The sequence below is a fragment of the Cornus florida genome, unplaced genomic scaffold, assembly GCF_030987335.1.
Source record: "Cornus florida cultivar Cherokee Brave unplaced genomic scaffold, ASM3098733v1 CherokeeBrave_3.0.0_Hap2_Chr01, whole genome shotgun sequence".
Taxonomy (NCBI): Eukaryota; Viridiplantae; Streptophyta; class Magnoliopsida; order Cornales; family Cornaceae; genus Cornus; species Cornus florida.
In genome coordinates this window covers 56,473,419-56,545,507 of record NW_026775571.1, presented here as the reverse complement: position 1 = coordinate 56,545,507, position 72,089 = coordinate 56,473,419, and the positions used below count along the sequence as shown (strand labels likewise).

Here is a 72,089-nt window from a genome sequence, read left to right as displayed (position 1 = left end):
CCTTGTGGTTCAACAACCCCTTACTATAACCTTATTCTACATTGATTTGTGCTATTGTAAGTGGTATTTTAAGTGGTAACAATTTATACCCATCAACTTTTGTAATCAAAGTTTAAAAATTGCTTTATGTTTGATTGTATATATTTTATTTTGGTGTGTTTTATGTTTTTAGTATGTTGTGTGTTACTAGGAACTAAAGATTTCCAGGTGATCTAATTGCAAAATTTGAAGTCTTAAGGACTTTGGGTAAGTTTTTAAAGTTTCTAGTTCATTCATTGTTTGGCGCTTGTTGAGGCAATTTTTCTGTTTTGTTCAGAGAATAGGTCCTTGTCGTGGCAATTTAAATCTATTTTTCATTATTGATTGAATTGAGGAGAAAGGGATCAATGTATGCGGATGTATTGGTGAAGGATTGTTGTGATTATTGTGTTTGTTAGTTGATGGTAAGTCGTAGGTTATCGTCTCTACCAAATCTTGAGAAACCAATTGATATTGCTTTACTTGAAAGGACTTTTAGCAACAAAGAAAAAACCTTAAGGATCCCGAAACTATAAGAGGACTTGAAATCGAAGTAGATAATATGGCTGATGAACAAGATAATTTCGAACAAGCTAGAGTTGAAAATCCTAGAGCTGAAAATGAAAATTTAGCCCCATTGACTCTAAAGGATCACTTTGTACCCTCCACATATACATCTCCATCATGTATTGTCATGCCCAATGTTGAGGCTCTTCATTATGAGATCAAATCTACCACAATCCAAATGCTTCTAATTTATCATGAAGATCATTATAAACATCTTGATGAGTTCTTGGAAATCTGTTCCACCATCAAAATGAGGGACTTACCCCATGATGCACTTCATATGCTTCTCTTCCCATTTTCTTTAAAAGAAAGAGCAAAGTATTGGTTGAATTCTCTTGTTGTAAATTCAATCACTTCGTGGGTCCAATTGCAACAAGAATTCCTTACAAAGTACTATCCTATGAGTAAGACCAATCAAATGTGTCGATCCATTCTTAGCTTTTCCCAAATTAATGGGGAACAATTTTATGAGATATGGGAAAGACTTCGAGATTTTCAAAGGAAGTGTCTGCACCACTAAATTCCAAAGTGGTAATTGGTGTATGCCTTCTATCATGGTCTAATAGAACCATGTAGACAATTAATTGATTATTCGTGTGGGGACATGTTCATGTCTAAAAATCCTGATGATGCATGGACTCTACTTGAGAATATAAGCGAAAATTCTATACAACATAGTTCTCGTAGAGCTTCTACTTCAAATGTTATAAAACCCTCAAATCCGTGCCAACCACGGACTCTTAGGGAAGAATCCTCTCAAGTGGATGCTGGTGTATGTCGCTTAGTGCACCAAAGTTGTAATGAAAAATGTGTAGTGTGATAAGCTATGGCCAAGTTTGAATTTATAAATTGCCACTACCACTTCTAACTAAAAATATAGTTAGGGTGAGTAGGGATTGTCCCAAGGGATTAGGAGCGTATCTTTGCTTGGAAACAATGTCGGATTAGTAGGTCGAGTGATTAAAAGATGATTTGATTGGTTAATTAAACTACAATTTTAACTAAGTGAAAGCAATGTGAAACAACTAAATTAAATAAAGTGCAGAGAATAAGAGAGAGGTCTTGGGACCTAGAGTTCACCACTAGGCACCACCTTCCTAGATATTCAATGTTTACTGGGTAAAAGGGAAACATGTGTTGTAAATGAAATTGTGTGTAATTGATTGAAATAATAGCATGGATGGTTAAGTAAGTATACATTATCTAACCAATCTAGTGAATAGCACAACATATCAAGTTAAGCCATTATTCCTTCCTTTAAGCCCACAATTAATACACACCCACAATTTAGAGAAATATACTACTTGCATTCATAAGTATGGAACATCAAACAACAAGTATGAATTGTCCTTCTATCTAAAAAAGTGAAGCAACTACACTACAACTAAGCTAGGGACATGGAAATTAAATTAATTAAACTAGGGAAGAGGTACAATCCATCAAGAAATAAGTATGAACCATCAAATAAACAACAAGAGTATTCCATTCAAGCACCATGCCTTGACCATCACTAGATTTATAGCATCAACTGTGACGGCCCAAGTTTTATAAACCCGGTGCGTCAGTGATGAACAAAAGATGACCCGACAACGGATCCGAAATGCGGAACCTAGAACTTAAACAAGGTCTTTAGAGATTTACATCATCCTTAAGACATAAGAGTGACCTTCTGAGGAGTTTTGAGACTCAACGGAAGCAAAACGGAGCCAAGGGTATCAACAACCCTATAAGAGAAGAACCAAGGGTAAAATGGTCATTTTACCCTAAGTTTAGTGAATTTAACTTACAAAAAATCAAATGAGATCAAAATTACCCTAAAACATCATTTGGTAACTTCACATGAAGTCCCAAGGCCAAAGGAAGTCAAAATCCCAAACGAACCCTATCCCGGTTCAAACTAAAACTGACACCCTATCACTAAAACAAGGATATCATGAGTTAGGAGAAGAATCAGAAACTAAAATTTATAGCATTGGAAAGCTTACTTCGACGCGTTCTGTTTGGACTTAAGAATGGACTAATTCAGAGTTAAAATGAAGATGTTATGATAGCTCAAAGTTGGAAGACCAAAGTTGAACCTGCAAAATAGTTCTGCAAGACTTGAACCGGTCCAACCTCCTTGAACCAGTTCAACATGGGCAGTATGCCTGTGCTGGACCAAAATGACACCTTGAACCAGTTCAACCCCTCTGAACCGGTTCAACTCACCCAGAATTGAACAAATGCAGCAAAAACAGTAAATTTGCATAAAAATGAACTTTTCATGGAATTTCCGGGACCAAGATGACATTTTCTGGAAAAACACGGAGAAGAAACCCCCCTTAAAATCGCGTTTTCCATACGAACATGTCAAAAGAAGTTTTACTTTTTAAAGGGAAATCCCCAAAATGCCCTTATCACAGATTTTTATAAAAAGTGGAAATTAGTGCCCTCCCATGTGCTCGTTTTGCAAAATATGAATCTAAACTCGAAAGCGATCATGCGCGCAACCGTAATATGGATAAATACACGTGTTCTAATAGCCTATGGCCACATAGCACATCATATACAAAATACGACCTATCAAACCTCAAATTCTCATAATTTCATAAAACAAACTATGGAATTAAACTAGCATACATATGATACAAATGTATATGGAACTTGGCATCATGTTATACATACAAAATAGGCATCTTCAAGTATTCTTAGATATACATTACACATCAAAGAAGCCATCTAAGCTCCTAAAATACCATATATCCATGGTATACAAAATATAACATCCAAAAGGAAGGCATGCTAAACAAGTGCATGTCAATATACAAAAATGCTTCAAAGTACTTATGAGCCCCTAAGGATGATGAGCTTCCAAGCACAAGGTCTCCATACCTGTAAAATAACCCACACAACTAGGGTGAGTAATCAAGTTACTCGTAGGAAGAAGCATATGCGTATACCCTAAAGTTTTAATATCATTGCAAGATTAATATAGACGAATACAATGGAACATTTCACTTAACGTCTATGTTCAAGGTATTCTAAGGCATCATCTTAAGCTAATGCAATGATTCCATCATAACTCAATAACAATATCAATGTACTTAACAACATCAATTCGCCAATAACAGAAATTACAAGTTACAATTAAGCATTGGTTGTCAACTTGGAATTTAATGCGAAATCAATTAGTGGAATACTTGGACATCATGTCTCGGACTAAACCAAGATCAAAATGGTTATTTCAAGCATTAATCCGCTGGGAAGACCGCCCTAGTGCGCACTATCTCAATTGGGGAGAACTCATACCTCCCGCACTAAAGCCAGACTTTAGCCATGTTACTTTAATAATGTCCCAAGAAAATCCAAAATATATCAAGTTCAAAACTTATACATAGATAATAAGACATATCAACCACCTTACAAGCACAAGTACTTTGAAACCACACAAACCATGTCTTAGGGTTCCAAGTCTAAAATGGCATAATGAAAGACAAGTATTCATCATGATATAATGTATAAAACAATATCACTAACTCATCAACTTAGGTCATGCCTCAACAATAAACTTTATCTATTAATCATCAATAATTTAGCAACAAGTTTATAAAATAACCACAATAAGTCCTCAACAAGTATATAGAATTATCACCACCATAAGATAACAATTTAAATCAATAGAAATTGCATATGGCATTTATAATTCTACAGGAGTTCTATATTACTACCACATGTGAAAACACTAGAACTTTGCACACTACTAAATCATACAACCTTTCTACACATGGTATATACAAATTATACATGCTTAATTCAATAAACCCTAAGTCAACAAGTGAGGGATTCCTATAATATAATAGACTATCATATTAAAAGTATATATACAATATATATTAAACCCTAAAGGACTTAAAACACTCAAAATATAAACATACTACCACCCCTACCTCAATAGAGAATTGAATCTCTACAATCCAAGCTACCAAGCACAAAATGGAAAACAATTTTAGGGTTATTGAAGAGGAGAGTGTAAGGAATCTTTTCTCTTCCAAGGTTTTTACTCTAAGGTGAATGGATGTGAGCCAAATTGAAGGGATAAGCTATGAACTAAGCTTTCCTCCAATGGTGGATTGGCTAGGGTTCATGAGAGACAATGAAATGAAAAAGGTAAAGTGTAAAATGGTGAGTGGAAGGGCTAGAAATCCTTCACTCACTATGTGCTCTTGCACTACCTCTCTCACACACACAATGCAAGACTAAATCTTGATCCTACACTTGTCACTAATCTAATGCTCCACCCTAGGCTTAATCCTAAGCCTACACTTGTCACAAATCAATGGCTACATGTGTACTAATCTAAGGCCAACAAGTGGGTGAATCTCTACCCTCCAAATGTCAAGAAGTCATGGTGCCAAGTCTCTTCACCCAAATGCCAACAATTGGCTCCATGAGAGTGTGACATTTGTCACACTTTCCAAAAATTGTAAAATGGTCCTTTTTCAAAATATCTTCCAAAATAAATTGCAAAAAGGTCCCTAAAATGAAAAATAATTATTTTACATAATTACACTAAAACCCCAAAAGTTATGAATAATTACACTAAAGTATGCATTCATGCCCTTTATGAATAAAGTAAGCAACTAGCATGCTTTTCAACAAAAGTAAAAATACCAATGTCATGGAAATCAAATGTCATGAATGCATGCAAAACCGGAATCAAATCTGAACACTAGAAGTGAGGTTACGGAAGGAAAAATGAAAAACGGGAAAAAGATGAAAAAAGAAAAATCACCGAAAATGGAAAAAGGAGGAAAAAGACTAGGTCATTACATCATCACACATAGACATGCATCAATGTGACAAAACCTAGAGATAAAACACATGAACATCCATTCTAGCATACATAGACATATAAATAGAATTAAATAAACAATTGAAAGTATTAAACTACGCAAATCATGGTAGAAACAAAATTTATATATATATAAGGTCAAGACAAGATTTACAACACTAATCCCCATTAATTACATAACATCAAAGTTTAAGACGCATGCTTAGGGCTATCTCTAGCCCTAAGAAGATGTTTAGCCACTCATAGATGTTGTCATCTAACCCTCAAGGGCTATCTCTATGCTAGAAATGATCTTCTTCCTCCTTAATGGAAACCCTAAAAGAGAGGAAGAATTTTCCCAATTTGTGTATTCTCTCTCTCTAGTCTCTAGCCAAGTCTCTCTAACTAATCAAATTTTTTTTACTCCAAATAGCCAAAATCCTTATATAGAAGGCTCAAATGTCACACCCAATGGTCAGCCCTCATGCACTAGGACCTCCAAATGATTGCACCACGAGCACACATTTTATTTGGCTTGAAATCAACTTTTTCACGCATTTGAGGAGGTTCGATCGATCACAAAGGTGGCCAGATCGATCGAACTATAGCGGTGTCTTTTTGGATAAAGACAAGGTTGAGATATTTTTGGGATATTTTGGAAAAAAGACAAAAGTGATAGGTGGGGATAAGATCAAGGATGTTTGATTGATCAGAGAATTGTTAGATCAATCGAAGAGGGTATTTTAGTGAGGAAAATGACAAAAAGGCTCGATCCATCTTAGCATTTTTGGAACGATCACTGTGTGATCGATCAAAGAATGTTGTTTTCCACCACTTTGCTTCTTTTTTCCACTAAGCTTAAGATTGCATCTTTTATGCTCTAATTTGGCTGAATTGACTTATTTTGGGGATAAGTGCCTGAAAAGAGAAATAATATGAAATTAGTCTAAAACAGGAAAATAAGATAGATAAAGGTCCTAGAATACTCGAGCTTAAGGGGTTTAAATGTTCACTTTTCAGCACTCATCAGATGTTATAGCCCACAAAGTTTTTCAACTCGTGGCACCACATCTCTCATCTTCTCAGAATTTTCCATCCAGTGCTGTGTGTGCACATTGCATAAGCACTTTTCATAATTCAGAAGATTACCCACACCGGAGCAATTTTCTGGAGGTATGCCAAAATAGGCCAATGCCATGTTCTTAAGCCCTAGAAATAATCCTTATTCCAATACTTACAATCCGGGTTGGAGAGATCATCCAAATTTCTTATAGAGGCAACAAGCCCTACAAAATTCATCATTTTAAGTTTATGGGCAATTAACTAAGTCTAATTCTCAGCCCATGAACCGACCATTCCAAGCTTCTTCAAGCTACCTTCCTCCTTCCTATAATACGAGCTCTTCTAATCAAAATCTTCTCCACCTTCCCCATCTCAATTGGATGAGATATTAAATTCTAATAAGCAGAAAATGGCTACCATTATTGGTATGTAATCAACTATAGAATTGGTCAAGACTCATTCCTAATCAATAGCCAACATTAACAACTAGGACAATTGGCTACTTCTGTGAATTAGTTTCATAAGAGGGACATGGGAAAACTTCCAGCTCAACCTATGCTGAACCTGAAAGGGTAGCATATGATTGATGAAATCACTCCTCTAAGTGGTTCAAATCTTGAACAAGTCCAAGCAATCACCATACTTCAGAGTGGAAGAATTGTGGACAATAAGGTTGATGAAAACTGAAATTCTTTCTCCTAAGAATTCAAGTTTTTCACTTAAAAATCTGGAAGTGAGGCCAGAAATTCCGAATCCGCCAATTCCAAATGTTGAGACATATTATTAGCCCAAGGCTCCTTTTCCTCAATGCCTCAAAGAGTCTACACACTTTGGAAAAAAAAGGGCGATAAAATTCAAGAAATGTTTGAAGTCTTTAAGCAAGATTAACATTTCTCTCCTTGATGCCATTAAGCAAATTCCACCTTATGCTAAATTTGTCAATGATTTGTGTACTCAAAAACGCATTTCTAGGAGTAATACTTCCAAGAAGGTGAGGTTAACTGAGCAATCAAGTGCTATCATTTAGCATAATACACCTCTGAAGTTTAAGGATCTGGGTGCCCTGACAATCTCGTGTGTTATTGGAGACAATGAGATAAAAATTACCATCCTTAACTTATAATCAAATGTAAATCTAATCCCTTACTCAATATATTTGTAACTTGGCTTAAGAGAACTCAAACCAACTATGGTTGTCTTACAACTTGCTGATAGATCTGTCAAACAACCTCGTGGTATCATAGAGGATGTACTTATTCAGGTGGATAAGTTCTACTTTCTAGTAGACTTCCTGGTTCTAGATACTGAACCAGTTCACGATCCCAAAAGAGATATTCCTGTGATCCTTGGTCGGCCTTTTTTAGCCATGGCTAATACTTCAATTAATTGCCGAACTGGGGTGATGGATATTTCTTTTGGAAATATGAAGGCGAAGCTCAATATCTTTAGTGATTCTCATCATCCTCCGGAGGGATATGAACGTTTCTCTCTTGAGATCATAGATGAAATGGTCAAAGAATCTCTCCCATTCGTGAAGTTAACTCTTTGTTTAAGGCCAATGCAATCTAGGACTTTCCTTCTTGGAAGTTGCCAAAGGAACCTCTTCCATTAATTTCTATCACTTCTCCTATTCCTTCGCTAAAATCTCCACCTCAACTTGAGTTAAAGCAACTTCCGGCTAATCTCAAGTATGTATTTCTTGATACAAACAAAACTCTTCTGGTCATTATTGCATCGGATCTTTCCAAAGACCAAGAAAATAGCTTTTTAGCAGTGCTGTAAGAGCACAAAGAAACTATTGGTTGGTCGGTAGCTGATTTAAAAGGAATTGACCCCTCTATTTGCATGCACCACATTCTTTTAGAGGAAGATACAACACCTTCCTAAGAGGTGCAGCACCGGTTGAATCCTAACATGAAGGAGGTTGTCATGAAAGAGGTAATCAAACTATTAGATGCGGGAATCATTTATTCCATCTCGGATAGCAAGTGGGTAAGCCCCACTTAAGTTGTTTCAAAGAAATTCGGTCTCACCATTGTTAAAAACTCAGTGGGGGAACTTGTGCCACATCGCACCACCATGGGTTAGCGTATGTGCATAGATTATTGAAAACTCAACTCTTCAACTAGGAAAGATTATTTTCCACTTTCATTCATTAATCAAATCCTAGAAAAGCTAGCTAGCCAAAGTTATTATTATTTTCTTGATGGTTATTTTGGCTATAACCAAGTGGTTGTATATCCTCAGGATCAAGAAAAGACCACCTTCACTTGTCCTTTTGGAACTTTCGCTTATCGTCGCATGCCCTTTGGGTTATGTAATGTGCCGTCCACTTTTCAGAGATGCATAATATCCATATTTTCTGATATGGTCAAAAAATTTCTTGAAGTATTCATAGACAATTTTTCTGTCTTTAGATTTTCTTTTGAGTCTTGTCTCCATAATCTGTCTCCTGTGCTTTAAAGATGTAAGGAGACAAATCTGATTTTAAGTTAGGAAAAAAGTCATTTTGTAGTACAAGAAGGGATTATCTTGGGACACATTATTTCTAAAAGAGGGATTGAGGTCGATAAGGCAGAGTGGACCAGCATCAAATATGTTGATATCTAAGCCAATTAAAGAAATGAGCACATCCTTACCCTCAAATTAGCACATAAATCTAGTCTCAATCATCAAAACAAAGAGTGGACCTTTTATTAAAGCTTTATTAATCTAGGTGCACTTATTCTTTTCACTCGATTTTTTTTTCTAATCCTAAGGATCAAAGATGGAAGTATGGTGCAATGTGTTGATCTATTAAGCTTTCTAGCGATCCATGAGGTCAAGCGTTAGGTTAATGACTCCCAAACCGGACGACTTTAGGGTATTATGACTTACAAGCTTAAATCAACTAGGCTACAAATCAAAACAACCTCCATCTAATCAATTCCCACTTCTCACCTTTTGGGAAAAGTACTTACTTTTTTTTTTTTTTTTTTTTTTTTTTTTTGTAAAAACATTCAATTATTAAACTAAAGTTTGGGCCCTCCACCTTTTGGCGCGAGAAATTCAGTGCTTGATGAGGCTAGAATCCCGGCTACTCAATGAGAAGGGATTGTTATCCGCTTTTGTCAAGATGAAAGCTTTCAATGCACTACTAGCCCAATTGGGATATAACCAATTCAATAGTCAACAAAACATGTACCCCATAAATGAATGCTAGTGTGTGCCTGTGCTAATGTAGAATCCTAAAGTGAATCTCAAAACAATCACAGAATCAAGATGATGTGGACCATAAATGCAAACATGATATCAATCTTTCGAAAAAATTTATTCCTAACTAGCATCCACAAGGCATACAAGGAGTATTGGACTCTCAAGTCAAGCAATTTTTAAATTTTAAGCAATATAATCCTTAAAAGATCAAAATCATAGCTAGTCATGGATCCCAAATCTCAATCATGCAATTAAGTCTCAAACTTAAGTAAAATGCAACAAAGTTACTTTACCCCCAAACTTAAACCGCACATTGTCCTCAATGTGCAATGAAAACAATGGAAAAGATGGAAAGAGTGTACCATGGTGGTGAAAGCATGAAGCCCGGCAATGATCCAATATGAAAAAGGTCTCCCCCAAACTTGGAATCAACAACCTATTTGAATAACCACACTGGCAAACTCCCATCAAATATCAAATGAGATAAGAATAATCAAATCATGCATTCTAAGGCAATATAACACAAGATGAAAGAGAGATATGAGATCAAGCCCTAACTAAAGTATGAAAGTATGCATGACTACACATAAGGGCACAATGGTGAAACAAATTTTTATATTTTGCATTATAGGAAAGCATGTATAGACTAGATGCAAGAAAAATAAAGAATACAATGCATGCACAAAATACAAAAAGAAAGAAGAAAGAAGAAAAAATGCAATGAAGAAATATGTATAATGCAAGAATTGAAAAACAAAAAGTAAGAAAAGATGCAAGTAATATACAAAATGGGTGCTAAGTTTAACATCTCTAACAAGACGGAATGCCTCTTTTGAATTAAGAATATATATATATTCTTTTTGTAAAAACATGATTCTGATCGATCGGAGAGTGATCGATCCAAACTCTAAAATTCTGCAGTCAGCTTCGAACGATGCACAGAGAGATGAAATATGCAAGGATCCAAAAAATTTCTAAGTATAGAACTTCGATCGAACCAATGGAAATTGGATCGATTAAAGAAAGCTTTGATCGATCAGGAAGGAAGTTCGTAAGATGGGACAGAGAGCTGAAATATGCAGAAACACGATGGGGCAGAGAGATAATTGGATGCAGAGATGACCTTCGATCGATCGAACATGCAAGAAAAGAACATTGAGGTATCACTATATCTATTTATAAATAGGATCCACTAAAAGGGCTGCTTCCGTATGTCTTTGAAAAACTTGACCTTCAATGTAGGGCTTTAACCTTTGTCTATTCACTTTAAATATAGTTCCGTTTTTCAAACTATGTATTTCCACTGCCCCATGAGGCGCAACTGAAAAGATCTCATATGGGCCTTCCCATTTGGTCCGTAACTTCCCAAGAAAGAGTTTTAATTGAGAGTTGAAGAGCCATGCTTTTTGACCGGGTTCAAAAGATTTCTTCAGAATGTGTTTATCATGGAAAGTCTTAGTTCTTTCTTTGTAAAGTTTGGCATTATCATAAGCATTATGTCTCAACTCTTCCAACTCATTTAATTGAAGTGAACGGTTTTCTCCTGCTTTATCAAGATCAAGATTTAGCTTTTTAACCACCCACACAACCTTGTGTTCTAACTTAACCGGAAGGTGGCAAGATTTTCTATATACAAGTCTATAAGGAGACATGCCAATGCGAGTATTGTATGCCGTCTGGTAAGCCCATAAAGCATCATTTAATTTCCTCGACCAATCTTTCCAGGTTGTGTTCACTGTTTTCCCAAGTATATGCTTAATTTCCCGGTTTGAAACTTCTACTTGCCCACTTGTTTGAGGATGATAAGGGGTAGCAACTTTATGTAAGATGGAGTATTTGAGAAATAGTTTCCTTAAGAATTGATTGCCAAAGTGCTTCCCCCCATCACTAATCATTGCTCTTGGCATACCAAAATGAGTAAAAATATTGGACTTGATGAATTGAACAACCACGAAGTGGTCATTCATTTTAGTAGCACACACCTCTACCCACTTAGAAACATAATCCACGGCAAGTAAAATATATTGAAAACCATAGGACATAGGGAAAGGACCCATGAAATCAATGCCCCAAATGTCAAAGATCTCAACCACAAGAATATTTGTTAAGGGCATCATGTCTCTTTTTGACATCGATCCCATTTTTTTACATCTCTCACATTCCTTGCAAAAATTGTAGGCATCTCTGTGGATGGTGGGCCAAAATAGCCCACTTTGAAGCACCTTCAAGGCAGTTTTCTTCGCACTAAAATGCCCACCACATGCAAGGGTATGACAAAACACAAGGACAATTGGAATTTCACTCTCCGAGATGCATCTTCTCACAATTTGATCTGGGTAATATCGATACAAGATAAGATCTTCCCAACAGTAATTCCGGATGTTGGCAAAGAAACAGTTCTTTTTCATTCCTTGACCAATTAGTTGGGAGTTTGCCAATTACCAGAAAATTCACAATGTCGGCAAACCAAAGCATTTGTCCATTAGAGATTTGGAAGAGTTGCTCATCCGGAAATGAATCATGAATTGGTGGACTTGGGGAAGATTCTATCATTAATCTTAAAAGATGGTCGGCAACCACATTTTCGGTGCCTTTCTTGTCTTTGATTTCAAAATCAAATTCCTAAAGAAGCAATATCCATGTTATCAAATGAGGCTTTGTTTCCTTCTTAGCTAAAAGATGCCTCAAAGTAGCATGATCAGAATAGATAATGACTTTTAACTCTAAGAGATAAGACAAGAATTTATCAAGGGCATACACTACAGCAAGTAATTCTTTCTCGGTAGTGGAGTAATTCAATTGAGCTCCCAAAAGGGTCATGCTTACATAGAATATGGCATATGGAAGTTTTCCTACTCTTTGTCCCAACACTACTCCCATAGCATAATCAGAGGCGTCACACATGGTAATGACCAATTGGGAGGTTGCATAATGGGAGCAGATGATAATAAACCACACAGTTTATGAAAAGTATCGAGGCATGCTTGATCAAAGACGAATGGTGTTTCCTTGGCAAGAAGATTGCACAAGGGTCTAGCAATTTTGCTAAAGTCTTTGATGAAATGGTGATAGAAGCTGGCATGACCAAAAAAGGAGCGAACTTCTCTCACCGTAAAAGGTGGAGGCAATTCAGAAATGAGCTCAACTTTCACCTTATCTACCTCAATTCCCCTTTTTGAGATAACATGAGCCAAAACAATACCTTCCTGAACCATGAAATGGCTATTTTCCCAACTAAGAACAAGGTGTGTTTCATGACATCTTTTAAGCACCAAATTTAGATTTTTGAGGCATACATCAAATGAAGACCCAAAGATAGAAAAATCATCCATAAAGATCTCTAGGTACTCTTCCACCATGTCCAAAAAATTAACATCATACACCGTTGGAATATGGTAGGGGCATTGCACAAACCAAATAGCATCCATCTATAAGAAAATGTGCCAAAAGGACACCTAAAGGTGGTTTTCTCTTAGTCTAAAGGGTCAAAGGCTACTTGGTTGTGACCCGAATAGCTATCTAGAAAGCAGTAATATTATTGCCCGGCCAATCTCTCTAGAATTTTATCAATGAATAGCAAAGGAAAGTGATCTTTTCTAGTGGCGACATTCAATTTTTGGTAGTCAATGCATACACGCCATGAATTCGCGGTACGCTTAAAAATTGCTTCACCTTTTGTATTCTCAACCACCGTAATCCCCAATTTCTTGGGAACTACTTGAGTTAGACTTACCCATTTGCTGTCAGAGATTGGGTAAATAATACCGGCATCTAAAAGCTTGACAACTTCTTTCTTAACCACTTCTTTTATATTTGGATTTAATCTTCTTTGGGCATCTTTAAAAGGTTTCTCATCTTCTTCCATAAGAATGCAATGCATGCAAATAGAAGGGTCAATTCCCTTTAGATCTGCCACACTCCATCCTATAGCTTCCTTATTTTCTTTAAGCATATTTAAGAGAGCATTTTCTTGGTCTTCCTCAAGACTAGAGGAAATGATGACCGGAAGAGTCTCCTTCGAACCTAAAAAGGCATACTTAAGAGTGGAAGGTACAGTTTTAAGCTCAAGAGTTGGTGGAGAGATTAGAGATGGAATTAGTGGAGTGCTAAAAAATGGAGGAAGAGGTTCTTTTGGAACTTTCCAAGGTGGAAAATCCAAGCTTGCTTTCCATTATGTCATTAACCTCACTCATTGACCCTTCATTATCAAACCCGCAATTCTTATACATTCCAAGGAGACAAGATACAAGAGAATCCTCGAATAGAAGAGATAAAAGATTATATTCGGTTGGTTTTTTTATAATCATGGAAGGAATGGATTCCTCCACAATCTTATCCAAAACATCTATGAGATATGGGATGTCAATTTGCATTGAAAACATTAAGCTTAACCATCATGTTACCAAAAGAAAGGTCCATAACTCCGGATCTACAATTAATGGTTGTATTTGCAATGGCAAGAAATGGCCTTCCCAAGATGATTGGGATGTGATTAGTAGAATTGGCAACCGGTTCGGTATCAAGAATGGTGGTTATCGTGGGCACCAACGTTTAAAGATGCATTAAGAGTGTGAGTGTGCAATGTGGCCAAGTTTTAAATTTATAATAGCCACTACTACCTCTAACTAAAAATATAGCTAGGGTGAGTAGGGATCGTCCCAAGGGATTGTGGGCATGCTTGTAATGGAAACAAGGTATAGAATTAGTAGGTTGAATGATCAAAAGATGGTTTGTTTGATTGATTAAACTATAATGCAATTGAAATTAAAGTAAGTAAAAGGTAACAATTTAAAATGTAGGGAAAAAGATATCGAAGAGAGGACTTGGGTACTAGAGCTCACCACTAAGCTTGACTTCACTAGACACTAGCAATTGTATATCAATGGGGGAAATTGAATTGTAACTTGCGTGTGTGTGTGTGACATTAATTAAAACTAGGCATGGATGGCAAATAAGTATAGATTGTCTAGCCAATTCAAATGGAAAGCATAACCTATCAAATGAGACCAAAATACATTCAATGAAACCACAATTTATGCATACACAATTATCTAGAAGCATACAACATTTGCATTCATAAGTATGGAACACTAAGGAACAAGAATAGATTGTCCACCTATCTAAGAATCTAAAGCAATTACACTACATCTACACTAAAGACATGGAAATTAAACTAAATAAGTTAAAGGTGTGGCACAATCCATCAAGAAATAAGTGTGAACCATCAAATAAATTACTAGAGTGTTCAATTAAGCACTATGTTTTGACCATCTCTAGATTAACTTCATCCATACACATAGACATGCATGAACTCCACTAAATCTAGAGAAAAGCACATGAATAATCCATTATAGCATACATAGACATATGGTTAGAAGTAGATAGTCAATTAAAAGCATTAATCCGTACACATCAAGTAGAAATCATAAGATATGTATATAAATCCAAGATCAAAACATTTATTACAAACAAATTCCCCAAGAATATACAAAACACTAGGTCTAAGAAGTAAACTTAGGGGCTACTCTAGCCCCAAGTAGATGTCTAGCCATTCATTGAAGTAGTCATCCAACCCTCAAGGGCTATCTCCATGGTAGGCATGACCTCCTTCTTGATGGAAACCCTAGAAGAATGGAAGAACTCCCAAAGATGTGTAAAAGCTCCCTGGTCTCTAGCCTCCTCTCCAAGATATGAGATATGATATGTGTATTGAAGATATGAAGATCCTTTGATATGAATAGCTCAAAATCCTTATATAGGAGGCTCAAGTGTCACACCTAATGGTCTGGATTCGTGCACTAGGGTCCTTGCAATGATTGCACCATCAGCCAACTTCAAATGAGTTGGAATTTATTTTATTTCGAACTTGAGGAGGTTCGATCGATCGAACTATGTTGAGATTGATTGAACTGAAGTGAGATCCATTGAATAATGCAGAGATCGATCATCCTTGGTGGTGCCTTTTTGAATAAAGACAAATCTCTAAGACATTTTGGAATATTTTGGGAAAGAGACAAGAGTGGTAGGTGGGGTGGTAGGTGTGGATAAGATTGAATAATTTCGATCGATCAAAGATAAGTTGGATCGATCGAACATGGTGGAATCTTTTGGATAAGGATAAAGGCTTGGATCTATCTGAAGTGTCCAGATCGATGTTACTCGGATCGATCGAAAGAATATTAAGATTGATTGAACTTGTTGATTTTCCACACTTTGCTTCCACTTTGCTCATTTCTTCCATTCAGCTTGGGATTGCTTCTTTAAAGCTCTTATTTGACTGAATTAACTTATTTTTAGGATAAGCACCTGAAAATGGCAATAACATGAAATTAGTCTAAAACGGGAAAGTAAGATAGATAAAGGTCCTAGAATACCTAAGCTTAAAGGGTTTAAATGCGCACTTTTCAGCGCTCATCAAAGAACCACAAAATCAATCGGGAAATAGAACTTGTCAACTATAATGAGTATGTCCTCAACCATGCCCTTAGGTGTCTTGATGGATCTATCAGCCAATTAAAGCACCACCGAGGTTTGCTTCAATTCATTCAAACCTAGTCAGACATACACAGAGTAAAGAATCAAATTAACACTCACTCCTAAGTCAAGAATAGCTCTACGAACTTCATAGTTTACAATCACACATGAGATGGTCGGAGCACCTGGATCTTTGAACTTAAGTGGAGTGTTATGTTGAATGATGGAACTCACTTGCTCCATAGGGAACACTTTTTTAGGGCGTTATCCCTTGCTATTCCTCTTTTGTGTGCAAAGATCTTTCAAAATTTTTGCATAAGGTGGAATTTGCCTAATTGCATCCAAGAGGGGTAGGTTAATGTTCACTTGTTTAAACACCTCCATCATGTCATAGATTTTTTCTTTTTGGCTCCCAAAAGGCGAAGTCTCTTTTAAAGCATAAGAAAATGGAGCTTTTGGTTCATAAGACCTTGCAACTTGAGGGGATGATGGGGAGGGTTGAGAATTCTTGATGGTGACATTTTCATCCAACGAAGTAGGAGTAGGATTGGAAGACGAATGTCAATTTTGGGTTGCACCAGTTCACTATCTTCACTTGGTTGTTCAACCCTATTGTTAACTTGCCTACCACTTCTCAAAGTGGTAATTGCTTGCACTTGTTCTTAGGAAGGGCACTCTAATGTAGAGTTTGCTTCCATAAAATATTGGGCTTTTGGGTTCCTTTCGAGTTGTCTAGGTAATTTACCAATTTCTCTCGCATTCAATGCATTAGCTATCATCCCGATTTGAGACTCGAGCTTTAATATCGATTGAGATTGAGAATTCAACAAATTGGTGCTCATTTCTAAACTACTCAAAGCCACTAAGACCTTATCTTCAAATGTGGAATTGCTAGAAAGTGCATGAGGATGATTAGCGCTACTTTGAGAATTATAAGCTTGTGGATGAGATAAATGATTCATTCTTTGATGATAAGAAGAAGATGAAACAAATCCTTTTGAACCTTTATTTCTTTGATGAGGAGGAATATATCGGTTTTGAAATTTTTTAGCTTGAAAAGGATTTGAATGTTCACTCCACACCGAAACATAAGGATTCGCAAGAGGGTGAGTAATTGCGGCATTGACTTGTTCATAGTGTTTATCAAGCACATGTCCATGGGGACAATTAGAAGCAGTGTGTAATACACTTGAACAAGTCATGCATGGCTCACAAGAATGATGAAGATGATGATTAAGAAGAGGAGATGATTGAGTTACCGGTTTTTGACTCAATAGAAATTGATCAAGTTTTTTAGTGAGCGTTTTGACATCGGCAACAATCTCCATTGGACTCTTAATTTGATACACTTTCAAATTTCTCTTCTTATTAATAGAATCATGACTCAATCGAGAAGTGTGAGACTTATGCAATGAATTTTCACTCATTTTTTTAAAAAGATGCCAAACATCATCCTCATGTTTTCTGAAATATGAACCTCCACATGATGTATCAACAATGTCCTTATAAGTGTTAGATAGACTTTTATAAAAATATTGAACCACTTGCTATTTAGGAATGCCATGGTTTGGGCATTTCCTTAGCAAGTCATTCAATCTTTCGCAAGCCTCATGCAAAAGTTTTCCTTTCCTGTAAGAAAATTCTCTAATGATGGTTCTCATTGAATTGGTCAAACTTATGGGGTAAAATTTTTTCAAAAATTTATTTTGCTTTTGTAAAGGGAAAATATAGTAAGCTAAGGACTTCCACCGAGACATTCATGTACTTCACGGTGGAGCATATTTCAAGAAATTCATCAAGATGTTTATATGGTTCCTCACCATCTAAGCCATAGAAAAGTGGACATATTTGAATAGTCTCGGGCTTAATCTTATATTGGATGACTCCAAAATTAGGAAGCATGATACAAGTTGGTGCATGGTATTCATGGAGGTTATAATGGTCACGAAGAATCATTGGAGGAATTGGAGCTTAAACTCTGGGAAGAAATTGGTTGAGAGTAGGGTGTTCCATGAAATGTGGGTCGAAATAACCAAAGCTACCCTCTAGATTTTCCATTAAAATTCCTAGAATGAAGGGAAAGGGGAAGGACTGCACAACACTTCAAATAACACACCAACAAAAACAATTAATTCAAGCACTTCTCCATTGCAACACATAACAATCAACAATAATCCTCCACATACATTGATCCCATACTCCTATGCTTTGAACAAGATGCAAGAAAAATTAAATTGCCTCCACGCTGGCTCACGATCTATCTAAGAATTTAAAGAACTTGCCACCACGCAGGCCAACGATTTAACTAGAGATTGAGTTAGAAAAAGCTCACAAAGGGTCCTTATGCAACTTCAATTTAGTTTTCAAGTTTTGCTATGCTTTGCAATTTTTAAAATTTTGGCGTTTTTATGCTTAGCTTAGCTCCTTGCTTTTTAAGTTTCCTTTGCTTCGCTTCCTTGCTCAATGCACCTAGTCAATCAAGAACAAACACAATAAGTAATCAAAATAAAATAAAGTAAAGACACGATCAAAAGAGTACTAATTCCTAATTGTTTCCAAAACACGGCGTTGCCAAATAGATCCCCGGCAATGGCGCCAAAACTTGGTGTCGTCGTGAACCAACAAGTTAAAATGTGTTAAAAAGCGGCCAAGTTTGAATTCATAAAGTGCCACTACTACCTCTAACTACTAATATAGCTAGGGTGAGTAGGGATCGTCCCAAGGGATTAAGGACAATGTGATATGGAAGCAAGGTCAGACTAGTAGGTCTAGTGATCAAAAAGTGGTTTGATTGGTTAATTAAACTATAATGTAAACAAATTCAATACAAAGCAATTAAAGTAAATAAAGGGTAGAAAATAAAAGAGAGAGATCTTGGGGTTTAAAGGTCACCACTAAACACCACCTTTCTAGATACTTAATGTGTAATGAGTGAGGAGACACTAAAATGTGTGATTGATTGAATCAACAAGCATAGATGACTAATTAAGCATACATTATCTAAATAACCTAATGAATAGCACAATATATCTAACTAAGCCATTATTCCTTCCTTTAAGCTCACAATCAAACACATTAACAAGCTAGAGAATTATACTACTTGCATTCATAAGCATGGAACATCAAACAACAAGCATTGATTGTCCTCCCATCTAGGAAAATAAGGCAACTACACTACAACTAAACTAGGGACATGAAAATTATGCTAATTAAACTAAGGTAGAGGCACAATCCATCAAGAAATGAGTATGAACCATCAAATAAATCACAAGAGTATTCCATTAAAGTACCATGCCTTGACAATCTCTAGATTCATAATATCAACACACATAGACAAGTATCAATATCACAAAACCAAGAGATAAATACATGAACATCTATTTTTAGCATACATAGACATATGAATAAAATGAAATGATCAATTAGAAGTATTAATCAACACAAATCATTATAAAAACCAGATTCATATATAAATCAAATGTCAAGACAAGAGTTACAACATAAATCCCCTCATAATACAAAACGTCAAACTCTAGAAGGCATGCTTAGGGCTAACTCTAGCCCCAAGAAGATGTTTAGCCACTAATTGATGTAGTCATCCAACCTTCAAGGGCCATCTCCATGGTAGGATTGATCTTCTTCTCTTTGATGGAAACCCTAGATGAATGGAAGAACTCCCAAATGGTATGTGTCTCTCTAATCTCTGGGCTCCTCTTCTCTCTATTGTATTGGTCTATGATGATATGATGATCCCCCTATGTAAAAATGGCTCAAAATCCTTATATAGGTAGCTCCAATGTCAAACCCAATGGTCAGGTTTCGTGCACTAGGGCCTCTTTAATGATTGTACCACGAGCTATCTTTTAATGAGCTGGATTCTGTTTTATTTTGAATTTGAAAAGGTTCGATCGATCGAATTCTGATGAGATTGATCGAAGCATAGACAGATCGATCAAAGTTTGGCTGGATTAATCAAACCTTGGCTGCATCTTTTTGGAATAAGACAAATCTAAGATATTTTTAGCATATTTTTGGAAAAAGACAAAAGTAGTAGGTGAGGATAAGATCAAAGAAGTTCGATCGATCGAAATAAAAGTTGGATCGATCAAAGATGGAAATTCAAGAGGATAAGGACAAGGGGTTTGATCCATCTTGGTGAGGCTGGATCAATCACTGTGAAATCGATTGAAGATATGTCTGATCGATCGAACCTTGCTGTTTTCCACCACTTTGCTCCTTTTTGCTCCTTTCCTCTAATCAGCTTGAGATTGCTTCTTTTATGCTCTAATTTGGCTGAATTGACTTATTTTAGGGATAAGCGCTTGAAAAGGGCAATAACACGAAATTAGTCTAAAACGGAAAAATAAAATAGATAAAGGTTCTAGAATATTCGAGCTTAAGGGGTTTAAATGCGCACTTTCACCGCTCATCATTAATTAGGTGTTTATGGAGAACAATTCCTGTTACAATGTTTTAGGATCATGAATTACAACAATCAAAATCAAGACAGCGAATGGATTTTATGAATGTACATCATGTTCCAAGTTCAGTTCAATAATGTGACAATAGATTCCAATTTTGCTTACTTGAACTTGGAGTTTGGTAGCAATAGGTGAGTATGATAAAATGGTAAAGAACGAGAAGAAGATGTTTGGTCTGAATTTTAGTTAAGGTGGAGATTGTTGGGCTTCTATCTCAAATCTCTGAAGGATGTTGTTATGAAGAAATCCGACAGGTCGCGTTATTTCCGATAGGTTGCATTTGTTGAAGTAGTGAAGATTGAAATACTGAAAATTTTGACTGGTCGCACTTGCCTAATATGTGTGGGAATAAGCTTCTTTTTTTTCAAAGGGTATAGACCTATGGAGGAAATTTTTGCTTGCATTGCATTTATTTTAGAGTTGGAGTTTGTTTTAGTAACTCCTTGGTAGGCAAGTTGTGGGAATTCATATCCAACAAGGAATTGGCAATTAAAAACTCTATAAATAGATACCTAGGGTATTGTTAAGAGGTATAAGTGGACAGACATGTAGCCTGTAAAGGTAGCCTCACAAGGGAGTGAGTTGTGAATTGATAGGTAAAGTGAGAGTTAGGTTTGGTAGATAATTCTCTACAAATTGTAACGACGTCTCCTCATCATTATAGTGAAATATCCTCATCTATGGAGATAGCCTAAAGTTTTGGCAAACCACATAAATCTTATGTTGTACTTAATTACGGAAACTAGGAATGGACATTGAACAACAAGTAAACCACTATTTGCTACTTAATAGGCTTCGAACCCTCTTCAAGGGTAAATCTGTCAATTCAGTGTAAACCTTCAATACAGACCCTTCTTTTGTCTCCACAGCCTTGATATCTTTATACAGTCTTGCTCAATAGATTGAAACAATAATTAGAGCAAGGTGTAACAATCTCAGATCACAAAAGGCATGATCTCAATAAACCTAGTTTTCAAGCTCTCAAAGGTAAAATTATAATGTAGCCACAAAGACAAATCAAACTTACTCCCTTAGTCTTCAATAGGTAAAATACACTTGCTCACATGTCTACTTCATTAAACACAGCAAGGTATAGACATTTAATACATACAGCAGCTATATTAAAGTAAAAATCCTAGTTCTCGGCTTCAGCCAAACACAGACTTAAGGAGCTTCAAATCCTCTTCAATAGAGACATCCACAGCTTCAACTCAGTATATGAAACTTGCTCAATAGCATAATCAAGTGATAGAAGCAAGGATAGAACAATGTAGATCAAATAAAGTAACCAAACAGCTCACTGCAGGTCTTATTTTGCTGCTACTATAATACCTCATGTTATGGGGTATAAATGATAATTTACAATGTCTCAAGCCTGGACAATACTCTCACAACATTGTATTATCTTCACACAAAAGCTTAGAAGTTAAGCACATTAATAAACAAACCAATTTTAGCCCCAAAATCTATTCTCAGTCAATTTCTGTAGAAACCTGTTAGCTAAGGGTAATTCTATAATTTTGAAGTAGCTCAAGTCTGTAACAGGTTTTTTGACCTTGCTTTACATAATATAACATGATTGAATGATTATCAACTCAGTTCTAGCAAGTTAACATATACTCACTTCATAAGGTTAGCCTATTTAGGCTTAAAACCCCAAGAACCATTTTTCTGTCTTAACCACTTGTCTGTGCAGTCTTAATTCGACATTCTGAGCATGTTCATCAATTAATACTTTATATAGAATCAAGGTATCACAGCTACAAGCTTATGACAAGAAGTTTGCACCAGAAAAACTGAAATAAATAAGTTTGAGATGTGAGAATTGATACCAGCATGATTTTAGTTATGTAAATGCCTTTTGTAGGTCTGAAAGCCCCAAACAAAATTGCTTAAACTGTAATACCCCTAGTTTTAAAAAGGATAAAATTGGAATTTCAATTATTTTTGTTGCATTTTTTTTTATGTGACTAGTTGCTTAAATGTTTAATTGTTTTATTTGTTTTAAACTGTTAATTTTGTATTTGAATTTCCTTATTTGGTTAAATATATTTTAATTAAATTAATTGTATTTTTTTTTGGTTTTCTGTAGTTACTTTAATTTTATTATTAATTATTTTCTTGCATGGACGTAACTGTTTAATTAAATTAAGTGTATGATTTATCTTTTAGGGTTTTGTTTTAATTCGTTTGAGATTCATGTTGGGCTGACTAAGGTTTGGTTAGGATTTCTGGTTCTCCTTATTGTTGGAATTAGGATTTAGGTAAAGTATAAAAATATATATCATACGTCTCCTAGGGTTTTATAACCCTATTCACAGCACAGTGAAAATACAGATAGGTTGAGAGAAACTGAGAGGCACAGTTGAGAGTTTTTGGTCGTAGATGATAGGCCAGACCAAGGAAGAAGGTCGAGGACTGTTCGAGGGTTAGAACCAGAGCAGTAGGAGGCTTGGACGGTGGCTGAGGATCGCCAGAAAGTTTAGGAGGAAGACGACGTTGAAAGATTTTAAATCGAAACTGAAAGGCAAGTTCTTTTCTTTCTCCTTCCCTTGGCTTGTGTTATGTGCACCTAGGTAGCCTCTAGGGTTAAATAAATTATAAACTAAAACTTACATGTAAATTGTATGATATATGGATAATCTATTGGGTTGTAATCAAATCTGTTACAGAATTGGGATATGTCTATTTTCAGTATTTGTTCATAAAGAATGTTAGTCTGGTTGTAATTTTAGACTCTAGGGAATTTATTTGAACATTAAATTGATCTTGCATGATTATTAATATGTGGAATTGCATTATCTATTGTCTGAAAAATTTGTCTGAATTAATTCATTCATGTCTGTTTCAATTTTTGTTCTTTAAGCATGCTAGTAGATTACTTAATGTAATCTCTGAAGTTGATTCCTATTATTGCTATCAAACCATTGGGAAAGCTATTAGGTGTTAATTAAATGCCTAGGATCAGTTTTAGAGACTATCACAGGGTTAGGAATAGGCCGGAGATGAAGAAGACGGACTGAAACGGAGCAAAACGAGGACGGAGGCTCTCAAAAGAGGTGAGAGCCGGCTCCATGGATGTGGGAGCCAGCTCCCACACTCATTGAGCCAGCTCTAAGATGTTTAGAGCCAGCTCCAGGCTCAAAAAGAGCTTGCTCTTGGAATTTAGAGTAGGCTCTTTTCAATAGTGTTTTCTGAAAAAAAAAAATTCTACGAACAGTTTGTTTACTGTTGGAGCATGGGAACTGTTCTGTTGACTCTGGAGTTTTACAGAGGATCTAAATGGTTAAGTCTAAGTGTTATTAAACTTATTATTTCATGGTTTAAGTCTCTATGATAAAGGATGAAGCAGTATAAAAATATACAACTGTGCATGTTATTAACAGAATAAAGGAACTGAGTGACTTGTTTAAATTTCAGAAATTTAATGGGACTTCACAGAGGGATTAAATAGTTAATTTTGGGTGTGATTAAAACCTTGAATTGATTAAAATTGATTTCTAAATCAATGGGACAAACAGTATAAAATTGATAAATTTTCTACGCTGTTAACGGATGGAAGACGGATTAATTGCTTCATTAAATTTTTAGCAATTTAATGGGATCCAGTATGTTAATAAAACTTGTTTTAAATGCATGATAAGGTTTTTATTTTAGATTGGAACTATGCATGCCTTGGATGTTAATTGTTAGAATATTAAATTCTTTGATGCAATTACATGAATTAATACTGGATTTTAATTACGAGATTGTTAATCTTCTTTCTGCAATTATTTGGATATTTGGTTTTAGACTGTAAATTACTTGCCTATTATTTATATGTTGTAATTTACATGGATATGGAGGATTGTATGCACCGGTATGGGACGGTGACATACTAGGTATGGTTTAGCTCAAAACGCTAATTCCTACCTTTTGGATTTTAATTGGTGAACAGTTTTACCTGTTCAATCAATTATATGGATTTTGTGGATTATATGCACCGGAATGGGATGGTGGCATACCTAGGGATAGACTGATTCAAAATACTCAGTCCTACCTATTTTGGATTAAGGGTACGAATTACAAAAAAACATAATTCTCCTTATATTTAGGTCTATGCGGTTGAATAAGTTGAACGACTTATTGGATCTCTTATATAAGTCTGTGCGGTTGAATAAGCTGAACGATTTATTGGAGTTCCCATGGATGGATATGAATGGATTTTAAATATATTTTTATGGTACCATGAGATGAGCTTGAGTCTCAGACTCGTTGGTTAGGGTGCGTATATGCAGTAGGATGCGTAGCTAGCTATGTTGGTTGAGGTATACCCTGTTAGGCTTAGGTAGTCATGCCCACTCAGGTGCGTATTGCATGTTACCTTCTATTCAGGTTGAGACCCTTAGCATAGTTTACTGAGAGTCCTATAGTGTGGATATATATTTATCTATTACGGACTATATAGATATTGTTGAGGTATCTAGGGTGTATCTGCGTATCGGGTCACAGTTTGGTTATAGTTAGAGAAGAATTTGCATGTGGGCCTGACCCACTCTTATTTTTACAGGTATTCATTTATTCCAGTTTTAGAGTTGGATCGTGCTGAGCAGATACAGTCATTCACTCCACCGATGAATAGGATTTTATTTCATGTACTAGACTTGGGTTTTAATTTTTAGTTGGGATTTTAGGGGTCCACTAAATGGATTCCCGAGTTGTATAATTTGGAGAAGGATTTGTATTCGTGGAGGATCAGTTGTATCAAAATAGTTTTATTTATCAATGGAAATAAATATTATGAGGTTTCTATTATTGGATTGTTATTTCATTTCAGCTAATTTTATTTATCTCTTTTGGTTTTAATTGTATTCTGTGTTCAATTATTGCTAATTGGTTTGATATCCTCGGGTAATCGAGCGTGTGCCTGGCCAACCCGCATCTGGAGATCCGGGGGTATCACAAACCCCAGAAGCAACCACAACTATTTTTGAACTTCCAAGCTTCCTTCTTGCACCAGAAATCTATAATTAACTTGGCCCTCTTTAAACATCAGTGAGATACTCATTTATACTGAATTCAAGGTTGAATCTTAGCTCAAAACTTCATTCAAAACCTCATAGAACCTCTTTTATTCTTTGGTCTCGAGTCCACTCTAGCACAACCACTCAAATGTAGTTCAAAAAGGCCTTATTTCTATGCTTGCTTTCTCCATCTACTATAACAGCATATTTATATTCTCACTCTGCTACCCTAGTGTGGATAAGTATATTCTCTCATTAGCCAATCATAGATAAGGATATATACTGACATTATATACCATGAATAAACCAAACTACCCCTACATAGCCCTAGCTTGTGTCACCACAACCACCTTTTCAACAGCCTACATCAGACATTGTACAATGCTGATATATATAGCTAGGAATTTATATTTCTGTCATTATCCTCTCATACTAGGACCACTACACATGTGGCACAATGTAGAATGTCCTTCATTGCACACTAAAAATACTAGAATTGCTTCCACAGAGGATATTTATATGCTGCCACACGTGTTTGTGTATCTAAGCCAGAATATGAAAGCTGTGGTGTATTACAGCACCTAGAGAAAGTGAAACACATTTACACACATAAGTGTAAAGACTAAAATACCCCTGTGACAGATACCAATAGAGAATGAATAGCCTTTAACACTTTTGACGTGCATTTGACATTAACAGGGCAAACCTCACTTAGAACGAACAGTTCTGGTGTGTTGTTATCTAGCTATTTAAAAAAAAATTAATTTAATTTTTTATTTTTATGTAGTGGTGGTGGTTATAGTGGAATAAGTAGTATTATATATAAACTATATCTATATATAGAAGAAATAAAGAGGATTGTTTGGTCCATTAAATTTAGTTAGGAGGTTAAATTTGTAATTTAATGATTTAAACGGAGTTGTTGACTAGTCAAAGGGTTAAAAGGTAATTTCATATAGTACCAGAGGTATTGAGGGGTGTCAATGCACATTTTTGAAACCTTAGGGAATGTCAATGTAAAAAAATCTATTGATTGTCTGCTGAGTGAAGTTAACCAAAACCTCAAGGGGTGTCATTGCAATTTACCCTTTTAATTTTTATTTTTTTTATAAAAAAAAGTTTTAAAAATTAATTTTAAAATATATATATATTTAAAATTGTAGCCATTAAGGCATTGTGTTTGTTAGCCAAACAATGCCTTAATGACCAAATTCATTGTTTGTGACAGAAATTTAAAATTTAAAGTAAAAAAAGTTTTTAAAAATTAATTTTTAAGGGGGGAAAAAAGGTTTTTTAATTTATTTTTTGCCCAAATCAAAATTATTTGGACAAACAGTTCGTAAACAACATATTTTTTATTTAATGAATTTTATTTTTATTTTTTAAAAAATAATTGAGTTTAAAATAACATATTTTTGGATTTTTTTCCAAAAAATGCTACCAAGCTTTAAGGCACTGTTCCTGAGTGTTGAGATATGCTTGGCCCAAAGAGTTTTGGCATAAGAAAAAAAAAAAAAAAAAAAAAAAAAAAAAAAAAAAAAAAAAAAAAATTACTTACATGCAAAAGTTTACCACAATGACATGAAGAGGCAAGAGTCATCCATTTGAAGCATAACTCTGTACACATTAATTTTCCCGTTAATAAGAGAAAAATTAATGGGGGCAAGGTGAAAGGGCAAATATGCCCACAAGTGTGGACATTGAAAGATGGTCCGAGAGATAGGTCGAGCCACTAATAATAGGCCAAAGAAATGTAACCTATCCCAATCCAACTTACCTCTCCACGTGGATCAAGCTAGGGGCGGCTCAATCTAATTTAGAACCTTAGGCAAAAAATAAAAAGTGACTTTTTCAACAATATAAATAAAAGCATTGATATGCTTATTTACTGGTTTAGTCAAAAATTCAAAAGTTATTGACTGGCCCTGTAAAATCGAGCATATCCCATGAGAATCAATTTTCTCAATTGGCATAATCAAGACTAAAAAGGGGGTGCCTAGTATAACTTGTTGTGCCATGTTTTTAATGAGTAAAAAGGTAGTTGGAAGACAAATACCTTATTTATAGATAAAAATGTGATTAAGTTTATACTTAATCTATATCTTACCACCACTTGCACTAGTAAAACCTTGAGTAGTTTTCTCAAAATATTGAGTAGGGACCAATCCTTCCTGGATGCAGTTCATGTCTGCACCCCTATCAACTAAAGCAACAGCATTAGTGATAGTAAATTCTTGATTGATTACCAAGTTAATGGAGATGTATTATTTTTGGTAATTAACCTGATTTAAAAGATTAAGATAATCTTTTTTGTCAGATTTAGATACTTCAATCTGTGAGGATGAAGATTCAGTAACATGAGTAGTCTTTTCTTTTAAAAGCTTGATTTCCATATCTCTATTAGTTTGATGGATTTTTAATTGGCAAAGTTTAGCTTTTAAAATGTTAACCTCCATTCTTAAATCTGGAAGATTTACAGGACGAGAGGCTTGGCTTTGATGTTCTAATCTGTTTAGAACTTCTTTCATGCTACAATGATTCTCAAATCTTAGAAAGTCTGGATTATCATTATCTTCCTTAGGTTGTGCAATGGCATAACCTATTTCGAAGATCTTCATTTTTATTTGAGGATCTTGAACTTGATCTATAAGATCGAATAAAGATTGTTGATGAGCAGTTAGAACATTCAGACTAAGCCCATTCATTTCAACAATAGCTTTATAATAATTATGTGAAGGATTATAAGAACATTCTGAATTACTGGTTTTTGCTTCAGAGGAAGAAGAATACTGTAATTCCATTACTGTCCTTGGAATCAGATGAATCAACTTCAGAAGAACTAGTATTAGGCAACAATTTACTTAATTGGAGCTTTAGCTCTTCAAGGATTTGAAGACTGCTAAGTTTCTCCTTAGTTCTACACTTGTTGGCATAGTGGCATATATGCCCACATTTGAAACACTTAGCCTCTGGTTTGGGTTTTTCTTTACCCTTTGCTTTTGGAAAAGATTTCCTTTTAGGCTTAATGTACTGTTTAGAATCATCAATTTTATTTTGATAATTCTTTCTTTTGGAGTACTTCATTTTATAAGTCTTTTCAGCCTTATGTCTTTTCCTAGTAGTAGGATAAGATAAAGGAGTCTGATAGGTGATGAGCACTGAAAAGTGCGTATTTAAACCCCTTAAGCTTAGGCATTCTAGTACCTTTATCTATCTTACTTTACCGTTTTAGATTGATTTCGTATTATTTCCATTTTCAGGCACTTATCCCGAAAATAAGCTAACTCAGCCAAATAAGAGCTTAATTGAAGCAATTCTGGGATTAATCAAAGGAACGAGCAAAGTGGAGAAAGAAGGAAGTAAATGAAGCCAAAGGTGGCAAGCAGCAAAGTTCGATCGATCTAGTTTCAAGGTTCGATCGATCGAACAATGATCGATCACAGCACTTCAAGATAGATCCAAGCCTTGACCCAAAAGCATAAAGTTCCAAAAGTTCTGTGACGGCCCAAGTTCTATAAACCCGGTGCATCAGTGATGACCAAAAGATGACCCGATAACGGATCCGAAATGCGAAAGTGAAAGGTGAAACAACGGTCTCTAGAGATACAATGCATCTCTAAGACACCAATGTGACCTCAATGAGGTCATGGAACCCAAAGGAAAACAAATGCGGAAGTGTCGTTTCAAAAACGAACAAAAAGAAACCTAGGGGCAAAATGGTCATTTTGCAAAAAAGTGGATTCAAGTGCTATCGAGCACACCACTAGGAAGACAATGAAAAACTAATCATAATGGACTCAAGAATTTTATTATTCGGATTCCGGACGAAAGAGAAACGATAAAACAAAGAAAAACGAGCAATAAAGCTAAAAAGGGTAAATTGGTAATTATCCAGAAATATCTAGGTGCAACTGAGCACACAGTTGGATAGACAATGAAAACATAATCAATTTAAAAAAAAAAATTCACTAGATTTGGAGTCCGGATGAGGGAGAAAGGTCAAAAACAAAATTGACGTCACGGCGGCCCGACGAAGGCCGAGATAACTACAGTGCCGTCAACCCACTACTACTGCAACTGAGAGTAAAAACGGGCATCTAAATAGACTTTTCTGGAAAAACTCAAAGAAGAAAACCCCCCTAAAATCAAGTTTCCTACCCCGATTGCAACGAAAACAAAAAAAAAATGCATTGTAAAATGCCTAGAATGCCCCCAAGAAAATCTGGTCAAGGGGGTAAAAATTTCTCCGAGCTGCTGCCCAAAGAAAAGAAATAGGGTTTTGGAAGGTTTTTAAATTTCCTAAATTGAAAATGTAATCTTAAAATACACCTACAAGGCCCCCGGAAGTTTCGGATCGGTCGTCACACTTTTCAAAAAAAAGTCGATGAATAGTACCAAGTACATTTGCACTAAAAATCTGCAAAACCTGGCACCAAGGATTTTTCGGACAAATATAGATTTTTGAGGGCCAAGCTGGCGTTTTCTGGAAAAACACAAAGAAGAAATCGCCCTCAAAATTGAGTTTTCTACGTCACTCAGGAGGAAAAATGAAAAAAATACATTGTAAAATACCCAAAATTTCCCTGGAACAGAATAGGGTCAACTCCCTAAAAATGCTACTTAGAGTTTTTGTTTCATCAAGGATGGTGTTGTTTGCCAAAGTGAGTATGCAAGTGCATGCAATATGATAAAATAGATGTACCAACATGGCCTAAAGCCTCTTTACATTCCATTAACAAGTTTTAGCATACAAAGCCTCCATAGTTCATAAAAATACATTTTCCAGCAAAATATGGCACCAATTGAATACAAGTACAAATATAAACTTGCTTGGCCCTTGGCCTCATGTCCTACATGTCAAATGCATTAAAAGGAGTGTACTTATGTACACTTTACATACGTAGAATCAAAGAATCCAAGTTTGATACATAAAGCTACCAAACGATCCAAGGCAATGAAATCTTCAAGTCTTGAGTCATGTACCTGAAATATACCCCAGTAACGCAGCGGTGAGTAACATAAAGCTACTCGTAGGAGATGAGCATGCATCGACCTAGCGTTTTACAGTTTTATCACCTTAGGGTGAAACATATTAAAGGGGCTCACGCCACCTAACGTCTATGTCAAGTGAGACTCGGGGATCATCCTAAGCTACCTAGATCATTTATAGCATAGTCACATTGTTCATACAATTCAAACAACATGGAAACATGTTATACAAAGCAACGAGATATAGATTCTCAAAGTCTTCGACTTGAAATCCAAAATATGAAAACAACAAGAGTGGGTCATGCCACCTAACGTCTATGTTCAAAATGAATCTATAGGATCATTCCTAAACTACATTTGAACATCAAAATACAATTTATGATGTCAATGCAATTTAACCGACAATGGAACTTCGAATACAACGCACAAAGCATGCTTTCACAAAGTTACATCTTAAGCTCAAAATAGGAAATCAAATAAGGAACCACAAGTTACGATATCATCTAGTTATCAACTTGAAATGAAATACGAAATCAAACAAAGTGGATACTCGGACGTCACGCCGGATCAGATCGACAATATAGTTACTTTAGGGTTACTAGCTCATGGGTAACCTCCCTATGTGCGCACTAGACTATATAGAGGGACAATCCCTAGTACTAGAACCAAGTCCTAGCCGTAGGCAACAACGACATCCCCAAGTTTCCAAAATCAACAAACTGTGCAACAACGTATATATATCAACATGTATATACAAGATATCAACCATTTACTAAGCACAACCCAAATTTTGGAAACATATACAATACATGCTCAAAGTCTATAACTACTATAGCATGAAAGATGTCAAATACAAAGTGTGCAATTCCTTACACATAGCAACAATATATTCAATAAGAAAAAACATATTCTCATGAATATAAAAGTAATAACTGTATTATCCAATACTATAAAGTAATCAAGTGAACATACACCAAATCCAAATCAATGATTTAAATATAAAAATAACTTCCAAAATGCAATTAAATCTATGGAGTAATAAAATAGAATTTAATTAGACATAAATAGTTAAATTCTCTAAATTCCAAGTTAATCCCAAATAACCTTAATTTAATATATATTGAAGAACATGTCGTGGTCATCACATATATAACATCAAATGACAATTTAAGTGATTAAAGCACTTAAAACAAAATTAATCAAGCTAATTAATTAATTTCCTCTAGATTTTTAAACAATTCCAAATGCCCTCAATTTAATCTATGTTAGAGAACATGCCAATGCCTATTTAAACACCACATTACAACTTGATTTCATGCTTGAAACAACCATGTGAATTAAACTTTCACTAAAGATAAATATTAAATAAAAGTTCTAATTCTTAATCAAATGAGCCAAATTTAATATATGTTAACCAACATATCCAAGCATAATTTTCTAGCATGTTACAATTCAATTCCAAGTCATACATATCCTTGAGCATTAAATCTTTAACAAAGAAATTAATTAAAATTAAATTCCAAGATTTATACAAAACATGCATACAAGTTGTATAAGCATATGTAATCATCAATACAACACAAATATAATCCTAAGACATCCCCTACCTCAATTTGAGATAAAAATCTCAAAAGCCATCAAAACGAAACGGCTCTGAATCCAACGAAACTCCTAGGTTTTGTCGGGGACAACATGATCTATATGAATCTCCAAGAAGCCCCATGAAAATCCAAACTTGGCCTAAATCCCAAACTCAAAATTTGGTCAGAAATGGTTTCTAATAAGGGGTAATGGTAGAGCATGACGAGGCGAGCAACAATTGCAAAGGCCGAAGGATTTCCACTTAGGAAAAGTAAGTTAAAGGAGGAGAGAGAAGATGGAAGCTCCATGGGCATCCATGGCTGCCTTTGGTCGTGCAAGGAGAGGAGGAAGAAGAAGAAAATCTGATTTTTCTTCTTTAAGGCACCTATTTATAGTTAATCACAAAAAGTGCCCCGAAAGGGCCCCGCCGGGTCTAGAAAAGTGGATTTTGAGCAAACGTGCTCAAAAGGCAAAACTCTGTGAACAAAAAAGATTCAAAATGAGAAAATATGAACAACGGAAGAAATGGCATCAAAAACTGAGTCCCTAGCAGAAAGTTATGCCCCGAACAATTTCGGTAGTAACCGGGTCCAAAAACTCTGAAACTGGAGAAAAACGACCAAAATGAAATTTTATGAATTTACAAGTCAACAAAAAGTGAAAATGAATCCCATACGAGGATCCAGGCTCCAGACGAGATATTTTGCAATTACTTTCGCTAATTGCACAATGGCCCCTACAAAAAGGGTTAACTGCGAAACTGCCCCAGAATGAAAATATCTTCCAAAAGATATTTTCTTAGATGCCCCTGAAATGAAATATCTTCAAAAGATATTTATGAAAAACACCCTAAGAAATGAAATTAATTCCAAAAATTTATGCATCCACACCCCTATGGGCACCGGGAGCAACCAGAGTACTTTCTTGCAAAAGTAAAGATACGTATTTCGTGGAAACCACTCACGATAAAGATATGTGAAGTAAAAAACCAACTCTGAGCACAAGAGTGAGGTTGTACCAAAAACTGACAAACGGAGATAAGACGAAATAGGGAAAATGACAGAATAGGGAAAAGACGAAATAGCGCATAGTGTCGAAAACGAAAAATGCGAAAATGACTCGATCCTCAAAAGAAGTTGTCAATTCACATGAAAGAGTCTCAGAAACCAATTCTGAGCACTCGAGATGACACTAAGTGACGAAAAACCATCCACAGAAAAGAAAAGACAACGAAAAAAATTTATCCGCAAAATTTGAGGAAAAAGGGAAAAGGAAGAAAATGACCGGATCATTACAACCTTCCCACCTTAAAGGGATTTCGTCCCCGAAATCAAGCCCCCAACAAAACAAAAGGCAAAACTTGGATAACTACAGAGTACATCTCCGAGTACCCCAAACAACATGCAACGAAAACAACCCCAAGGCTGAAAAACAACGCTCAAGCCAATGACATTTGCACCCACGTGCTTACGACTAGACAACCTCTCAAAAGAAAAATGACCGCACGGCCACAAGACAAGTCAAAGGTCACTCACAGAACCCAACACCAGACAAAGAAATAGAAGACAACAACCGTAAGCATTTCTCCTAAGGAACCATCATATCGATCCAAAAATAACCCAAAAAGAACTCCAAGATCATCACAGATCAAATCAAAGTACAAAACAAGGACAACGTGGCAGTACGAATAGCGACCAGAAGCCGCCCACACTTACTCGTCAGTAAGGTAGCATGACTGTATAAGGCACTAATTCATAACCTGTCCCCCACTAGGTCTACCCATGAAACCTCTCGATACAAATGACATCAATGTCGTGAATCATCATTACCAAAAGCACTACGGGAACCAGGCATCTTGTGAGAGTTCGGGTAGCCAATCCCAAAACTCTGACAACAATGTCATAGGCACCGCTAAGCTTAAGGTCCTAAGTCCTCAATACAAAAAAACCAACAACTCCAACGCCTCAAAATACTCCTATTAACAACCTCAATCAAGAGTCCAAAGTCTAACAAGTAAAACATCATCTCTGAAATCCCAGATATCATCCTGAAACAGATCAACTATGAAACCACACTGAAATCAAACATCGGATCAAAATCCCTACTACGGATGACCAAATCCTCGAAATACAAGTCCACTAAGTGGTACACACATCAAGTCCAGACAACCAAAGTCACAAAGCGAATCTCTCAAAACCGTGCTTGGCATCGCCAAGCTAAATCAAAATCCTTTAATTTCAATTCACAATCAATCACTGGAACTACAATTCCTCAAAACTATGCCTAGCCATAACTAGGACAAGAAAACTCCATAAACAAGCCAAATCCAACGGTGATCTTTCAAAACTTCTCCTAAGAGTCAACCACGTCTAGGTCTCCAAAAAAAACAAAAGAAGTCTCCAAAGGACATTCTCAAAAGAGTAGCGAGTTCACCTCACGAATTAAATAAATCCTCAATGATATGGATGCAAGTCCCCGTAAAATGATCTCATAATCAACTCACTCTGAGCACCATAACTGTTTCAATAACCATGGCAAAACTCCCCAAGGAAAGACACAAAGGAAAGGAAACCACCAATCCTAAGAAGGATAACACCACGACTGCACCTCTGAAATGAATGACAACAAGGTCAAAGACTTCACCCCCTACATGAAAGTAAGTCGACCAAAATCCATCAAATCCTCGCTAAAGACTCAAAACGACAACGATAATCCTCACGGACCAACCAACCCTAAAACTGCGCATAAGGCGACGAAGAGAAGAGACTCACTCCTTGTGAAGTCCCAACCACAAACCAAGAAAGAAAAAGAATCCCATTCTCCCACTTCCCACCTTAAAGAAATGGACAGCTCAAGACCAAACAAATGTGACAACTCCTCTACAAGGAATCTCACAACAAAATCGGACACACTAAGTACTATTGAGGGAAACAGAAAGGAGAATCAAACACGGAAGTCATGCATATGACAAGGAATGCAACTACCAAATAAATAAATCTACTCACATAGATAAAACCAAAGGTACATGCGGTACGTCTCCACGTAAGCACAAAAGTCATGTCACAAAAATGCAGTAACAACATGGCATCTCTAAGCATGTAAAGAAGGCATGCTAAAGCCACATAACAAGAAAGAAAATGTGGATAGACCTCCACCTACTCATGCATCGCAATAACATAAATCATATTACTAACATGGTAGTAAATGAAACTGTAGAAAACAAAAGTGATGCAATAATGAACCCTATGGACATCGTGTCCTAGAATGTCTAGAGTGTCTAAGTAGAAGGAATAATCGGCCCTAGCCATAACTGTCTCCAAAAACCAACGCAACAACAACCTTTCTCAAAACAAACATGAGCCCTTACCACGATGGTAAGACTCTAACAATCCATTTCTAGTCTAAAGGTGACACTATAAATGACACTAACAGTGCAATGCTCTCACCAACCCTAAACATCAATCAATCAACTTGATCCCAAAAGCGTTATCATGCAAGGAGAACTTAAATGAAACGGCTATCGAACAATCAAAACGATTTCCAAAATCATCCTCAAAATGACCATCAATCACTGACCAAAAGGACTTCACCTGTCGGAACAAAACCCAACGCTGATTCCATCCGAATTGCACTCGTAACTTGCCAGTATGGTAGCATGATAGTGCCATGCACCTACCCACAATGTACCCGCCCACGAAAATTACAATCTCAGAGGAACCTTCCAAAACAAACAAGGATCCCAAAAGGTCCAAAACCTAACCATAGCCTAAAATCAACAAATCCAGTACTACAGTTGTGCCTAATGGCTCACCCCACGAGAGCCTAAACAAAAGGTGTCTCTCCACCTACCTCAAAACCAGCTCTAGGTCAACAACAACCTAAACTATAATACAACCGTGACTACAATCACCATCAACCTAAACTCGTGCTTCAATGACCAATCCCGTGTCATGCCAAATATGCAACACAGTTATGTATATGTGAATCTAATCTAGCATACATCATATGTCATGCTCTTTATATTAGAATCAAAACAAGTTAAACAGATAGCATACCATGTATAGCACATAAGCACCTAAACATGTTATCAAACCAAAACATGTTATCATGAAGCATATAAGCACGTAAAACAAAGCAACAGAAATGTGATATGCACCTAAAACCCGTCGTCCCAAGGTATTCAAACCTGGGAGCTCTGATACCACTTGTGACAGCCCAAGTTTTGTAAACCCGGTACATCAGTGATGACCAAAAGATGACCCGATAACGGATCCGAAATGTAGAAGCAAAAGGTGAAACAACGGTCTTTAGAGATACAATACGTCTTTAAGACACCAATGTGACCCTCAATGAGATCATGGAACCCAAAGGAAAACAAATGCGGAAGTGTTGTTTCAAAAACGGACAAAAAGGAACCTACGGGCAAAATGGTCAATTTGCAAAAAAGTGGATTCAAGTGTTATCGAGCACACCACTGGGAATACAATGAAAAACTAATCATGATAGAATCAAGAATTTTATTATTCGGATTTCGAATGAAGAAGAAACGACAAAAAAAGAAAAACGAGAAATAAAGCTAAAAGGGGTAAACTGGTAATTATTCAAAAATATCTGGGTGCAACTGAGCACACAGTTGGATAGACAATGAAAAAATAATCAATTTTAAAAAAGAAATTCACTTGATTTGGAGTCCGGATGAGGGAGAAAGGTCAAAAACAAAATCGACGTCGCGGCGGCCCGACGAAGGCCGTGGCAGCTACAGTGCCGTCAACCCACTACTGCTGCAACTGAGAGTAAAAACGGGTATCTAAACGGACTTTTCTGGAAAAACTCAGAGAAGAAAACCCCCCTAAAATCAAGTTTCCTACCTCGATCGCGAAAGGAAACAAAAAAAATACATTGTAAAATGCCCAGAATGCCCCAAGAAAATTTGGTCAAGGGGGTAAAAATTTCTCCGAGCTGCAGCCCAAAGAAAGGAAATAGGGCTTCGGGAGGTTTTTATATTGCCTAAATTGAAAAAGTAATCTTAAAATACACCCAAAAGAACCCCAGAAGTTTCGGATCGATCGTCACACTTTTCAAAAAAAAGTCGATGAATAGTACCAAGTACATTTGCACTAAAAATCTGCAAAACCTGGCACCAAGGATTTTTCAGACAAATATAGATTTTTGAGGGCCAAGATGGCATTTTCTGGAAAAACACAAAGAAGAAACCCCCCTCAAAATTGAGTTTTCTACGTGACAAGGAAAGAAAAATGATAAAAAAATGCATTGCAAAATACCCAAAATGCCCCTGGAACAGAATAGGGTAAAACTCCCTAAAAATGCTACTTAGAGTTTTTGTTTCATCAAGGATGGTGTTGTTTGCCAAAGTGAGTATGCAAATGCATGCAATATGATAAAATAGATGTACTAACATGACCTAAAGCCTCTTTACATTCCATTAACAAGTTTTAGCATACAAAGCCCCCATAGTTGATAAAAATACATTTTCAAGCAAAATATGGCACTAATTGAATACAAGTGCAAATATAAACTTGCTTGGCCCTTGGCCTCATGTCCTACATGTCAAATGCATTAAAAGGAGTGTACTTATGTACACTTTACATACGTAGAATCAAAGAATACAAGTTTGATACATTAAGCTACCAAACGATCTAAGGCAATGAAATCTTCAAGTTTTGAGTCCTGTACCTGAAATATACCCCAGTAACGTAGCGGTGAGTAACATAAAGTTACTCGTAGGAGATGAGCATGCATCGACCTAGTGTTTTACAGTTTTATCACCTTAGGGTGAAACATGTTAAAGGGGATCTTGCCACCTAACGTCTATATCAAGTGAAACTCAGGGATCACCCTAAGCTACCTAGATCATTTTTAGCATAGTCACATTGTTCATGCAATTCAAACAACATGGAAACATGTTATACAAAGCAACTAGATATAGATTCTCAAAGTCTTTAACTTGAAATCCAAAATATGAAAACAACAAGAGTGGATCATGCCACCTAATGTCTATGTTCAAAATGAATCTATAGGATCATTCCTAAACTACATTTGAACATCAAAATACAATTTATGATGTCAATGCAATTTAACCGACAATGGAACCTCCAATACAACGCACAAAGCATGATTTCACAAAGTTACATCTTAAGCTTAAAATAGGAAATAAAATAAGGAAACACAAGTTACGATATCATCTAGTTATCAACTTGAAATGAAATACGAAATCAAACAAAGTGGATACTCGGACGTCACGCCGGATCAGATCGACAACATAGTTACTTTAGGGTTACTAGCTCATGGGTAACCTCCCTATGTGTGCACTAGACTATATAGAGGGACAATCCCCCGTACTAGAACCAAGTCCTAGCCGTAGGCAACAATGACATCCCTAAGTTTCCAAAATCAACAAATTGTGCAACAACGTATATATATCAACATGTATATACAAGATATCAACCATTTACGAAGCACAACCCAAATTTTGGAAACATATACAATACATGCTCAAAGTCTACAACTACTATAGCATGAAAGATGTCAAATACAAAGTGTGCAATTCCTTACACATAGCAACAATATATTCAATAAGGAAAAACATATTCTCATGAATATAAAAGTAACAACTATATTATCCAATACTCAAAAGTAATCAAGTGAACATACACCAAATCCAAATCCATGATTTAAATATAAAAACAACTTCCAAAATGCAATTAAATCCATGGAGTAATAAAATAGAATTTAATTAGACATAAATAATTAAATTCTCTAAATTCCAAGTTAATCCCAAATAACCTTTATTTAATATATATTGAAAGATATGTCATGGTCATCACATATATAACATCAAATGACAATTTAAGTGATTAAAGCACTTAAAACAAAATTAATCAAGCTAATTAATTAATTTCCTCTAGATTTTTAAACAATTCCAAATGCCCTCAATTTAATCTATGTTAGAGAACATGCCAATGCCTATTTAAATACCACATTACAACTTGATTTCATGCTTGATACAACCATGTGAATTAAACTTTCACTAAAGATAAATATTAAATAAAAGTTGTAATTCTTAATCAAATGAGCCAAATTTAATATATGTTAACCAACATATCCAAGCATAATTTCCTAGCATGTTACAATTCAATTCCAAGTCATACATATCCTTGAGCATTAAATCCTTTACAAAGAAATTAATTAAAATTAAATTCCAAGATTTATACAAAACATGCATACAAGTTGTATAAGCATATGTAATCATCAATACAACACAAATATAATCCTAAGACACCCCCTACCTCAATTTGAGATGAAAATCTCAAAAGCCATCAAAACGAAACGGCTCCGAATCCGACGAAACTCCTAGGTTTTGTCGGGAACAACACGATCTATATGAATCTCCAAGAAGCCCCATGAAAACCCAAACTTGGCCTAAATCCCAAACTCAAAATTTGGTCAGAAATGGAATCTAATAAGGGGTAATAGTAGAGCACGACGAGGCAAGTAACAAATGCAAAGGCTGAAGGATTTTCGCTTAGGAAAAGTAGGTTAAAGGAGGAGAGAGAAAATGGCAGCTCCATGGGCATCCATGGTTGCCTTTGGTCGTGCAAGGAGAGGAGGAAGAAGACGAAAATATGATTTTTCTTCTTTAAGGCACCTATTTATAGTAAATCACAAAAAGTGCCTCGAAAGGGCCCCGCCGGGTCTGGAAAAGTGGATTTTGAGCAAACGCGCTCAAAAGGCAAAACTCTATGAACAAAAAAGATTCAAAATGAGAAAATATGAACAACGGAAGAAATAGAGTCAAAAACTGAGTTCTGAGCAGAAAGTTATGCCCCGAACAAGTTTGGCGGCAACCGGGTCTAGAAACTCTGAAACTGGAGAAAAACGACCAGAAGGAAATTTTATGAATTTACAAGTCAACAAAAAGTGAAAATGAATCCCGTACGAGGATCCAGGCTCCAGACAAGACATTTTGCAATAACTTTTGTTAATTGCACATGGCCCCAACAAAAAGGGTTAATTACGAAACTGCCCCAGAAGGAAAATATCTTCCAAAAGATATTTTCTTAGATGCCCCTGAAATAAAATATCTTCAAAAGATATTTATGAAAAATACCCTAAGAAATGAAATTAATTCCAAAGATTTATGCATCCATACCCCTATGGGCACCGGGAACAACTAGAGTACTTTCTTACAAAAGTAAAGATACGTATTTCGTGGAAACCACTCACGATAAAGATACGCGAAGTCAAAAACCAACTCCGCGCACAAGAGTGATGTTGTGCCAAAAACTGACAAAAGGAGATAAGACGAAATAGGGAAAATGACAAAATAGGGAAAAGACGAAATAGCGTATAGTGTCAAAAACGAAAAATGCGAAAATGACTCGGTCTTCAAAGGAAGTTGTCAATTCACCTGAAAGAGTCTCGGAAACCAATTCTGAGCACTCGAGATGACACTAAGCAACGAAAAACCATCCACAGAAAAGAAAAGATAACGGAAAAAATTTATTCGCAAAATTTGAGGAAAAATGGAAAAGGAAGAAAATGACCTAGTCATTACAAGTTCGTTCGATCCAACACCATCCTTCGATCGATCGAACACTTTTGTCCTTATTCAAATGATTGATCATATCCACAACTGTACCACCCACTAACCACTTTTGTCCTTTTCCCATAAATATCTCCCATAAATATCTCGGATTTGTCTTTTTGTAAAAAACTCAGCCAGATGGATCGATCCAGCCTAAGTTTGATCGATCTCACTTATTTTCGATCGATCGAACTTCCTCCAGTGCGAAAAAGTTAAAATTCTATCTCATTGAAAGTTGTCCTTTATCCAATCATTAGGGAATATTGTGTGCACGACCCCAGCTCATTTTGGGTGTCATTTTGACCTACCTATATAAGAATAAGGATTGCTTTTTCAAGGGGAGCCAACATTACTTTCATATCATCTCTTGGAGAAGAAGCTTAGAGGAGGAAGAGGCTAGAGACACCATTGGAGACTTTTCATCAACAAGGAGTAGATTTCAACCATGGAGTTAGCCCCTGAGGGTTAGAACATCATCACCATGAGTGGCTAGACATCCTCTTGGGGCTAGAGTTAGCCCCAAGCATGCTTTCTACATCTTAATCTTGTGTATGATTGAGGTATTAGTATTGTAATTGATGTTTTGACACTTTGATATATATAGATCTTGTTTAGTCAATGATTTATGTGGTTTAATGCTTCCAATTGGTCATGTCATTCTATCCATATGTCTATGTATGCTAGAATAGATGTTCATGTGCTTATCTTTAGATTTTGTGTTATTAATGCATGTCTATGTGTATTGATGCTATAGATTTAGAGATTGTCAAAACATTGTGCTTAAAATAATGCTCTTGTGATTCTTTTGATGGTTCATACTTATCTCTTGATGGATTGTGCCTCTCCCGTAGTTTATTTTTATGCTAGTAGTGTAGATATAGTGTAGTTGTAGTGTAGTGTTAAATGGGGGGACAATCTATGCTTGTTGTTTGATGATCCAAGCTTTTGAATGCAATTACCATATGTCTCTATCCTTGTGTTGTATTTGGATTGTGAGCTTAATAAAAGGATTAATGACTTGTTTTGATTTATTGTGCCTTTCACATGTTGTTTAGACAATATATGCTTCATAACTTAGATATATTGTGCCTTTCACATGATATTTAGACAATACATGTTTAACTAGTCATCCTTACTTATTAAATAAACCAAATACACACACACCAATATTGCAACCCACTATTTGCCCTCATTAATCACTTGTCAATGATATAGAAATGCATTGTTTGGTGGTAATCTCTAAACCCCAAGATCTTTTTCTCTCTCTCTTACTTACTCTTAATTGCACTCTTTTGCTATTACTTAGTTTAATTTAGTTGCTCTTTAATCAACCAACCAACCAATTGTTTGATCACTCGACCTACTAGCCCTAATTGTGATTCTAAGACATTGATCGATCCTCACAGTCCCTTGGGACGATCCCTACTCACTCTTGCTATGTTAGTAGTAGTGTTGGTAGTGGTTTTTATAAATTTAAACTTGACCCAAAAAGGCTTTTCTTGAACCGCACATCCACTACACATCAATTTGCTGTACAAGGAAAGGCCGCAATCCGTCAAATTTTAGCGCCGTTGCCGGGGACTTGTTGATTAGATTTGGCAACGTCGGATTTGTGGAATTGATTAGGATTAGTACTCTTTTGATCGTGTTTTTACTTCATTTTTATTTTTCTTTTTGGTTACTTATTGTATTGTTCTTATTTAACAAGGTGCTTTGTTGGAGAGGAAGCAAGCAAAGGAGCCATTGAGCATTCAATTCAAGCAAGCAAAGCAAAGGAAAAATGTTAAAAACTTTAAAAAATTGCTAAGCTAAGCTTTAAAATTTAGAGTTAAAGTGCTAAAGGACCTTTGTGAGATTTTCTTTACTCAATCCCTTAGTTAAATCGTCGGCCCACGTGGAGGCTTATTTTTTTTATTGTTTTGCATCATTGAGTTAAAGTATGGGAGTATGAATTTAATGTTTGTGGAAGAAGTCTAATTGCATTGTTGTGAAGGCATAGTGTTTCTCATTCTTTGTGTTTGTTGTGTTTTGTATTGTGCATGCATGGGCGTCGTTCATTGAGACCAACTCTTGCCCCTCTTGATTTGCATCTTGAATCTATCGTTAGAAATCCTAGGGGAAGAGGAAGTTCAAATAGAGCCAATCTTTCAATGGATGACCATAATGATAATCATGTTGAGGACATTGGTCACATAGACCAACAAGGTATCCTTCATCCCAATGTGCACAATGAGAACATACAAGTACCATTAGGCATGCCTGGGCCATTCATTCACCAACCACCACAACAACAAGGCCAAGTTCCATATGGAATGCCAAGGCCAATGTATGCTCCACAACCTCACGTCAACAATCAAGGAAATCAAAACCAAGGTGTTCATGTTGCACCTCAAGTAGCTAATCCACCTTTTGCTTTAAGAGATCACTATGTGCCTAATGAATACAATGCACCTACATGCATCCAATTGCCTCCATTTAGAGCACATCATTATGAAATTAAGCCACAAACCATTCAAATGCTTCCTAACTATCATGGACTTCCAAGTGAAGAACCTTACAAGCATTTGGATGAGTTTCTTGAAGTATGTTCCACCGTAAAATATACGGACATGCCGGAAGAGGTTTTAAGATTCAAACTTTTTCCATTCACCTTAAAAGACAAGACAAAGTATTGGTTTAACAATCTTAGGCCTTTTTCAATCACTTCTTGGGCAGAAATGCAACAAGAGTTCTTGAAGAAGTACTATCCGGTTTCTAAAACCAATGCCATGAGGACCTCAATTCGAAAATTTTCACATGGGGATGGAGAAACGTTTCATGAGGCATGGGAACGCTTCAATGAATTGCTTAGGAAGTGTCCACATCATGACATGCCCAAATGGCAATTAGTTCAATACTTCTTTGAAAGCTTATCGGACAACTATAAGGGTATGGTTGATGCTTCTATGGGTGGCTCTTACATTGATAGGCATGAGGATGACGTGTGGCGTCTCTATGAAAGTATGAGTGAAAATTCTTTGTATAGAACACTATCATCCAAGAATGATATGGAATTTAAAATGCGAAAACAACTAAATGATACAGTTTAACATAATTGGAACTTCCAAAACAACGTAACAAGATATAAATTCACAAAGTTATCAACTTGGAATTTAAAATGCGAAATCAAATAAGGTGGATACTCGAACATGACGCCGAATCAGATCGACAACGTGGTTACTTTAGGGTTACTAGCCCACGGGTAACCTCCATATGTGCCCACTAGACTATAGGGGGACTATCCCCCGTACTAGAACCATGCTCTAACCATAGTCATACAACAACATCCCAAGTTTCCAAAATCAACATGTTATGCAACAACGTATATAACAACATTTATATGTAAAGTAATAAGTTATCTACTATGTGCAACCAAATTTTGGAAACACACAATACATGCTCTAAGTAATCAACTACTATGGCATACAAAATGTCGAATCTTCGGTGTGCGATTAGTTACACATACAAGGCATATAAATGTCGAATCTTCAGTGTACGATTCGTTACATGCTACAACAATATAAACATCGAATCTTCAGTATTCGATTCGTTACACGTTACAACAATATTATTCAATATTGAAAACTTAATCTCATGAATATAATACAAGTCCGAAATCATGATTTAAACATACAATCAACGTCAAATATATGATTAAATCATTAATGCAATAAAAATGTAAATTAATTAAATAAAATAATTAATTTCTCTAGATTTCAAATCTCATCTAAAAATTCCCTAATTAATATATGTCAAATATCATAGTATGGTCATTATATATATCAACTCAAATACATATTCAAATGAATAAAACACTTAAATAAAAATTAATTAAGTTTATTAATTAATTTCTCTATCTTCAAATCAACTTCAAATGACTTTAAATTAACATATGCTAAGAAACAAGTCAAAGACATTACATACTTTAAGTTAAAAACATAATTAAATCAACGGAACCATTAAATAGATTTTAATTAATTCATTTAATTAAAATCTCTAGATTTCAAAACTCATTCAAATATTCTCAAATTAATATCTATCAAAGAACATGTCAAGGCCTAATTTAATATCATGTTACAAGTTAATTCACACAAGATACAACTATGTGAATTAAAATTTCATACAAGAAAATAATTAAATAAAGTTTTCAAAACGCATCCAAATATTCTCAATTTAATATATGTTAATAAACATACCAATGCCTAATTTAATATCATGTTACAAATTGATTCCACATAAGATACAACTATGTGAATTAAAATTTTATACAAGAAAATAATTAAATAAAGTTTTCAAAACTCATCCAAATATTCTCAATTTAATATATGTTAATAAACATACCAAGGCCTAATTTAATATCATGTTACAAGTTGATTTTATAATAAAAATAGCAATAAATTATATTTTTATATATTTAAAAAATTGATATTTTGGTCTTGGAATTTTGCAAGAAACTCCCTTAAACTATGTTTTTGTTGCATTTAACCCATTACGTCACTTTCTTTTTGATGTCGAAAAAAGTAAAAGACTAATTTGGCCTTTTATAAACTACATTGTTTTAAACTTAAACACTGAACCAAGTCTCATTACCATCTATTGTTACTCATACATGCTACATTCATTAGGGCTAATGTCAAAAAACCCTCACTACTTTCAAATTTGATTATAAACTCCCAACCTATTTAAGAAAACTCCCGACACTTTAAAAAGTGATCATATTACTCCGATATCCATATCTGACCAGTTAATGGGGCTGCGAAATGTCAAATTTGACCTTTCTATTTAATATTAAATTTTAAAATATAATTTTTATTTTTTAAATTACAAAAATACCCTTTAATATCTTCTTCTTCACCCCCTCTTTCACTCTCTAAAACTCTCACCTCTCCCCCTCTCTCTAAAACAAACCCATTTCCAATGGATTCTCTGTAAAAGCACTATTAATCATTATTTGCAAAGCCTTATAAATTATCAATAAACATACCAAAAAGCTTTCTGAATTGCAAATCCCCAAATCAATAAAACTATTCTAATGTGCAGAATAAAAGAAGAAGAACCGGGGGGGGGGGGGGGGGGGGGGGTTTATATGGTTAGTGCATATACCATGTGTAATGGCATCAACGTAGAACGTCCTTGTTTTAAATGTTTGGATACTCAAAACCGAGAGTGGGATTCTTCTATAATTCTACCAAAGATCCGTTTGTCGAAAGATTCACCCATGGTGATCGTCGGTTATGCGATAATCGACGATACTATCCTTATTTCAGTTGTGTCGCCGTGGTACAGGACTTCAGCAGCCGTAAAAAGCAACATTTTAGCGACCTTGGGTCACAATTTGGAGAGGGTTGGGTTGTTGATCAGCGACCCAACAGTTTTAGAGAGGGAGTCGCCGTCCATGGTGGTTTCCAGGTTGTGTTTAAAAATCTACCCTTTTAAATCATGACCCAAGGTCACCATCTATGGTGGTTTCAAAGAGGGTTGTGACGGCCCTAGATTTTTACAAATCCAGTGCGTCCTATAATGACCCGAAGGTTTATCCGTTAACCGATCCCGAATACGAAAGCTAAAAAAAAACAAGGCCTCTAGAGATGTACATCATCCCTAAGACACAAAAATAGTTTCTCGAAGAGTCCCAAGACTTAACGGAAGCAAGAAGGAAACAAGGGTTTCAAAACCTTACAAGAAATGGACCAAGGGTAAAACAAAATGGCGTCCTCTGATTAAGAGAAACCACGACCCTATCTCACTAAAATTCTCATAACTCTCACTACGATTATAATCTAAGAATGGTATTGGTACTATTAGAAAGCTGACTCAAAATCCTACAATTTAGGCTAAGAATCATCTAATTTGGATTTAAAATGTGCAAGATATGATCATCTGAAGAAACAAGACCCAAAGGAGAACCAACAGGTCATCTATGCAAGTAGATGACCATCTAATCGAGCACATCACCCATCCAACCGGTTAGATGAGCAAGGCATCAAGGAAAAACATTTTGCCATGGCCATCTAACCGAGTAGATGACACATCTAACCGGTTAGATGAGGTCCTGAAGCAAAATCAATCCAATTTCTGACATGTTCTGAAAAATTTACATTTCCAAGGCTTTAACGAGGTTTTTTGGAAAAAGTTTATGAAAAGACCTCCTCTAAAATCATGTTTTCTATATGACCATGTCAAGAAGAGTTTTTTTTTTCAAGTGAAATACCCAAAATTCCGTTAAACTAGATTTTGCTTAAAAAGTGCAAAATGAGTCCATAGGAGGCTCATTTTACCAAGGAAAAGGTTTTGCATAAAAATGATCATGTACACAGACGTAATATAACTATTAAGATGCACTACAATATCCACGGCTTCAAAATACTCCCAATGCAAAATATGACCTATCAAACCTCAAATGCGTGAAAAAAAAAAAAAAAAAAAAAAAAAAAAAAAAAAAAAAGGTCATTTAAAAGCAAAACTTGCAACAAATGGGCATAGATGCATTCAAAAGGCCGTTTGGCCCTTAGCCACACGTCATACATATTAAATGAATCCTAGTGAGTGTGCTCATGCACACTTTACACCATCCGAACTGAAAATGACCCGCTAAAACCTCAAATTTCATAATATTGCCTTCAAAAACAAATTATAAATCCAAAGTACATAAATGAAAACAAAATGGTGTTTGGCCCTTGGCCATACCTCATACATATTAAATGAATGCCAAAAAGTAAACTTGCATAAGAAATACATAATTCGAAGTAAAAAGGGCACGTCAAAACCCTTAATTTCATAATATTCCCCTTAAAGGCAAAATTTCACATTAAGTGCATGCATGTGAATTCAAATGAAGTTTGTTGGCCACATATCATACATATAAAATAAGTGTCGAAAAGTGTACTTAGGTACATGTTACAAGTTTCAAGGCAATAGTGACACTTTAGCCTAATTATGCATTATAACTTAAAAAGGTAAAACGATATATGCTAACACTTGCATGCTCATTAAACAAAGTGACCTAGAGATGTTGTGCATCCCAAACCAAAGTATCCGTACCTGAAAAATATCCCAACAACTAGGGTGAGTAAACAAGTTACTCGTAGGAAGAAGTGCATGCGTATACCCTAAAGTTTCAAGTGTCGTGCAAGTTCAATATAGGTCATTACAATGGATCATTCCTCCTAACGTCTACGTTCCAAGGTGAACTAAGGGATCATCTCAAGGTACACAAGCAATTGAAATGAAAGATAATATACAAGTATACATACTCAAGTATACAAGGCAATATTGAAACGCAATGCACCACATATAATTATACACTTACAAGTATACTAAATAATATTCGAACATGATATTCAATATAAAAGTATACATTCTTAAGTATGCTATTAATATTGAAATACACGTAGATCAAGTATACAAGGCACAAGTATACTAAGCTAAGCGAAATAAGTACAAAACAAGTATACAAGATACAAGTATACTAAACAAAATCAAAATACAAGAAGCAAGTATATAAGTTTAAGTATACTAAATGAGATTTAAATACACAAAGCAAGTATACAAGTTTAAGTATACTAAATGAGATCTAAATACACAAAGTAAGTATACAAGTTCAAACATACTAAATGAGATCTAAATACACAAAGCAAGTATACAATTTCAAGTATACTAAATGAGATTCGAATACACGAAGAAAGCACTAAATCACAAGCTACAAGTAATCCATGATTAACAACTTGGAATTGAATGCAAAATCAAGAAGTGGAAAGACTAGGACATGTGGTCACTAGACCAAGCAAGTTATTCTAGGTAATTTCGACCCACAAGGTACTACCTAGTGCGCACTTATTACATAGAGAGACTTTTGTCTCCCGTACTAGAGCCAAACCCTATCCATCACATATAAACATAGAAAGGCCACAAGTACTAAATAAACTACAATTTAGTAACAAGCTTTCAAGGTAATCAATTGTAATATTCTAAATAAGTAATATACCTATACTAAATATATTTAAACAAATTATACAAGATAATGATATCATATATCATGCTAAGTCAAAAAAAAAAAATTTCCTAGTTGGTACTCACACACACATCTCTTCTGAGACTTGAACCCCTGACCTCCTTTTGGGAGGTAAGAGGCCGATACCGCTAGGCCACTGCCCATTGGTCATGCTAAGTCAAATTACCATTATAAGAGGCCACAAGAACTAATTTTATAACAAGTTAATAGCATGCTCACAAGGTAATTAAATGTATTACTTTACAAAAGATTGTCATTCAAATATGAAAAGTCTCTAAAATCAAGCAACCTAGTATATGAAATAATTTACTTACGACAAGATATACATGTTTTCAAGGCTTTGAATCATTTAAACAAGCTATATAATGCATATAAGCTACAATCCACTAAGCCATTACTTATCATGATATCTCTACATAAAATAGATATAAATATATATCATAGGCATGCTTTAAATTATAAAACAAGTTATACAATATAAATTTAAGCTATAATTCAACAAGTTATACATATATATACACTAAATATGCTTTTAAATCATTAAACCCTAGTCAAATCAAAGGCTTTCCATCTATATATAAGATTGTGATTTAACAAGCATGTAAACAATATATATTAAGCCCCAAAAATACTAAAACACTTAGGATATAAACATACAACAACCCCCTACCTCAATTTGAGATGAAATCTCAAAAACCACCAAAACGGAACCTTTCTGAATACGACACCACTTCGGGGTTATGATGCAAACAACGAAGGGAACAACAAACCCTCTTGTGGCAACACCAAAATCCAAACCCAAGCCAGATCCTGATCTCAAAATTAGGTCGAAATGAGATTCCAAACAGTTGGAATCGAAGGCCTTACCGAGGCAGACCTTAAAGCCTTCATCGGCCGAGAGAGAATCCAAGAGAAAGGAGATCAAATGGAGGAAAAAAAGAAAAAGAAAGAAGAGGGGAGAGGGGCGGTAGCCATGGGAAGGGGGAGAGAAATATGATATTTCTCTCTCCTACCCCCTATTTATATAAATCTCAAAAAGTGCCCCAAACGAGTCCCGCGCCCGAAAAGTGAAAACTGTCCAGACGCGCTCGAATGGCAAAATTTCATGAACGAAAAAGCACTGTCATGACAAAAAAATAAATAATAGAAGAAACGGCATCAAAAATTGAGTCACATGCAGAAACATATGCCCTGAGTAAGTTCGACGACAACTGGGGTCAAAAATCTTAAAACTGGTGAAAACGACCGGAAGACAATCCTAAGAGTACACGACTCGACGAATTGTAAAAATGAATCCCGTACGAGGATCCAAGCCCAAAAGACACACTTTGCAATTAATTTTCATTAATTGCACAAAGGCCCCTACACAAAGGATAACTGCGCAGATGACCTAAATGAAAATATCTCTCAAAAGATACTTTCTTAGAAACCCCTAAGACAAAATATCTTCAAAAGATATTTATGAAAAACACCCCAAGAAATGAAAATATTTCTGAAGAAACTCTTCATCCATGCCCCCACGGGAAAAAGAAACAACCATAAAGCTTTTCTTCAAAAGTATAGTTACGCATTTCGAGGAAACTAAATGGAATGAAAACACATGAGGCCAAAAATCAACTCCGAACACAAAAAGTGAGGTTACCATCAACAGAAAAAAAAAATCCGTAAAAATGGGAAAAAGGAAAAGAAGGAAAATGACCGGGTCATTATAGGGGTCGCCGTCCATAGTGGTTTCCAGGTCGTGTTCCGGTGACCTTGTCTTATCTGAAGAAGTCAGCAACCTTCATGTTCGCTGCTAAATCAGTGATGGGTCATGTGGGCCCACGCTTCTTCTCCACTGGAACTATCGGTATAGCAGCCAAAGACTCACTTGCCGAATCGACTTGTCACCGATAGAATTCCCATAGATTTTTTTTAAAGTTTCAGACCATAATGTTTTGACTTGGATTAGAGCTCCGATTACCAATATTTAAAACAAAAGTACTGTGGTACTGGTTAGGATTAAAACAAAGCACAGACCAGTTTGGCAGGTGGTATCGCAGACGGTCTAAATGATACAGCCATTGTGAGTTATTAGATGACGATTCAGAGTGGCCATAGAACTATTTTAGAAAAAATATATAATGATACCTGCAATATATATATATATATATATATAGTTTCAAATTTCTGACCTCTAGTTTGTATATATATCTTATATCGGCCAGTATTGTTTAGATAGTGGTTGGTGGCTGTGGTTTTGGGTTCGAGATAGATAGGGGTAAAAGTTTCAGAGGGGGTGAAGAGGACGAAGAAAATGGGGGTATTTCTGTAATTTTAAAAAATAATAATTATATTTTATAATTTAATATAAAATAGCAAGGTCAAATTTGAGCTAGACTTTTACAGTGCGTGTTTATCTATGTCCATGGGTGTGTGTATATATATAGAAGTGAGTATGTGTATAAATATAAAAAAAAAAGGAAGGTGTTCGTTATCCAAAAGTGTTGGAGAGAGGGAAAGAGCAGTCAGAGGAGAGATCAGCGACTCCTTCACTATCTTGGGTTTACTGGTCAAAGGAGTTATATTTGTGCTGACATAAAGGCTTTCCTCACACTGTTGTGCTGACATAAAGGCTTTTCTCATACCACACAAATATATAATAAAAAAATAAATAAATTATATTGGGGTAATATCACGTATGTCCCTCAAAGTTAGGTCTAATTACGAATAGTGCCCCTAACATTTCAAAAATTACACTAACCTCCCACAAAGTTAGCTTTGTTGTAATACTTTGCCCCTTCCGATGACAGTCAACACTTGTCAAAAACGATTTTTGATGAAGTCTGCCATTTTTTAGCATGAAATATCACATTTGCCTTTACTATAATGTAAACACATTTCCACCATTACTTTTGAATTACAAATTACCTAATACCCTCAAAGGCAGTCATACTTTAATTTTTGTGTGTACATATTTTCTCTCTCTAAACAAACATAACTCTATCTCTCCATTTTTTGTTGGGAAAAAAATCTTCTCTATATATAATACATATATATATATATATATATATATATATATATATATATATATATACTAATTCGTACTTACTCAACATTAACGACGTGCCGGTATATTATCCCAAATCAGTGACTTCACTTTCTTCTCCACGACTCTTAAACCATCCACCACAAAGGACATCCCTGGCCTCTTATCTGCCACCGATTTGACACACCTGGCATGAACTCCACCATAATTAATCTTATCTCATTTAAATCAATAACCAACTCAATAACCAACCCTAACAAATTGACCTACGTAGGGTTTTGAATTCTCTATAGAATCGCGAACTCATCCTCCGCGGGACTGTTGATTGTGTCCAGGGTTATGGTCCTTTTGACAACGACGATGAGCTTGCCGTCGTCGAGGACAGCTTTATAAATAGAGCAGTGACTGACTTTGCCAAGAAAGCTATGCATAGAAGATGAATCCATTGGTGGCTGATTGGAGATCGAGTTAGGAGAACTCTCCTCTTTCTCTATTTCTTCTCCATGACTCTCAAGTAATCCACCACGGTAGACATCTTCGACCTCTTCTCTGCTGCCGATTTGACACACCTGGCATAAACTCTACCACAATTAATAATCCATATATATGTATAGGTTTTATTAGAGGATGTGTGAATTGATGGAAGGGTAAAGAGAAAGAGGAGGATCGAGAAATGTAGAGGATGGGAAGGTCGTGGTGGAGGTGGAAAAGAAGAGCGGCAAAGGCCATGATGTTGTTGCTGCTGCCAGTGGTGGTGATACTGCTGTCACCTTTGGTGGTGGTGCTATAGCAGGGCCAATTGTGGTGGTGGCGGTGCAGCCACTAGTTTTGGTGGGTAAAGATTGATATGGAGAGAAAGAAAGAAAGGGATGGTAGGAAAAGAGTTTGTGGGTAATTTTGTCATTTTATGTTTTACTAATTTGTTATTTTATAAAATAAAGGTATTTTAGTCATTTAACAAGGATTCTACCGAAATCAAACTCTAATCACTTTAGAGGGAGGTTTCTGTAATTATTAAAACGTTAGGAATGCTGTCTATAATTAGGCATAACCTGGAGGAAGGTAAGTGATATTTTCCCAATTATATTTTTATATATTTAAAAAAATTAATATTTTGGTCTTGGAATTTTCTGTTAAGAGACTGTTGAAATTGGATGTGCATGTGCTACATAAAATGAACATGGAAATTACCACATGATCATTTATTAATATTCTCAAATTGGTCTAAATTATCTTCGCAATCACAATGAGATACCACATCATCCTATTAGAAGACTACTCATGTTTCAATCAAAATTATTGCAAATTTTTTTTTCTATAAATAGCTTGTTGACTTTCTTTAGTATTTTTAATTAAATTTCTCATTGAACAACTCTTTGAAACCTAGTCTTTATGCATCCATTTTCTCACACTATTTTTCAGGAGCGGCAAATAATATTTGAATATGTCAACCTTGAATATAGGTTTCTATATTACCAATTAGTAGTAATAGAATGAGACATACCTGATTACTCAAAGAAATATTAAATAACAAATGTTATTAGGTTACAAAGTCTGCAAATTATTAAAAATATATAGGCAAAAGTGCAAAAAATCTCCTTAAGATTTCACTAAATGAACACAATACTCCCTGTGATATAATAGTGAGCAAATCAATCCTTGTAGTTTTAAAAGTGAGCAACTTGCCTCCTTAGATTTCACTTCCGGCCACTTTTCATTTGATGTCATTGTGTATTTATCAAACTATCCCTTATAATTAATATTTATAAAAAAAAAAAAAGTAAAAAATATATATATAAAAGTCAAAATATCTATCTTAAATGCCTCCTATAATAACCTGAGAGATTACATCATCCTAAATTAACTCAAGTACAGTTGTAACTCCTTATGTGGGCCTTTGCCCGAATTATGTGAACTGAATAATTTCCTACTCAATTCAAAACTGCATGGAATAGAGAACACATGCAAATGAAGAAAAAAAAAAAATGGTTCAGGAGGTGTAAGTGCATGTGTGTGTGTGTGTGTGCGTGAACGTGTGGTTGGTGTAGTATATATATATTTTTCTTTCCTGATAGGTTGATGAAGTACTTACATGAGTGTGTACGTATCAATGGATACTGGATGAATGCTTTTGAGAGTAAATATGTATGTATGCAAGTGTTTAGTTAGTTTTGCTAAGTTAATTAATATTCCCTCCATCCCACTTTAGATGTCGCATTCGGGAACCTTGACTCACAAACACAGTTCCTAAACGCGACATCTAAAGTGGGATAGAGGGAGTATATAATTATTAAAATTTTGTTTCTGTTATGATTATCAATCATGTTATTTGGATATGTTTAATAATATAATAAAAATTATTAAAATTTAAGCAATTATAGATAGCTGGAGTGATAATTATTGGCATATTTATAATCGTGTGACGACACATGTATCTAAAATTTAAAATGTATTATTATTATTATTATTATTATTAGTGATAAAGTAATACTCGTATCACGTTGCTTTGGTTCATGTCCATCCGGTGCCAACTTCAGGTTGGATCATCCTAGTTATACATATTTCACCAATGATAGCCTTTGACTACATACCATTCATAGTTTTGTTATATTCTCAGCTATATCATATTACATTACAGACCATATGATATAATTTAGTTCACAAAACTCTTCAAGTAGCTAAAAGAGATAGATGTGAAAAATATATATGGTCCAAGAATAATGATATATATATACATATATATATATATATATATATATATATGTGTGTGGGGTAAGTGCAAAAAAACACCCTTGAAGTATACTTTTTATAACACTTTTAGCCCCTATTTAAAAAGGTGTGCAAACAACACCCCTTATTCTTTTTAATTTGTGTGTAAACACCCCTAAATTAATATAATACCCATTTTACCCTTTTACTCTTCCAAAAATACCCATACCAAACCTTACTTCTTATCATTATTATTCTTCTTTGTGCGTATGTATGCGTTTTCTCTCCTTACAGTTCAATTGAATGCTCTTTCATGTACAAGAAGAATTTTTCACCACTTCTCACTTGATGAAAATGAAATTGGACAAATACAAAGTTTATGGATATAAAATTACATATTCAATGAATGTCAGTGTCAGTGAGCCCTCTTCAAATTGATGCCTCTGTCATTCTATATTGCACTGTGTATTCCAAACTGGTTGAAACGGAGCTTGATTCTGCTCAAATTTTTTGAAACCAATTAATAATATTCCCAACTGCAATATTATAGATAGACATACTTATAAATTGTAGAATATTGATTAATTCCAAGACTCACATATCCAAAACTTCCTGCTGCCACCCATCTATGGTGGTTGTTTCGCACTTGCATCTAAATAATATACCCATTTGAAGACACCAAAAATGATCCGGGCTTGGTATGATCCATATTGCTAAGAACGGGTCGAGAATGGATAGCCAGGATGGAGCAAGTCCACGCTGAATAGGCCCAAATCCAAGAAGTCATTACGGAAGCCCATATTATGATGAAAGAAGTTGAGCCCAAACAAAAGAGAAGAAGATAGGTTCAGCCCAAGAGTGGTTATAACCGTCTAAGTGGTTGTAACCGTCTATAAATAAAGGGAAATAAGAGGGAAAAGAGGTTGAAAAAATTATTAGGAGTATGAAGTTTCTCTCTCTACAATTGGGGAAAATTTTTAATACTTTCAATTGGCGCCGTCTGTAGGAAAGCCGAAGAGGATTGATTGGTGTTGGTCCAGATCGATTCGATTCAAAGCACTTTGCGAAGAAGATGCTTAATCTCTGAAAGCTAAATCAGGGTTGATGGAAATGCGATCTGTCTTGATGAATCTTGGTTCCAGTTGATTTCGAGAGGATGGCGTCCAATCTACACAGATCTGATCTGTGCTTGATCCGGCGAGCTGCGTAGTTGCGACTTATTGAGATTGCTGAATTCGGCAAGCTTGTAGCTAGAATAATTCAAATTCGGCCAGTAGCGAATAGAATTCAACAAGTTTCAGTCCAGATCTGGTGCATGTACATTAGCAAAGCTCCGATCTGATCAAGAAATCCGCGGTTAATGACTTTGCTCCGATCAGGAATGATGATCGGAGAGGAACACTCAAATCCTTTGGAGAATGGCCAGCAGACGAAGTCGATGAGTTAATGAACATGATCGAATCCTTAAGAAAAGAAAATGCAGAGTTGCGCACTGGAATGGAACGTTGTGAGGCTCCTACAATTCCGAGGCCACCTCCGAAAGGAGAAGGAGTCTTGTCGTCCCATGCTATTCGTTAAGGTAATCCAGAAGGTGTTAGTCGTGTAGATCCATGTCGTGATGAAGTTATAGTAGACGATCTACCTCTAAATGTCCGTCAAGTAGAGGATCGAGTAGGATCTATTCATTTGGAGCCACATCACGAACGGATCATGCGAGAGGAAGCGCTGGCGTGCGATCATAGGATTGCATCACCGTAGCAAAGTGAGTTTGCGGAGGACAGATCATTTGATCCACCCTATTGACCTTCAATGGCAACATTTGACTACTGCAGTTCAGAAAGGAGATCTGCCCATCGGGAAGTTCCATTACGGTTTTCAAGGGAGAACGAAACATTACGCTCATCAGCAAGGACGGTTGTATCTCTATTCACTGATGAAATTCTGAACGCACCAAATCCGAAGAAGTTTTCCATATCGATCTTCATTCTGTTTGATGGAACAACCGACCCGGTCGACCATATCTACCACATTCAATTAAAAATGGCTTTGAATACTAACAATGATCCTTTGATGTGCAAGCGCTTCCCTATAAGTTTGGTTGGACCAGCCTTCAATTGGTTCAAGAATCTGGCTCAAGGCTCAATTGCTAGTTTCCAGGACTTGTGTGACAAGTTTATAAGCCAGTACTATGGGAATAAACGCCCGGCTAAGGATGTATCAAGCCTTTTCACAATGAAGCAGCACAAAGATGAACGACTCCAAGCTTTCCTCACCCAGTTCAACCTTGTCAAAAGCATGGTAATGGAATGTCATCCATCCACAACCGTCCAAGCATTTAAACTTGCAATAAACCAAGGGACACCATTCCACACAAGCTTGGTGGTCAATACGCCGAAGACCATGGACAAGCTGAACGAGAGAGCTGACAGTTTTGTGCATCTTAAAGAAGAAGAGGCAGCTAATTCAAGGAAGACGTCAATTATTACAACAGAAGAGAAGTCCAAAGCCAAGATCCGGTAAAAATAAGCTCAGCCGCAATGTCAGACCTCCTGGAAGGCAAAGAAAAGGTCCAGGGAGGAGGAGTTGGTCACTCCACTCAGAGTCACCCTGGCAAGGCTGTATCAAGAAAATAAAGATAAGTTTCGCCCTCCCTTACCAATCAGACAACCTCTTGAACAGAAGGATCAAACTAAACATTGTGTTTTCCATAGTGATTTTGGACATCAGACTAATGAATGCAGGAACCTAAGGAGACAAGTAGAAATGTTGATCGCAAATAGGGAATTTGCAAGATATGTTCAAAGTCCAGCACAAGAGCAGAACCGATCGGCTGAACAGATCAAGAGAAATCAGAGGCCGAACCACCACAGCACTCAGCCCATTTAGATTATAAATGCAATTTATGGCCGACCTGAATAGATGACGGAGTCAGAGGAGTTGCTCAGAACGCAATTACGCTAAGCCCAATTGAAGAGAAGGATTGGCAGTGTACATGCTTTGCATCAACAGAACGTATCAGCACAGATAAAGTTTGACAGAACAGACCTGCTACGCGTTCAGGTTCTTAATGAGGATCCACTGGTCGTCAATCTAACAGTTGTAAAATGTCTAGTACGCAAAGTTTGATTGATCCAGGAAGCAGTGCAAACGTCATGCCCAGAGTAACGTTCGACAGGCTCGAAATAGAACCCGAGAAACTTAAACCCACAAGAAATCCATTGCTAGGATTTGATGGGAAGCAGGTGGAACCCATTGGAATGGTGGAATTGATAGTACAAGCTGCTGAGAGAGTTTTAACTGAGAGTTTTGTGGTCGTAGAAATTCATCCATCCTACAACCTCTTGTTGGGAAGAGGGTGGATTCACATAGTTCAGGGTGTCCCGTCAACACTACATCAAGTGATGCAATACTTGGGTCCAGATGGGACCAAGGTGATTGACATTCATGGGGACCAGGTTGCAGCTAAAGAATGTTATTCAGTGACTTTGAAATCTGCTGGAAAGGGGGAAAATCCCATCCGTTCTGCTAGTCCAAGAAAACAATTACAGGAACCTCCACCCAGCAAAAATGGGGAGGAGGAGCCACCAGTTCTAACCACAGAACCTCTTCTTAATGTGCAGATCGACCATAAGAAGCTGGACCAAACAACGAGGGTGGGATCCAGACTTACTGAAGAGAAAAAACTAAGATTAATTGACTTCTTGACTCAGAATGCAGATGTATTCGCATTGAGCCATTCAGATATGCCAGGGATCAGTCTTTCTGTATCCTGTCATTCCCTTAATGTAGATCGAAGCGCAAAACCTGTGAAGCAGAAGCAGAGAAGATTTGTTCCAGAACGTAATCGAATCATAGCTAAGGAGATTGATCGGTTGCTCGAGGCAGGATTCATTAGAGAGGTTCAGTACCCGACCTGGCTCTCCAATGTCGTTGTGCAAAAAAAGAATGGGAAATGGAGAGTATGTATTGACTTCACTAATCTGAACAAAGCTTGCCCAAAGGATAGTTTCCCATTGCCACAGATTGATCAAATGGTGGATGCCACCACTGGGTACGAGCGACTAGCCTTCCTAGATGCTTATTCCGGTTATAATCAAATCCCCATGGACCCAATTGATGAAGAGAAAACTTCTTTTGTTACTGAACGAGGGACCTATTGCTATAAAGTTATGCCGTTCGGATTAAAGAATGCTGGAGCTACCTATCAGAGGCTGATCAGCAAGATTTTCAAAAGCCAAATGGGGAGAACTATAGAGGCTTACATTGATGATATGGTGGTCAAGAGTAAGAAGAAGGATGATCACTTAGAGCACTTACAGGATGTGTTCGACGTGTTGAGGGAGTACAGAATGAAGCTTAATCCGTCCAAATGCTCATTCGGCGTGAGCTCTGGTCAGTTTTTGGGACATGTGGTCAATCATAGAGGAATTGAGGCTAGCCCAGCCCAGGCAGAAGCTCTGATCAGAAATGCAGAACTAAAGACAATTAAGGAAGTGCAAGCACTCACAGGTCGAATAGCTGCACTAAGCCGATTCATTTCTGAGCTCTTAAATCGGTGTAAACCATTTTTTGACACAATTCGAAGCCATGGGAGGCAAGCCTGGGGGGATGAACAACGACAGGCATTAACCAGCCTGAAAGATTACATGCGAAACCCTCCAGTTCTATCTACTCCCGAGCCAAATAAGAAGCTCTTTATGTACCTTGGGGTATCCAGCATCGCTACAAGTGCCGTTCTTATCCGTTGCAAAGACGGAAAGCAATTCCCAGTGTTTTATGTCAGTAAAACAATGACCGAGCCGGAGAGAAAGTACTCAAAGGCCGAACGGGTGATCTTGTCATTGGTCAACGCGAAAAGGAAGCTCAGTCATTATTTCGAATCCCATCCGATTGTAATCTTAACTACTTTTCCTATAAGGATGATCTTGCACAAACCAGACCTATCAGGTAAAATGACAAAATGGGACATTGAGTTGAGCTCGTTTGATATTACATATGAACCCAGAATGGCAATCAAAGGTCAAGCGATGGCTGATTTCCTACTTGAATGTGATGTTGAAGACTTAGAAGAAGATTATAGTTGTTCCTTATGGAAGCCCTTTGTGGATGGCTCTTCAAATCAAATGGGGGCAGGAATTAGAATCAAATTGCAAACACCAGAGGGTACCACGCTGGGCTAAACGATCAGACTTGAGTTCAATGCAACCAACAACGAGGCTGAATACGAGGCATTATTAGTTGGGTTGAAGTTGGCTAAAGAGCTGAAGATCAAGAATCTAATTGCTTATAGCGACTCACAGCTAATCGTTCGGCAAGTAACCGGAGAATACGGAACCAAAGATAAGACTATGGAAGCATACCGAACCGCGGTTCTGCGTGAGGCAAAAGACTTCGATCAGATTAGGTTCATTCAGTTGCCGAGGGAGTGTAATAAAGATGCCGATCGTTTGGCCTGTAATGTATCCAGTTCTGGAGAAACACTGGCTAGGGTCATCCCGGTTGACGTGTTGATTCAGCCGTCCATTTTTTATGAGCAGCCCGATTCGAGCGCTCAGCAAGTTAATGTTATCCCATACGAGCCGAGCTGGATTGATCCGATCATGGCTTTCGTATGTGATGGTGTGTTACCCGAACAGAAAGATAAAGCAAGAAAAATCAGGTCCAACGCTAAAATATGCTATTGTGAGTGATCAGTTGTACAGGCGGTCCTTCTCGGGTCCGTACTCGAAGTGTGTTACCCCAACAGAGGCTAGACAGATCATACGAACCATTCATGAATGTGTATGCGGAAATCATTTAGGAAGAAGATCTTTGGCAAACAAAGCAATGACACAAGGGTACTTTTGGCCAAATATGGCACGAGATGCAGAAGAATTCTCTAGAAGATGTGATAAATGCCAAGTTCAGACCATTGATACACCAACCACCTGAAGATTTGCATATAATGGCCACACCATGGCCTTTTGCGCAGTGGGGGATAGACGTGGTTGGCCCTCTGCCGACCACAAGATCGCTGAACAAGTACGTTCTGCTAGCAACTGATTACTTCACCAAATGGGTGGAGGCAAAGCCGTACCCTAGTGTCACCCAAACTCAAGTAAGACGCTTCATCTAGAATAATATTATCTGTCGTTTTGGCGTACCAAGGTCGATCGTTATGGACAATAGAACCAATCTCAATAGCAAGCAAGTGAAGGAGCTGCTGGAAGAATATGGAATTAATCAGAAGTTGGCAGCAGTCAGTCATCCCCAGGCTAATGGTCAAGCTGAGATCATGAATAGGATAATATTTGCCGGCACCAAGAAGAAGCTCGAAAATGAAAAAGGAAAATGGTTAGATGAGCTTTCGAACATCTTGTGGGCTTACAGAACAACCCCAAGACAGCCGACCGGGGAGAGCCCATTCGCTATGGCGTACGGCACCGAGGCAGTGATACCAGTCGAACACTTAGTTCCAACCGTTAGAAGCTTGGAGTCGAATCAAGAGCATAATGATAGAATGCTAAGGTTTAATCTTGATCTGCTGGAGGAGAAAAGGGATGCAGCTACAATAAGGCTTGCTTCTTATCAACAGACGCTCATAAATAGCCATAACAAGAGGGTGAAGCATAGAGACTTCGTCCTTGGCGATCTGGTTCTAAAAAGGAAGATGGGGATAGTCAAAAAGATGTTTTCGCCATGGGAAAGTCCATACAGAATTGCAAAAGTCATAGGAAAGGGGGCATACGTCCTGGAGACCATGGCAGGAAGGTTGGTCAGTAAACCATGGAATGCCACATCTCTGAAAAGGTACAACCAGTAGAAGTAGATTTTAATTCCAAACAATATGCTCGTTTTGAATTGCGTACTTGCAAGTGTACGAAATTTTCAAGTTTTATGAAAGAAGTTTACTTTGCTTAAAAATTAATTGACATTCTTCCCACTTAGCAAAGTCAGTGGCAACTGGCACTACAAGCCAAAATCTAAACACTTGCATAAAATAATGCCAAATGGCAAGTGGCATTTTAGCCGAGCGCCAGGCACTTAGCAAAGTCAGTGGCAACTGGCACTACAAGCCGAATGCCAAACACTTGCACAAAATAATGTCAAGTGGCAAATGGCATTCTAGTCGAGCGCCAGGCACTTAGCAAAGTCAGTAGCAACTGGCACTACGAGCTGAATGCCAAAACACTTGCACAAAATAATGTCAAGTGGCAAGTGGCATTCTAGCCGAGCGCCAGGCACTTAACAAAGTCAGTGGCAACTGGCACTATAAGCCGAACGCCAAACACTTGCACAAAATAATGCCAAGTGGCAAGTGGCATTCTATCCGAGCACCAGGCACTTAGCAAAGTCAGTGGCAACTGGCACTACGAGCCGAACGCCAAAACACTTGCACAAAAATAAACCAAGTGGTAAGTGGCATTCTAGCCGAGCACCAGGCATTCAGCAAAGTCAATGGCAGTTGGCATTAAAGCCAAACGCCAAACACTTGCTCAAAAATGAACCAATGCCGAGTGGCAGGTGGCATTCTAGCCTAACGCTAGGCACTTAACAATGTCAGTGGCGGCTGGCGCTACAAGGCGAATGCCAAACACTTATGAAAAATGAAGTTTAAAAGATTGAAAATTGAAACTTGAAGAATGGAAGTTTTGCTGAAAATAAGTTTTGTCATTCCATATTCTTTCATTACAAAACAATCCTGAGGTACATGGCTTGATGTTCTGAGGATATACATAAAGATACACTTTTAAAAAAAAAAAAAAAAAAAAAAAAAAAGAAAGAAAGAAAAAAAAAAAAAACTGATGCAAAAGATTGCAGAATATAATTTCACGGTCTTCTCCAGGTTGTGACTCGTTGTTCTCCCCATCATTACCCTCTGGCCCATTGTGGTCCTCTCTATTCTTAGCTGTACCATTATCCTTAGAGGGAGAATCAAGATGAATCACCCCCTCAGCTAGCATAAGTCTGTCAGAAGCAACTGAAGTGAAGGGCGTGATAGTAGTAATTGGAGGAATGTTCAAAGGATGGAAGGGTAGAACAACCCCTGAGGCCGCAACCTCTCTACATTCGATAAAGATATTCTCAGCAGAGTCGCAAGGTGGATTATGGTAGTTGTTTGGTGGATGGACGTCCAAAGAGGCGTCCAACTCATCCGGACCAACACAAGAACTAAATTCACCTTCAGGGGGAGAACGGTCAATAAAGCCATCTCTATACCCTTCAGCATACCTAAAGGCACTGGTTCTGGTGAAGCGGGCAAGGAGAGCTCTCATGCCCCCCTCAACTCTGCTAATCATATTCAGCAAAGAAGAGCGTTCACTTAAAAGCTTCTCCTTTGAGTTGGCATGAGACAACCGGTCAGCAATGAACGTTGAAGGTTTCCCTTCTTAGCCTTCAGTGAGTCCCTTTCAGTCAGTGCGACGTTCTTCTCAGTCTTCAGAACATCAACTTCATCCTGAAGAGAGTCCCGTTCAGCCTTAAGGGTCTCCCGTTCAGCTCTCAGATCGTCCCTCTCATTTACCATAATGTCTTTCTCTGTTTTTAAGACGGCAGCTTTTTTTTCTTACTCGGTCAGCTTAGACTCAAGCTCAGTAACTTTGGCCTCAAGACGGCTTTCCCCTTCAACAGATCTTTTAAGGCCTGTAGAGCGAGACTTGAGCTTTTTGTTCAGAACCTCAATGGTCTTCTGAAAGGTGAACATCCTAAATAGAGTCTGCACAGAGGAAGGGAGGTTCTGGTCATTTCAGCCACTAAAAAGTTAAAGTAGAAAAGAGACATATCTCAATAAGAAGAAAAGTTACCTCCATGGCAGCTGCTGGGAACCGCCGAAACATCTCACCAAAGGACAACTTGTTCTGGATTTCAAGATCCTTGGGAGTCCAGAAACCTTTATAGAAAGCAAATGAAGTAAGGGGGTCCTGGTACATAGAATTTGTAGGGCCAATGGTCGAGCCATCCTCACGGTTGAGCAGAGGGCGCCATGGAAGAATGGATGATGTTGGGCCAGAGGTTCTGGCAGATTCACCCTCTAGAATGAAAAACTAAGTTGGGGGCATGGGTTCAGTAATCCTAAAAGAAGCCATTCTGGTCCTCCGGGCTGGTAGGACGTCACTCTGGTCATGACCGCCCTCAGGCAATGGCCTCTTTCCAAAGCTTTTCTCTGACATACCAGCTCTTAGTGGCCCTTCATTGTTTTAAGAATCCCCAGCATCCTGAGTGCTCTATGAAGAAGTGTCAGACAAAATGTTTGAAGGCACATTGGTGGGAGCAACAGGGTGGGCCTCAGCAGAATGATCCACAGCACAATTCTCAGCATGGGTGGGCTCAGAAAGCCCATCAGTAGAATAATCTGTGGCTTGAGTCATAACTGGAGCAGTTATAACCTGTTCTGGGGTTGAGACAGCAGAGGTGGATGGTGTGGTAGTAGGTGTAGAGGAAGATAAGGTAACAGGAACAGCAGAAGGGATAGGAGCAGAACGCCTCCTCCTATTGAAAGATGGAATCTGAATGTTCTCCATTGTAGACCCTAGGAAAGAAATGTCAGAGAGGTTGTCAAGAGTAAGCAAGTCTGTAACTGGAGGGACATTGTTCAGCACACTCTCTTGTAAGATGTCTAGCATGGCCCTGCAAACGCTATAAACAAGTTCATCATGAGGAATTTGAAGGCATCTACAAAAAAAAGTACAAAAACGGGGAAGGCAACTTTCACAGTGGCATTCAGTGGGGTGTGTTTTCAGTTTTTTGTAACCAGAGACAGAGCATATTCCAAAGGAGGAAAGGATAGAGAAAGATTGGCCTAACGGAGTCCGCCAATTCCCACTGACCCCAATCAAGTTTTGCCTCCAACCTTTTTCAAAGGAGTTCTTATCCGTGCAAATCGACTGTTTGTCAATAGGAAAGAAATGATAGTACAAATCACTTTGTTTGATTTTGTTAATTCGGTAGCAGAGGAGGAGGTCAATAATATCAAGATTGAGACCCCTATCATGGTTCAAAAGCAGAAGGACTGAAATTACCCTAAGGAAGTTAGGGTTAACTTACAGAGGGCAAAGCCCCAATTTGCTGAAAACGTAGCAAAAGAATGGGTGTAAAGGGAACCTAATTACGTTTAAATGGACAGCAGAGAAGAAAATCTCCCCAGGAAGGAGACCCTCACCAAAGCTCCCATCTAAGTTTGTAGGGTAGATCTTGAGAGAAACATCATTGGGAATGCTATTTTTGAAACGAATGGCGTTCAGATTTGAGGGAGCCATGGAGAAGGGGAGGAATCTCTGGTAATGAAGGTTTTTCTTTCAAAAAGGATAGTAAAATAAAAATAAAAAAATAAAAAAAATAAAAAAATAAAAAATGACCTTGAGAAAGAAGTTTGTGAAGTACTCAACAACAGCACAGTAGCCAAAATCGCGAAGGAAAAACTCGCCAGAGAAACTGAAGAAAGATCGCCGGAAAGTGCAGGAAGATAACAGACGAAACTCAGGAAGATGACAGACGAAACTCAGGAAGACAACAACGGAGAATAAAAGTAAGATATGTTAAAGGAAGACAAGGGTTGAGAGGATTTTAAAGAGAAGAAATGGAGGCGACACAGAATTCGAAAGGTTAAGGCAAAAGTGGCACAGCAGATCTCGGAGTCTGGGTCTTTGTGCCAGCCGTTCGATTTTTAGTGTCATCGCTTCGAGCCGTCAGACCAAGATTGTGTCTTTTTAATAATCTCACCCTAATTAATGAAGGGAGAGATTATTGGGGGTAGATGAAGACACCAAAAATGATCCGGGCTTGGTATGATCCATATTGCTAAGAACGGGTCGGGTATGGATATTCAGGATGGAGCAAGTCCACGCTGAATGGGCCCAGATCCAAGAAGTCCATATTATGATGAAAGAAGTTGAGCCCAAACAAAAGAGAAGAAGATAGGTTCAGCCAGGAGTGGTTATAACCGTCTGAGTGGTTGTAACCGTCTATAAATAGAGGGAAATGAGAGGGAAAAGAGATTGAAAAAATTATTGGGAGTATGAAGTTTCTCTCTCTACAATTGGGAAAAATTCTTTGTACTTTCACCATTAAATTACAAGAATTATACACACACACACACACACATATATATATATATATATATATATTCAAAATTAGAAAATTTAAACATTTATTTATGGGGCCGGAGTATCTTACAAATTCTATGCCCAGAATGTTGTTGCACGTGGAACAGAAAACATTCGCTACCATGTTACTACTTTCCCTGTGGTAAAACCTTGGGCAAATCATTCGCCAGATGTGCCTAGTTAGCAGCTCCGGTGACGACGTGCCCACTCCGATTTGAATGGACACTTGAACTGGGCCTGAAGCTGGTTGGGATTGGTGAGTCCATTGAGTTTCAGTAGAATGTCCAATAAGGTATTGAACTGCTGTGCAATCCCATCCACCGAGCTCCCAACAACCACCATGTGTCTGTAATGGACGACGCTCTGTCCCTTCACGTCATCGTAGTTGCACGGAGTGGGATCCACAGCTCCTACCCAACGTTGATCTTGTTGGCATCAGCGATACCATTGACGGCCTGGATCTGCTGAAACGTCACCAGCACCGGAGTTGGTCTTGACAACTTGGAGTTCTTGTTCAGTCTACGACTCACCGGAGATGACGGGTCTTCTCCAATCTTCCCTTCCTTCTCTGCTGCAGCAACCCTCAAGATGAAGAAGAAGAACTTTTTAGTCATATCACAAAATATTTGTGTGTGTGTATATATATATATATATTATAAAATGTGTTGCTAATGGCATTTTAGTCCAATTTTTATAAATAGGACCTATTTTCACAAATGTCATAGATAAGGAGTGTTATTTGGACGGAAGGGGTGCAATATGCACTATAAACATACTATAAAGATGTTTTTTACACATGACCCTATATGTATATGTATATATATATATATATATATATATATATATATATTTAAATGTTCAAATGAACTGAGGTTAGAAGGAGAACATAGAGAACATATGCAAATAGAAAGGAGAGCGCAAAAAATGAATTTGATTGGAACAAAGAAATGCAGAAGCCTGTTTTTAGGAACATGGGGTATAACGGTTTCTGGGATTAATAAAAAAAAAAAGTATCACTAATGTACATCACAAAATGGATCCTAAGTGGTCGGAGGTAAAATGCAAGAGGATAAGTTGCTCACTTTTGAAACTACAGGAATGACTTATTAACTTTTATACCACAAAAGGATATTGTCGGAAAAACTTCGAAGTTCCTTTTTTTCCTGCACTTTTGCCAAATATATATAATCTTAAGTTTTTTTTAAGTATCATGTTACCTAGTGTTATCTCTTTCCCTTTAAAAGTTAAAGCTAAAGGTTTGACGGAAGCTTTGCGTTGTACAAAAATAACAATAATAATAATAATAATAATAATAATTAATAATTAAATAATTAATTCTTTCAGGTGTGTCTGGTTGCATACATAATCTAACATATCATTAAATATATCCTTATATTCTGCCATACACAAAATCTAGAATTTTATTTATTTATTATTCCATACCTGTATATAATAATACAAGCCATTACATCTCAAGATTAAGCAACTTTCGCCTCCAGAAACTTTGCAATCATGTATGATCTTATTACATGCCATACTCTTCTACTTCTCTAGACTCGTATTTCTCTCCGGCTGACAAAATCCGAGCATGAACCAAACATTATACCAATCCAAACTTCAGAAAATCAGAATGATACATTAACAGCTTTAACAGAATATGCACACGAGGGAAAATGCAGGAACCAAAAGACAGTTTTGATACACTCCCAAAACAGACCACACAGTATTTGCACACAGTTGCAGGCATGTCTTTTATTAAGCTTTCCACGAGGACAAGGGTGGAGTGTCTGAGTTCTCCCAAGTAGCCATCGACGCCCCATATCTCTCGCCCTTAACTGCATCAGCTGAAGCAATGGCTTCGAGTTCTGCCATTTCTTCGGGTGTTAGTTTTACAGACAATGCCCCGATGTTCTGCTTGAGGTTCTCAATCTTGGTAGTACCGGGTATTGGACAAACATCGTTTCCTTGGTGATGGACCCAGGCCAGTGCTAGCTGGGATGTGGTGCATTGCTTCCTTGCTGCCATTTCACTAACCCGCTCAAATAGATTTTTGTTATGCTCAAGATTCTCACCTTGGAACCTCGGTTGATACTACAAAACAGAGATGTCAGCATCAAAACTGCAAACTCACACATACAAAAGAACCAAGTACATAAACATTAATTACACAAGATTTTACATATAATTAACACAGTATATATGTTTCCTAGTTATGTTCGGTCTTCCCAACAGATCAAGCAACATTGGAGGAGGAAATAGATGCTTGTTAACTGGAAAAACTATCAATACAAGTTCAATATGAGCATGCTGTGAAAACTCACAATGATTGTTCTCTAATTATTTTCATTTTATGAAAAACGTTATTTATTAGACGGATCAGCATATTCCATGGAAAGGAATTCATAGAAATTTAAATTAGTTTGCTTTCTTCATTTTGTTGAACATTGACAGATAATCAAACTTATTGTTGTCAAAATGTGAAAAATAGTCTAAAACCAATCATTAACATCAAGTTGTTCTAATAGCAAATACAACCTGAGGGAAAACCAATAGAGGTGATCTGCACAACATTGAGTTTCAGATAGACGAAACCAGAAAAAAAGAGTAAGAGGCGTAGGACAGTAATCTTGGGCTCTAATCTAGACCTAGAAAGGGGTGAATAGGAGTTGATAGCTAATTAACTAATTTGAGCAAATTTTTGAATTTAATTGATTTAACAACTATTCAAAAATTGAAGTACCAAACAAATTAACAATCTCCTCACTCCATCATGCATCCAATCACATACACAATTAATATGTAAATAAATGGAGCTTTTCGTGGGATGTGTTTCCCGTTTGGCCATTTTATTCCTACTTATCTATCAAAAAAGCATGTAAATAAATGCAGTAAAGTTAGAAACACAATGGATACAGGGATTTATTTACGTAGAAACCCCAAAGGGAAAAACACGAGACCTAATCCAGACAGATCGAATTCACTATGTGGGAGAGACTTACACTATGTTAACAACTCTCAAACCTTGAAACTCCTAGTTAACTCTTGACACAAACTGATCTACCAAAATATCCACTTGAATCTCCAAGCACACAGTCCGCTCTATCAACAAAAAATCTGCTCCTCACAGGATCTGCTTCTTTAGCACTTTGATCTCCAGTTCAGTCGTCCAATCAGTCAGTCTGAAGGATTGCTCCTTGCTTGGAGTCAAATCAAATATATGTTCGACAACTACAGATGATCAACACCGCATATGCATACCCGCCAATTTAGATGAATGATGAATATGAAATAACTTAAATACTCTAGCAAAGAATTACTAGAATGAACTCTGTATGCTTCTAGGTATGCTCAGAGACAATATATGAAGCATATCTAAGTTTTCTGAAAACCGAATAGCCTATATAGATACAGATATGGGTAGGAACTATGCAGGAGAAACTAGGTGACAGATAGGAAAAAAAAAAAAAGATCATCGGCAGAGTGAAGGCCAGAGAAATGCCCAATTCAGATAACAAATCCAGGCAAGTTGATCTTGCTTTGTATATTTATATGTATCTGTAACCTGCTTATTAAATTTGGATAAAATTAATGAGCATGTTCTATTAGATTTGAACGGATTGATTTGATAAAACTTGATATTATATTAATATAAAGGTCTATAACTTAGATATGCTTAATCAATCAAATAAGATTATGAATAACTAAAAGATCGATTGTAAAGAGAACTATTTATCATGTGTTAATCGGTGAACTGTTCATACCCACTAGATTGGGAGCAAGACATACATATGTACATATATATATAAATGTATGTGTATTTTGTATGATTATACACACATGCAAACCTACATGTATTTGAGGATGACTCAAATGAACATTGACTTAGGCAAATAGCTTGATTATTGCAAAAGAAGGGACTATGTTGTAAACGGCAAAAATCTCTTTCATTAGTTTTGGAGATATTTTGCACCGAAGAAAGGGACTTTCTGCGACAGATATTCGTGCGACTTTTAGCAGTGAAATTATGATTTTTAGTGGTTACTATGTTGCACTTTTACAATGATTTGTTTCTTCTAATGAATTGTTCTTAGCATCATTACTGTTTTCAAACATGTGGGGAGAACATTGAAAAATGGCCATCATATGACGTTTCGACAAACAATTAGTGACAACTTCACCGTGTCTTTCTATCACTAATAAAATATCTAATGCCCAGTGCTTGACATTTGGTGGTGACTCTTCTCCCAGCTAAAAGTTCAGTATCTTGTAGTTTTAATGATGTGACTTTAATGATGTGACAATAATTATTTTGGAAGCTAGCAGCGCAATAAAGTTCCTATTATCTTTAACTCATAGGACCCAATAGAACCTAGTCAATGTGTGCGAAAATTCTGTTGCAGTTGTTGTTTGTATGATTATACACACATGCAAACCTACAAGTTTTAGGCACTAAATTTGCTAAACTAAGTCCTATTACCTAACAAAGAGTGTACCCTGTAATTCAGAATTTGGCTCCATGAGATAACGGGGTATAATAAATGGAAAATAAATAATGCTTGCTGAAAATTGTTATGTGTGACGAAGTGTTCATTAAAAACTGCTATGTACACAGATAATGTTCACTACATATTACGAAGCTCTCATGGAAAGCATTTAGGCACTGATTGATTGAGAGGGAGGTTGTGATTTCCCCAGCTCCAAGTAAAGAAAGGAGAAATATAGAAGGGAAAAATTTAAGTTCTTTATATGACATCTAGATCTCATGCTGCATATCATAGCAGTGATGCCTTTTATGAGCATGAAGCATTGATTATGAGGAAGCTTGTCATGTATAAGATATAATGAAAAAAGAATTTTGCTTATCATCATCAAATCCATTCTCAATTCTGAACAAAGCTCGAGTATGTTGCCATAATGGGCTTCCTTTATGCATTTATAGACATGAACAACCCCAATGTTACAAGGTTAGTGGAGGAACTACTGATTTTATACAAGATAACAACTACAGGAAGGACTCTGGCCAAGTAGTTTCTGGGATGTCAACTACCAATTGAACATCACCAGGTGGTGGATTAGGGAAACATTCCAAGCTTCATAATGTCGATTAATTAGTAAACCACAACATCATGATGACATTAATTCAGGACATGGTTCTTGATATTTTACAAAAAAAGATGATCATGACATCAGAAAATTTTGCCTTGTTTAGAAGTGAATATATTTCTTTAAAAGGTATTGAAAGAACCATATTTGATAGACCTATTGAGCTATGTAATAAATTGTGAAACCCAAAATGCATGTGTTATATACAGACAAACCTTTCGGAAGTCATCATTCGACAAGTTCTCCAACAACTTCGGACCAGATGAAAAGAATCCCCGTCCTAGAGGACTGTACGCAACAATCCCAATGCCAAGTTCCCTGAATAATCACAAGAGGAATAAACTTAGGACTTGAAACATCACTCCCTAAGGCCTAAACGGATAAATTAGAACAAAAGATGTCTCACCTGCAAGTAGGAATTATTTCTTCCTCCACATCTCTCGCCCACAGAGACCACTCCAACTGCACAGCTGTTATCGGATGAACAGCATGGGCCCTTCTGATTGTTGAAACTGAGGCCTCAGATAGACCTACATATTTTATTTTACCCTCATCAACCAGTTTCTTGAGCTCTCCCATCTTGCAAAAGGACATTTTAAAAAGGATTAAGAAAAGGTGAATAAGAAGCTTGTTCGGGGGAAAAAAAAAAAAGATACAACTTTTAAAACTAGGAAACGACATTAAGATTGAATGCCTTCTGCTTATAATAAAAGAAAATGATTGCATGTGTTAATGAGATAATATTTTTGGATAAGTAATGTGTTAATGAGATAATATTTTTGGATAAGTAATGTGTTCATGATAAATGATCTCTACCAAATGCCAAATTTTCTTTTCCATTGGTCAGAACAATGTGAAGTAACATTAAAAAAGTGGACCATGGTGGTTATTACAAAACATGGAAAATTTTCTCTTACACAATCAGAACAATTCCGATCATAATGATGTTAATTCCAAGGTGAATCCAAGTGTACAAATGATTACAAATATTTGGAGTTGGTGACCTAGAAAACGTCATTTTTTTTTTTGTCTTGTGGCAAAATACCTCTCTTGTCTATCTAATAATATAGGGCAGCACAATAACAATCAGATTATGAGGAGGTATATGGAATCAAAGGGTAATGAGGATGTGCTACAAAATCAAAAGAACAAATCTATTATGAGGGCGCACTCAGTGTTAGCTTACGCCTTCAATCGTACCCTCAAGGTCTCTCGAATGGCATTTGATGTAGAGATCTTAAAATCAACTTAGTCAGAATTTGTAAATGTCCCAAAAGTCATCATAGTGGGAGTGATGAGTAACTGTTTGAATACATGTAATTGGTTAGACACA

The 72,089-nt window shown here is 36.6% G+C and overlaps 1 protein-coding gene and 1 pseudogene across 1 annotated transcript in view; both read right to left on the bottom strand.

Annotated features, from left to right (window-relative positions):
* Positions 1-43,558: 43,558 nt before the first annotated feature.
* Positions 43,559-43,657, bottom strand: LOC132283879 (small nucleolar RNA R71; annotated as a pseudogene).
* A 23,399-nt stretch (positions 43,658-67,056) lies between these two features.
* Positions 67,057-72,089, bottom strand: part of LOC132297789 (probable aldo-keto reductase 2) — a 6,096-nt gene continuing 1,063 nt past the window's right edge. The window contains exons 3-5 of the mRNA XM_059794937.1: positions 71,163-71,335; positions 70,972-71,074; positions 67,057-67,744 (exon numbers count right to left, since the gene is read on the bottom strand). Of these exons, the coding sequence (XP_059650920.1) occupies positions 67,409-67,744; positions 70,972-71,074; positions 71,163-71,335 (612 nt within the window). The 3' untranslated portion in view covers positions 67,057-67,408. The remainder of the gene's footprint in view (positions 67,745-70,971; positions 71,075-71,162; positions 71,336-72,089) is intronic.